The sequence below is a fragment of the Cyphomyrmex costatus genome, unplaced genomic scaffold, assembly GCF_001594065.2.
Source record: "Cyphomyrmex costatus isolate MS0001 unplaced genomic scaffold, Ccosl1.0 scaffold36, whole genome shotgun sequence".
Lineage (NCBI taxonomy): Eukaryota > Metazoa > Arthropoda > Insecta > Hymenoptera > Formicidae > Cyphomyrmex > Cyphomyrmex costatus.
Window position 1 is genome coordinate 89,500 of NW_017277774.1, and position 70,636 is coordinate 160,135.

Consider the following 70,636-nt stretch of genomic DNA (forward strand, 5'->3'; position numbering starts at 1 on the left):
CAGAATTTTGCAACATAACAGTCTTTATGCATTATTCCTTACGAAATGAAATGCGTCTTTCTCTGTTTTCTAGATCAGTTTGATGAGCGACAAGAGCGAACGTCCGAGAACGATCTGCGTAAGTATTTATGGCGATAGTCAAGATTCGCGTATGGAAATCGAGGACACCAAGTACGTGATAGACGAGTTGAAGAAATCTGAGGAATCATTACGTAGTCGTATTAGAAGTAAAGTAAGAAATAAAAAAATATATAATTAATAATAATAGTAAGAAGGTAGAAAACAAGAGAGACAAATAGATGCAGAGAATATAAACAATATCATATATATAATATAATAGCAATCTGTAATAATCTATAACTTTTTGTATGCTGTTTATAAAAATATGTGTGTGTGTGTGTGTGTGTGTGTGTGTGTGTGTGTGTGTGTGTGTGTGTGTGTGTGTGTGTGTGTGTGAGAGAGAGAGAGAGAAAGAGAGAGAGAGAGAGAGAGAGAGAGAGAGAGAGACACTTTAGTGTTACAAAATGTACATATTAAATATTTTATCTTTTATTAAATTATTATTATTATTAGAAAGGAAGAATAATTTTAATCAAGATTTATAATCAAACATTACATACAATACATTTAATATCATAACTCATATTTTGCAACTTATTTTCCGTATTTTTCCTAAAAAAAGAAAAACTAAAATTCTCTTTTATATATCAATTCATGAATTTTACACGAAAATAATCACGTGTTAGTCGTGATTATCTAGAATTAAAAATACCCCATGGACCATATTTGAGAATCCAATTTATCGTCATGTACCAAAAGTAGAATGTATGAGTATACATAGAGAGATTAAAGAGATTAGAGTGCAGAGAGATTAGAGCACCGGATACGTGTAAAATATAGCAAGAACGTAAATGCTAAAACGCGCACCAACGAATGGGGTAGTACGTGACCCCAAAATGGCAAATGGGGGGCTACGACGACGATTGGCCCGATAAAAGCGATATTTCATTCGTGCATACGTGTAATCCGCCATTCGTCATAAATGCGACAATAAAGTAGATGTTATTTGTCATAAACTGTCGTTGGAATTTTGGAAAAACGAAAGATCCGTCATACTTACTTGAAACTAACACCGCTTTTTTTGATATTCAAGCGTGAATACTTTTGGTTTTACTACCTCTTGAGGATGTTAAGCGTGTTATTTATCAAACTAGAGATGCTGAGCAGAGAATGACAAACTGTTGCGATTTTATTCTTTCAGAGAAACAGTTCCACAAAAGAATACCGTTCGCATCATTAACAAGAACTCGGAAACAGGTTTGACATAACTGCCACACACAAACTTCAAATCGTCTTAAAGGTCTTAAGTTTTGAAGACGTCTTTATAACTATCGCTAATGTATTGTAATAACATTGTAGTGTGTATAAAATATTATAATCAATAAATGTAATCGCAATTAATCATCTATTCCATAATATTAACTTCTTCCGTCTGCAATTTGTTTTTTACAATTCAAGAAAAACATTCAGCATTACTTTTCAACATTTCCATCTCTCTGTTACGTTATCAAATTTTTAATAAGATATTAAAAACGGAACGGGACTCTTTTATTTCGGAAAAACTTGACAGTAAAATTTTCCTTGTGCTAAAAAAGACCCAGTGCAAACGGAGAGTTAAAAATGGTATGCGTTTAATCAACATTATAAATTTGGAAAAAAGGAGTAAAATTGTACTATATCCGTCCTACGTGTAATTATGCTACATGTATATATATATCTATTATTATTATTATTATTATTATTATTATTATTGCGTATATATTATGATGATGCATCGCCAGCTTTTAACTTTAGAGGTATCAACCATAATGAAAATAATTCATATATACAATTCAGAGTACAGCTGCAGGCTAAAAGAGCGAGGAAGAGAGAAAGCGCACGAACGCGAGAGGGAGGAGGACATTTACAAAAGTTATGCGCAATGCGGTTGTGCCGCGAGACTCAGAGAATTTGTGACCGCTTCCGGCGGATATCTACGGCGCGGGTGGGTGTATCCCGGGTATAACCCATTTTTTCGTTGAGTACTATTTATGTACACCATCTGGATGTAAATATTCATGCGGGACGCGCGCATATTTGCCGTGCGCCGCGTTCCTAGCCGCGGCGAATCGAAATAAATGCCTGTATCGCGGAAACTGAAATTTCAACCCGCAAGATGTCTGCCATACGATTCCAGCTCTTTTCAATCGGACCCTTGCCGATGTTTTATTCCCGTCTTCAATACTTCAGTACGGCGGAAACTGTGTTATCGTAACTCACATTTGTCTACTTTCGCGGTCGGATTTGTCGATTTTTATACTCTGCGACGAACGGTCTTCTAACAAAGAGCTGCAAAAACTGACCTGACAGAGAAGTAATTCCGAAAAGAATTGATTCAGCTACTCTCTGTGAAAAGATAACTTAAGATTGATCTGAATATTATTCGAGAAAAGGATCAGAAAATAATTTTATTATATAAAATAAACAATGTTTGTCAAATGTGTATTTGCGGTTTATGTTCTTAATAAAAACAATTGAATTATTTTTTACTTACTGATAAATTATATTAGAATATACTAAATACTCAAAGTTATCAATTAATTATCTTCTACCTATGATTACTGAACCAAATACATAAATCACTTTTTATACAAATCAAAATACAATTAATTTTCAAATTCCACACCTCAATCGTGTAATCGAACTTCCACACTGCAAATTTGACTTTATGTCTTTAAACAATAATTTTCTTATGAAGATGCAGAGCAAATATAAGTCAAAGTATGTGTTTTCAATAGGAAATTTTGTGGGTATTTTTGCGAATTGCACCAGTGTGGAATTTGAGGATTAATATCAACTGCGTTTTGTTAAAATTAACATTATTATTATAACAGGAATATTAGTGCACAAATAATTAAAAATTAAATTACATTTATATTAATTAAATGTGAAATATATAAAAAAATAGTTACATAGAGCTGCAGAAGTAGAATCTAATCGCTCGAAAATATAAGAACACGTGTGAACAGACAGATGACCCATTCAAGAATTAATTTAAAGCATCCAATTAAACGTCGACAATCATCACGAGATTGGTCGGTCTGGGAATAAAAAGGTCGGCTCATTTTCCTGCTGGGTTTTCATACAGAATTGCGCGTATGCTCATAATGCATAACTATATCTCACAAAGCCTATGCAAATGTACACACCTGCGCCGACTTCCGCGTTCTTGTGCGCAGAGAAAGGCCGATCTTTTGCCATTGTAATTCGGTAGCCTCCAGGCGCTCTTTCTCTCGGCCGTACTCTACTGACCACAAGAGAAGAACGGTAAATAGATGGATACGGATGGAACGGAACAATGGTGAGATGGGTAACGTTGGCTAGAAGAAGGATGCATCGTTTAAGATTCATGATTAAATTCATGTCTCACGCAGATTGGATGGAAAAAAAGTCGGGCAGAGAGCGCAAGCAAACGAGTCTTATTAAACGATCGATATTACATATCTTATCGCACGCGAATAAAAATAACTCTGCTAGTAACACTGGATGTACTCTAAATGCAAAATTCAATCGATTGATCTAGTTAAACTACCTCATATGTCATATAATAAATATTAAATTAATAAATTTTGTCTTTGTGTGAATTTTACAAAAGATAGAAACTATTTTTCACAAGACAACTTCCATAAATATTAATGAACGTTCATAAAGAATTGAGCTCTCTGTCGTAAAAGAGCTTGTAATATTCTGTAAATTATATTATCTTACGTAAAATTTTATGGTCTATTAACTACAGAGGAAGCAAATATTTCAACAAAAGAAGCGAAAGTTCTGTAACGAGGCATAAAATTTACGTGTAAAATGTAACAACAATCCTCTCGCGGAGATCGTTATTCATGTAATAACCTTCGAAACAGAAACTCACGGACATTTCAGAAAAATAAAAAAATGTCATAACGTGTAGACCATTTCGCTCGCAATTCGTAGTCGACCGTCTGAGATCTGAGAATTTCGTTAATGAACTCGCAGGACCGACAGGAATTAATGGCGCGCTTCTGAGGTGTCGACATTCAAGGTTACTCACGAGATAACGCGAGGTTTCCTTCGTATACGAGAAGCAACCGTGCACATACCAAATATTTATACCTGCGATTACACGGGGAAGCCCCCGAGAATAAAAGCAACTTTGGTTCGAAGAAAGCAGCAGCGGCTACAGCTCTGCACCACCTCTTCCTTCTATATATGCCGGAAATAAATAAACTGACTTTCCTTCCCGTTGAAGATATCATGGCTCTCGGTAGCTCCCGGGCTACGGATGTTGATGTTTCGTAGCTCGCGAGATGCTTGAAACGTGGCAGGAAACCCTTGGGGCATCACTGGTGCTCTTGGAAGTTCTATTCCTCGCGTGCGTCGCTTTGTTTTAATACGGCGAGGTAATGAGATTGTTGCGAGCAGCGGCTCGTCTGTTGTTGCCGTTACAAAGTGTCCGGTGAAAATGAGGATAACAGCGTGTAGTGTTATCTACAGCGCGACTTTGACCGTGTGAACTTTTGCGAATGAAAAGCGGACCGGTGTATCCTACCTGTAATGCGTGATCGAGTTGGAATGAACACATGATATGATTGTTTACGCAAGCCTTCTCTTTCTCATTTATCTATACAAAGATTGTACAGCAGACATGAATAATATGTATAATGTATGTAAAATGTAATTATTGTATAAAATATAAGTTTCAAGTACAGAAAAAAGATAAATGAACATATAACCAAATGTAAATTGGTTGCTAAAATACAGATTAATTGGAAACATATTTATTGAGCGTAACATTATTTTATTTAAAAATTGTTACATATTTCTTTACTAAAAAAAACAAGAATAAGTTTCTTATTATAAAATTATAAAAACTAATTATTGTATATTCTCTCGTTACGTTATAACATTTATGAAAAGGATTAGTAAAGGACCTTCGATTCTTAAGTAATTTATATATTAGAACTTTTCTTAGCAAAAATATAAATAGATTTCAAACTAGATTTTGATTAATTAATTAATAAATTTTATTTGCATTAAATGTGGTAAAAATAAGTTTAGAATGTGTAGAAATGGACGTATTGTCGAGAAAAATTTCATATAGAAAACTAATAAATTATATGATAAAGATTTTTCTCTGGTATAATAATATTGCGATAATATGATAAATTCATATAACGCTGCATCAGTCGCAAATAATTTTATGTAACGACCAACACAGTTATCCCTTTTAGAGGTCCTTCCCTTTCAGAGACGGTACGTTTCTCCAGTAAACACGTCGAAATGCATAGGAAACAGTGCATTCGTCTCCGTCGTTGACGGAAGTAAGTCACGTTCGAATGATAAATACGACGAGTTTACAGGAGCGGTACGCACACTATACCGTATCAATTTCATTTGTTGAACGTCTGAAAAAGTCAATGTTTAGATCTGCACACAGTGACAGTAAATACATTTTACAACAATCATGGCGAATGAGCTGCTGCTACTTTTTTCCTTCCTATGTGAATTTCCGATCTGTTCTTTTTTATTCACACATTTGCGTATATTTTATTACACTTGTGTAAGAATCAAACTTTTCTCTCTGCCGGGAATACGTTTTGCAACATTGCACTACGTTGAGATAAGATCGTACAGCCGTGCATCCTACGTTACCGCGCCGTAAAGATATCGCGTTCGCGTAAATAATTCTCTAACGCGCCGAGTTGCGCGAATAAAACTTTCCTGGGCGATTTATGTGATATATAATACACGCGCGGCTAAAAACGCTTTCGATCGCGCCAGGATTCGTGCGATTGCGATGTTTTTCCGCCACACGCGGCGGCCCGTACTACCGTGATAAGCTGAAATTAAAGAAAACCGCACAAACCGGTTCGATTCGCGATGCAGCGCGAGATGCAACAGCCGCGCGCACATCTGCCGCTGAACGAATGCGCTGCATCTGAGAGCGCACAAATGGTGATTACGAGAACAAAAGGGCGAACACCGTGAATATATCCTTCGCAGTACGCCACCCCCGGTGCGCGGCTGGTCTCTTTCTTTCCTCGCCTCACTCCCCCTTCCCCTACCTTCGCCCTTTTTCACAATTCGCGATCTTTTGTCTTCCTTTCGTTGACTCTCCGGACTTTTTGCTCTTTGCCTTTCGTCTATAATGTCTACCGTTTTTAGCACTCCTCTCGTATTTTTACTTGCTGAATTTCAACGTCAATGGCTTATTTGTGAGCCGAATAAAAGGCGCGCTCAAAATAGTCATGCAATGACGTCGCATAATGTCCGGATAATGAACGCACTGATGAAACGAGACTTTCGGATCGTATAAAATAATTATGACCGAAGCTGCATTATAAACGGAAGCAGCTGTGTAAGTATTGGTAAAAGCTCGATATGTAATCTATCTTCTCATAAATTAGTACGTACGACATTCATATTTTAATTAGATAAACTTGTTTTATACAAATTTTATGTTTAAAAATTTTATTAAAATAATTATGGAGCTCTCAAATTCGTTACTAGAATGCTAACTTTTTTTTGCAGCCTCGTCAGCAAAGCTTAAACATTCTACTACATAATTTTTGATATATATAGTCCAATAAAATTATTTTCAAATCTATATCTAGATAAATTTTTAGATACTTTGACAAAACTATCATGTAGTTACACAGAAATTGTATATTTATCTACAAACAACCTGACTATAAAATTTAAATTTAGAAAAATATAATTTTGAGGAGTCAAATGCAACAATTCTTTTTTTTTAAAATTGAGCGAGTTTAATATTCAAATACTTGCCATGTTTATGTTCTCATTTAGTTTTTTGCATTTTGTATATGTATAATAAATTCATTTTATACTTGTAAACTGACTTGTAACAAAAGAATGCAACTATTAAAACAAATAATTAAAAATAATTAAAATCGAAAGAACAAATGTAGTGAGTACGGAAAATCTCTTATTTTGTAAATTGTAATTCTTGCCAATATTTAACCGAACAACTTAAGTTGTTTGAAAGGAATTCCTTTTCAAGCAATACACTTTCTGCAGTCCCATTTTTTATAGAATTTTTCCAGACATTAGATGTTGGTATCAAAAGTTTAAGACTATAAATTACGGTGCTGCTGAGGTTAAAGAAAAATTTTGCTGGTACCGCGAGTACACACGATTGCATCGTAAATTCAGGCGCGATTTTGCCATTTAACGGCCAGTCCGCGCGGTGGTAAGTATGAAACAGCCTTGGTACGACACGGTGGCGCATTGTTCCTCCGGGTGGCGTACGCTGAATTTCGGAACGACCGACTGCGAAACTGCGGCGAAAGTCGGGCGATTTGGCGAGCTGGGCCCGCGTTACATCCGCTCGCGCATTCGGAATAATTCGACGACGCGACTGGGGAGGATTGCACACAAATCTCAGCTGCCGAAAATGGTCGCGCGCTCTCCCCAAGTTATTTATCGGAGCATCGTAGATTATCGCCTATATGCGGAGACCATTGTGCCGGACAGAGGAATCTGCCGTATTATTATTAACTCCGGTTTATCGGCCGCCTTTCTCGACTGACTTAGTTCGATCTGGATCGCGGTTCGGTAACATAATCCGGAGCATGGAAAGTCGCTATCTAATTGAACGGCGTTTATATGAGTAGACAGGAAGTGTATCCTCGTTAGAAATGAGAGTAAGACAAATAAGACGCCGAAAGGATTTCTTTAGAGAAAATTACAGAAAAGTCTCAAATTCGAGACATAAGACCTTATAAATGAGTGTAAAAGATCTAATATCCGTTTTTACCAATGTAAAGATTAACTTTAATTTCGAGTCAATTTACTCTTAATTTTTTTTCAATTCTATAAAATTGATAAAAGATGAGGAGTAAGTTGAACCGAGATTAAAGTTAATCTTATATTTGTGGAACGGGGCCGTAGAATTAAGAAGAGATGTAGAGTAAATTGAACCAAGCTTAACATTAAATTACATTGGTAGAAATGAGAATTAGACTCAGTTTCGCCAATGTAAGATTAACTTTAATCTCGGTCCAGTTTACTATTTATATTCTTCTAATTCTGAAAATTAGAAAAAGTAAGCAGCAGTAGGTTAAACCGACATTAAAGTTACTTTTATATTGCAAGTGGAACTGGATCTCTTAATCGAACTAATGTCGTGAGTTCACTGAACTCGTATCAAATTTTATTAGAGTAAAAGGTTTATTAACTATACTTTAAATAAAGATCAATGCAAGACTGATTATTAATTTCTTATAGATGAATGAGAATCCAAAAATCAAAAGGATATAAGAAAAATATTTTACAGATTTTAATAATTTTTATTTATTAGCCTTTGAAAAATGAGGGTCTATAATAGATCTACGACGTTTGAAGTACATTTTTTCCACAACACTAATTAAAAACATTTTTGCGAAAATGTCTAAAAGACGTATTTATGACTTGGTATTATTTGGACATTTTGCTGCGCTACCGAGTTATTCCATCAAAATTTGCCGTATCGTAATTTGTTTTTTACTCCATGTATCGTAATTATTTTTATTTGATACTTCATTTGTGTAACGGTTGCCACATAATAATTTCGTAATTCATCATGGATGATTTTGTCTCGGTGACCTATAATCAGTTGCTTGAAAAAAGATTTTATCTCAGAGCATAATAAAATATTGTCACTAATACGCTTAACGCAGCAGTGGTAAAATAAAGGCTGGTATTCACGAGGTTTGCTGACGATGAATGTTTTTATGTCGTCGATGTGCTGATCACGACTGAGTTACCCACTTCCGTTATCGCGCAGTTGCTCTAATCTCTATTACCACTAGCCATATAACGAATCGAGTGTATAGCCGACTTCCCATAACCCGTTACGTAACGCTCGTGATCCCGGCGATGCGGGAAATTATTCAGGGATATCAGGGCGCTCTAGTGAGAAGATGAAGTCGCGTCGTTCTGTGACTTCCTTTGCGGCTCGTAAAGAATATAGAACGCAATTCCCTTCATTTTGCATGTCCCAATAAATTACGATTTGCGCCGTGCACTTTATCCAGTTTTTCCCTAGACTTGAATCACGACTGTCTTCGCGCAGCACACCTAAATTATCATCTCGTGAGTAATCCAAACAGATAAACGATAAGAAATAGCTGCTGCTTCTCATAATTCGTCTTAGATTAACCATAAATCGATCGTTTAGATATTCCATAAATCCGATTGCATTTTGCGGTTTATGCACACGCGAAAAAGTATTGAAACTTGTCGCGCGCCCTAGATTTCGTACGGCCTAAATACGTAACTTATAATGATGATTATTTTATCAATGACATGTTGAACATAATTATGTTAAAAAAAAATGTGTTTGAAAATCGTTTATGCACATTTATGTACTCATTTACTTCTGTAGGAAAACATAACATTTTATGATCGCTCACATTAAAATTGTCGACAAAGATATTCGTTCGTTCTGAAAGTTGTATATGACGAAATTATAAAGTTACGACTGTAACGCTTGAATTAAGAATTTCACGGAGATTACATCGTTGATACTGAAAGACACACGGCATGAAATACTAACCGCCTTCGGTTGTGTGACCGCGAGAGGGGTCCTTTCACGACCGAAAAGATTTGAGCGCGTCGAAACCGGTTTGAGTAAATACACATCACTAGCATGATCTTTCCCTATAATTTACAACGAAATTATAAAGTTATCTAGGTATTGCTTGTCTCTGCCGGACGTTGACTGAAATATCGTTGAGAAGAATGACAAACAGATTAACTGTTTCTTTGCTGCTTTCGCGACCAATATTTCAGAGTGGCTTGTTGTTATAACAATATAAATAATTTATTATAAATTTTAATAATCAATGTTAATAATTGATTACTCTGAAGAAAGGACAGTTTTACTAAAGTATCTAACAATTTAGTTAGATCTGAAAATAATTTTATCATCAAAATATAACTATCAAAATAATAATAGGATGCTCAAGCTGATTACTAGAATATCAAAACTTTTGCAACAATGTTTATTTCATGCTTGAGATTTCTGTGTATAATTATTTTTATCTATACTTATATTATATGTAAAAAAAAATGTTATATCAACAGCATTATTTTAATTAAAAATTTTATTAACTAAAATAATATACTGTTAATAAAACAAATAAACTTTTATTAAACACAAGAGCATGTGACATATTTGTTTCGTTACTAATGTTAATTGAAATAATAAAATTAATTTCAATTAAAATAATGCTGTCGATTTGTAACATTATTTATTCTGTGTAGTTAAATTTTTAGATACTTCAGCAAAATCTTTCTCCCATTTACATATATTACCGCTTTAATTTCAGAATGATGTCACTATTAACTAGTGAACTATGGAAAGCGCATTATATATGTATAGGTATAGATGTTTGTTTAAAAAACATATTTGATGATATATTTTTTTTTATAATTTCTCATTGAACAAATAAAATTCGGCATTGCATGTTGCATTAATTGTAAATTTGAGAGTCCTCTGCTCTGCACAAAATATACGCAATGCGGTTACAAATACGCATGTATATTGCAACCACGCATGCGACATGCAATGAACCGGTTAACACGCTACGAATTACGCACACGAGTCGCCATAAATAATGTTGCGTGCAAATCTTGGTGTTAAAGTGTCTAATGAGGCTGCTGTCATGAATTAAATCAAACACAGTACACCTGACAAAATGCAGTATAACATTAAATGCAATGTCCTAGCACTTGTAAGCTCAATTTTAAATAACAGTCTAACAGTTTACTAAAACTTGGACTTACTATTAAAAGTTTATATATGTATATCGTTATCTTTATTTATTTCTCTTAATTTTCAAAATTTGACATGAAATATTTTGGTAATAAAAACTGAAATTACAAAATTTTTTTGAAGAAGTAAAAGTCTTCTTGAAATAATTAAAAAAAAATAGTTTTATCACATTTTATTAAGTATACATATTTATATTAACAATTTATAATTTCAAATAACTGTTGACATTTTAAAACTGATTACAAATTAACAAAAAATTCATCTTTAAAATAAAAATTTCAATATAATACCAATATTAAAATGCTTTAAATATATACTGTATAAGCTTACTATTATAATTTTCGAATTAAGTTTAATTTGCAGCTTCATGTCTTTTAAATTACGAAAGCTAGTTCGATAGAACTACTTTACCTTGCCAAAAACAAGGAAGCAGAACTCGAAAGGGCCTCGAGAACGAACGAGCAACTGGTACGACGATTCGTCCTAATGCTGGCGCCAGCGGAAACTCGTTACTGTGAGAGCCAAAAGTCGTCGACGATACGACATATCCGCTGGCGACGAAGGACGATGCTGCAGGGAGCATCATGAAGAAACATCAGCGAACGGAAGTATCTCTCTCGTAGACGCTTGGTATCCGCACAATACGGCGTCATCGTTCCCAAACGACACGGTAACCTCTGATCCTCCCAGCTCGCAAAATGATATTCCACTTCCCCGTACCTGCGTAACATGCCACTGCTGCAACTGCTGCGATAGTCAAACTCCCGCATCCTTCTGCAAGGATATAACATGTCTGCAGACGAATATGTAGGTACATCTTGATACTGTACACGTCTCAAGTTTGAATATGCATCTTGATAGTGTTATTGGATAAATGTTATCATGAACAATATTATTCGATTAATAATGTAATATTAATAGAATATTATTTAACGAGTAAATTTAAAATTAACAGTATTGCAAATATATAGAGCAGATTACAAAGAAAAAAACCGTCTTTGTGTACAAATTTTTAGGATACACTATATCTATTTTTACAAAATGTATATTTATATTGATACTTTAAATAAACTATATATGTATATATATATATATATAAATTGTGTTTATAAAAATATATTTTTCTTAAATAACACGTTTTTATTGTTCATTTACTTTACCTATTATTTTTATTGCTATAAATTAAAACTGCAAAGCTATGACAAATTTTCAATCTTAAATGTCTTTGTATAAATGAGATAAAAAGCCTTATGTAGTACTAATATATTTTCTAAAATTTAATTAAAAAATGCCTTAAAAAGGGGTTGATTTGCGTAATGCGTCTCCCTTAAGCGACTACTTTTCGCGCCGTAATTTCCTTCATAATTTCGTCCCTTTTATTATTCATAACGTTTCCATTATTTTAGGAATATGTGTAATATATCCTAAAAATCTCTTTGTACAAATTAAATAGAAAGTCTCATATGTGGTACTATATTTTCTCAAATTTAATAAAAGTCCTTGAAAAGGGGTTAGTTTGCGTAATGCATCTCCCTTAAGCGGCCGCTTTTCGCATCGTGATTCTTTTCATAATTTCGTCCCTTTAATTAAACATATTCACAAGGTGTCACGATCTGTCGTTAATGAACCGCGTGAAAATAAAGTCGGGATTAAATGCGAATGACCACGTGAGGAAGGCCTCGTGAGAGTGTAACGCGTGTGTGTGTACCTGCCACTTTCGCGTATACTGTGTATGTGCGTGAAAAGCATCGTACGCGCCGTGGGCCAAACCAGTCGGGTACCTTAATGAGGGAGAGACGCTCGTATTTATATACGTGCGTGTGCATCTCGACGCGGCGTGCTTGTGGTGATGATGGTAGTGGTGCGGGTACCACGCATACCGGGAACAGGTACGTGCCCATGTGGGCACGTAGCCGGGGCACCCACAGAGAACCAGCCTCGCTGCATTCTCTCGTGACAACTTGAGAACTTTGCGTCTTGTGTCTTTGAGCTCAAGAAAGTCTCTGCCCTCGTCGTCGCGAATTGAGAATTCGAAACTTGCTTACAATCTGTGCAATGAACATTCACGTTAACGACGATTTTATTCGTTAATATGTCATTTTTGTGAAAGATTTCTGTGTCCCATTTTTTAATAATTGACAAATTAAATCGAAGTATAAGTCGAGAGAGATTTAAATTTTATGTATATTTAGGAAGATATAATTAGGTTACGTTGAGAGAAAAAAGTTTGTAGTATTTGTAACTATAATTATGTATTATAATTATATGTTTCATGATAATAATAACTATAATTATAGTCATTCTTAATTGTGCGTGCTATCTATTTATATATGTTGGTAGGATTAAACACATAGTTATTATTATAATTATAGCAGTAATAATAATTATGGAAACACGTAATTACAGTTACAAATATTAAAAAAATTTTCTCTCATAATCAGTATACGTCACGAATTAAAAAAGTAAAAGAATAAATCGTTTTCCTATTATAATAGATAATCGGTATATAATAAATTCCGATCAATTCCTGTTTCCAATGTAGATTAACTTTGTATAATTTCGATTCAACTTTAAAAATTAGAAAAAGATGAAGAGCATAATAAGTTAAACCGATTCATTAAAGTTAATCTACCATTGATAGACAAAAACAGTAAGCTTCATATTATGTTATCTATACTTTATAGATGTCTCCTTCCAGGATATATTTAAAAAATGTCTCTCTTTACATTTCGTACACGTATTTTTACTTGATAAATTTATCCTCTTTTCTCTAATGGTATGCACTTCAGTATGATTTTGCTTTATGGAGAATTTGCTCAATGGAAAAATTATAACGTGTACGTTATGTATTATTAATTCGTGCAAAATTAAGACCAATTGATTAGTGTGGAATTTGTGTGCGCGCGTACACTTCCGACTTTTTCTCTTCCGTCGATGCGCATATCTCTCGTATGCAATACGAGTTACAAAATACGAATTCACACAGCAACACAGAAAAAGGGATAGAGATCTGCCATAATAAATTAACGCTGCAATAACACGTCGAATGTTTCTGTTTCTCATCGTGAAAATAGTTGATTTTGAAGATTAAACTCTCAGCTGCATCGAACGTAGAAACTGTTTAAATAATATTTTTAATTAACGTTCGAGTTAAAAATTAATTTATTCCCTTTCATAAATCTCCGGTTTTTTGAACAAAGTCTAAATCTGGATTTACAAAATTGCGTAACTTTATAATTTAAGTCTGTTACAGAATTCGTGAGATCCTTTGTAACTTGTACAAAATAACTTTTATAAATTTACGCACCACATTTACAAACGCACAAATTAGTGTTCTATACTTTGTAGCGTTAAATCGATACAATCTGTACCTTCTCGATATGAATCATTTAAACTTTCGGAAAGTTCATCAAATTCCGACGTGAATGCAAAACAGTCGAATACAGTTTAATTGTTCTTCGAGCGGTATATTATTCACCGATCGTTAATAGTATTTTTGCCATGAACCCTGCCTTATGCCGTCCCTGGTCGTTGTCCCTTGATCAAGATCCTGATCCATGGCGGCCAGTCTTGCCGCGCCAGCGCGATCGAGAGGATCGATGCTGCATAGTTATAGCGCATCGGTGCTCCGATTCGAGAAATCGAATGTACAGTGATTCTCAACAGAATTAACGGAGATCAATAATAAAGTGGATTCGACAGTGATGCGTATCTCCATTTGTGCAATTACCTGCTAGATGTGTCACGTAGATCCTCTACGATCTGCCGGAGGTTCGCGAATTAATAAATTCACTACTGCGACAGAACCCGTACATTTTTCCCAAATGAATTAAACCTCTCGGGCAAATTCGTGAGATTTTTCCATTTTCCTCCATCGTATATTTCTGCGGCAAGAATCTGTCAAATGGTTCGGTGCTTATATTTTCATTCCCGCGGTGAATTATTCGGGTGTATTTTTGGAGCAGAGTGACGAAGTACATAAAGCTCTCTGTTGTCTGTCATTAAATCGAGATTAAATTAATGAGCGCCGATTAAGAGCTTCCTTCTTCTTCTCACGAGATCATGCCTCGCATTGCTATGAACGACGACTTATTACGCTCGATTTAGATTTCAATTGACCGCGTAACTCGCACGTATCTGCGCGATACTCCATTTTAAATGTATCGAATTCTGTTGACGTATCTTTATCTTCTTTCGACTTATCTTTATCTTTCTATTGAGTCATGCTATGCGATGTGACAAGTAACTCATATAACTTTTCTTTAACCTCTCTGTTCATTTATGAATTTCTCTTTATAAATAATCATCAAATAATTTTTTATAACCCATTTCAAAGTTAATCAAATTCAGACTGCGACATAAAAAAAATGAACGCGGTCTTTTGGAATAATTAACGATTGATCAAAGTTGTCAAAACGTCGAGAGGATTCTCGATATTTTTCGATATGATACCTTTAATCTTTTAATTTTATTTCGATTAATCTTGTACAATAGCGAGAGAAAGGCGGACATTGAATGGCGCGCGGTATTTTTTATTCGTCGCCCGTTAATATGTTAATTCAATTTATCTCGCGGCATGCAACGCGTCCCATTTGTCTCTGTCTATCGCTCGCTGTTTACATCCGTGTTCATTTCCCTCAACATTCCCTCGTTCTTCCGCCGTGCGTTACTTTTTCCGCGGCTTTTCCCGCTCGCGAAATTGCATCCTCGCATATATCAGCGCGGCTGTCATGACTTTCCGACATTGTGACTTTTTCAGAATGATAATTATTATCTCTTAGATATTTCAAGCCCCGAATGTAGTTTTAAAAGTTTTTTTTTTATGTAGTTTTGGAATCTCTCTTTCACGAATTATTTCATAAATTTATATAATAAATATGTGTTGCAATAATCTCACGATCTGTTAGTACGCTTCGTTAAGACGAGGATTGAATCATGCTAGAACTAGAGCACTCCTGCATTATCCTTGCAAGTCATAATTCATGACAGATTCGCGAATATTAAAGCAGACAAGTTCGAGCTTGTTACTAGTTTCTTAAGGACTCTCCTCGAGCTGTCGTTTAATCTCTATGTTATTAACGTAAATTCCTCGCAAATTATGCCGAACTTGCCGTTTCGAAGTTTCAACTAAATGTGTCAACTTGCTTGTCCTGGAGCTAATAATAACATTATTTACATATGTTCGTGCGTGCGCGAAATAACAAAGTTACAAGCAATTGTCAAAACAATGCAATCGATGAAATTGAAACCTCCGTTTTCTTAGGGATCTACGTTTGCTGCGTTCAATTGTCCCTGATTTATAGAGGCGGTGTAATGTACGTGTTAACATTGCACAAAGATACCGAGATCGCATATTCTCTCCATTCTAGTAATAGTGAATAATTTTACGTGATAGTGGTGGTGCACGAGATAGTGCTGGATCCTCTTTGAAGTGCTACACCAAGCGGCTGCAATTACCTTCTCGCGATACGCGACGTCGCTGCCAGTCCGCCTCGCGCGGATCGCGGATGAAAGGATGCGATTAACGTGGCGATTTGCCGTTACGGGACTGTGAAATTCGCGGAACGACGTAGCCTAGTCGCGGCGAGCAATTCCGCGATGTACTTCTTACGCGATATCGGAACGGCGGCGCAAAAATAAAGAAGGCTATATCGATCGTATACGCCGCTTTCGTGAAATCGGGACTATCACCGCGGCTGGCTTGGTGTCACGAAGCAATCAGTGTACCGCGAAGTGTACCATTCCTCTAAAATTGCGGTGCTCCCTCAACGCGATAACGGCACTTGACTTCCTGCGATATATGCGGTCTGCAAAAAATCTCGACGGAAACGTACAATTATGCCCCGCGGTCTAATTGGAAACAATGCTATTGTGTGCGATTGGAGAAAGTTTCGGAGCTTTAAGAGAATGTTATCGCAATAAACGTTATTGCGTAGTCGGCGTGCATCCCTCGGACAACATTTTTCCACACACACACACGAAATGGAACATCTTGAGATAATGATGCAACGCGGACGGACGATGATTATTTCTACCTCCCATTGTGAGTAGTGTAACAGTTTGATCCATAGCCGAATAGGACTCTTCACATTTGAGATCCATGTTTCATGCGTGGAACTTTTTGAAAATTCGTTAACAATTTTTCCGCACAGGCGGGATCTCTTGACATATATCGGCGACGAGTTTGCTGCAATTTTCACGCGGACACGCGCTGCGAGTATCGGTTCGCCTCGCGATACAATATTATACACGTACCGTCTACGGTGAATTTCGCGGTACTTCAAATGGCAGTTTCCGCCGCAGAGTAATAGTTTCGTAGCTTGCCGCAGATATGGATTGTTTCTGCTCCGCTGGTGCAGCGCGCGTTTCGCTAATTTGCTTCGATAATGCTCGCTGACAGAACTCGCTACAAAACCGGAATTGGGTCCCTAAATTTAAGACCGGACGACCAATTCCAACGTCGGTAAACAACGTCTCTTGCTCCAAGTTGCAAGCGAGAACGTGGCATTGTGTGATGGATATTGTAAAAGTGTATTCAACGTAAAGCCACAATTATTGAATATTGTTAAAAGCTTCTTAGTTAGTGTAAGTACTTGAAGATATTTTTTTTTTAATCAAAGACGGAAATAAATTTCTTGTCAAGATAATGACTATTATCGGAAAAACCGTCATTCTATTTATGTTTCTGATTGCAGTGACTATTAATGAATCATCGAGTGTGCGCGCTTTGTAAGTTGTGTCTAAAGAAAATTACTGTAAAAAATTTCTCTAAAAATTATTGTTTCCGTTATCGATCACCGGCAAAACGAAAATACGAAATTCCACCTCTCATGCTGCATTGCGTGAGCAAGCAACGATGCCAAGGGCTTCTCTTCCACAATCTTCTTTTTCGGGAATTCATCGGTCGCGCGTAAATCCACCGTGCAATCCCGAACGGCAATAATCAGAGTGTTCGGGGAAACCGGAGCCGCGGGAAACCGCACGGCCGTGTATACGAGAGAGCAACCGACGTCGACCGTCGAAGGACACCGCGAGACGTTATCCTTTGCGTGGCGAATCGCGTTACAACGCTCCGCGGGAGAACGGGGTACCTTGGAAGAAATGCATCGAGTGCAACTCGGAGAGGCGCGCTCGTGACTCGAGGTACTTGGATGGTCGGAAGGGAATTCAAGAAGTTCGTCGCGCGCGTCAAGGTAATCCGTATACGGAGCGCGGCGAGCAATAATGCGGCTTGGCTTGATGATATGCAACCGTTGGAACGAATCCGCGACGCGGTGTTGCGGCGAGCGAAAGAGGATTAGAGATTGCAAAATCGGCGCAATCGACAACTGGTATCGTCGATGTCGCGCGGCATTGACGCGGACTGATGTTTCTCGGTTAATGTCGGTCGCCCGACACGGAATTGCACCGCGTCGATTACGCTACGTGACCTGAAATCGTCCGGATACGCAATCGCGGTCGTTTATCGAAGATAATATAACGGCTTCTTTCAACAGACGGGAGATATGTAAGGTGCGCTTTTGAGGAATAAATGTGTTTCAAATATATATAAAATTGCCAGATTTCAAAAGGCATCGCATTAATTACATAGAAAATTAGATTCCGGTAAAATGAGTTACTTTCACGTATGATATACCTAACTTACACTGTGGTGAAAAATAAGAGATGTTCTAGACACAAGTTTCAATAATAAATAGAACTTTTGAGCTGTATAAAATTGTGCTCTGCGAAGCATCTCTATACACCGTAATTTATTTATCTTTTACTCACCACATTATATGTGAAAACTAACTCATTCCATCGAGATCAATTTTCTACATAATTGTATCGTGGAATCTTTTCTTTTTCTATACACGTCTTTGCGTGTCTTGCATGTAAAAAAGTTTTTTCTGAATACCGATAATTAATATTTTACGATATAATCATTATACATAACTCTCTCTCTAACATTTAATACATATACATTTTTTTATTTTTCTACTCTTTATAAACCGATTCACGCAGTTCTTACGGGAAAAATTCTACTCTTACTCCATTTCGAGAGAAAACTATAACATATTATATATTAAAGCTGTATTTATATATACTTTTTGAAATACAGAGATGTACGGTCGGATATTTATTTAGTACGTTTATTCTGGATACACTGAGTGACTGCTGAGCGGGTTTGAAGCTCAATGTACATACAATACCTAGCAAGTTGCATTAACTTTAGGAATAGAATCGGCTTCGCGGTTAGTACTCAGAAACTGCGGAGGAGATTTGAGGAGGAGGAACAGAACATTTAATCGTTCCGTTAAGGAAAATGCGATAGTATGTAGGAGGTGTTTATTTCAGTAATCAAAACTTACGCAAACCGTGATGTAACAATAACGTAATAAATCTTCTTTCCTCTAATAATGTCATCCTAAGACTTGCTCTAGTCATTTGAAACCGTTATTTAATTTATATGATATTACAAGAGCGAGGAATTATTTTTTATAATTGACACCGTAAGACAACGTAACATTGGACAATAAAAAATTAAATAAAAGTCATATAAAGTAATGAAAAGAATAAAGATGTAAAATAATTCGATCATTTCTTGTAATAATTTTAAATAATTGATATAATTTTACTGTTCGGATATTTTATATCATTACAATATCGCGTAACATGCTAAAAATAAAAGCATCTGTAGCTTTTGTTACAGTATAACAAAGATATAAATGGTAATTTTGTATTAATGAGTTAAATTCTTCAGAAGAGGAATATATATATATATAATTTGAAGTGAACATAATGATCGTGCTTGCAATAATATATGTACTTGCGCATACATCCATTAGACAAAAGCACACGTTTGTGTACGTATCCATATTATGCGATAAAAAGCATATCACTCGCGTTGAGCGATTCACGTGCATCGCGCTATTATCAGCATGAATGAGTCTCACAACATGAGTCTAACGCATTCATTACTATTAGTGTGCGTTATCTACGTGTGAATGCACTTGCTGCCGATCGTCCGTTTGTCTCAGAGAAAGAGAGAGAGAGAGAGAGAGGCGAGAGAGAGAAGCGGCCTGTAACGAGCGTATCCGGTTCCAAACCGAGTTCAAAGACATTCTTCCGATGCAAAGAATTGAACGCCATCTCTCGTTCTTGGGTTTTAGTGCCTCGGTTTGGCTTCAGCATTCTGTCGATGATCAGTGCACTCGTGCCTGATCTGTGCCAGGAGATAACGTCTTATATTATATTTATGTATCTTATTTATTATTTCACTGAATTATTTAAGGCCGGTATCCATAGTAGAGTTTTATATTTATGATCGTTTAAAGTAAAATCTTAAGATGTCATAAATCAATCACACGAATCATTAGCATCTTGACATTACTTAAAACGGTCTTAAAATAAAATAAGGACCCAGTACATAAAAAAAAGTTATTAAAAAATGTATTAAATCTTAATACATATTATTTTAATAATACTATAAATAAATATGATATTTATTCAATAAAAAATAATACTTAAATCAAATTAATGGTTTTAGTATCTATTAAATAAATATATGTTTACATTTAGTAAATGTTTATTTGGAACTATTCAAACATAAATATTTATTAAAATTTAATTTTTTGCAGTGAATAAATAACATTTATTTATATAACAACTAAAGTAAATTAATGAAAAAATTCAGCACACGTTTTTATAAATTGCGTCATTTAGTATTCTGGGCTATTAACTTTCTTTTATTGTGTTAAATAATTAAAACGGTTTAACAGTTTTGTCAAAACACGGCAATTAAAAAGAATTTAAAGCTCGAAAAGAGACGCAATGTATTACAAAAAATAAAAAATAAAACCATGTCGAAGCACTGTAAATTCCATTTTCACACACGGTAATAACGTGCGAACGTAAATTAGCCACATAGAAAAAGAGCAAGGTAGCGTTTAGCTCTGCAATGTCTCGAGCGGCTCATGACATTTGTTCGTCGTGTGGTTTGTTTGTCGAAAAAAGCGAGTCTCTTCTAGCAGATCTCGTGTACGTTACGGGCATAGGAGAAAAAATAACAGAGAGAGCATGGCGAGAACAAAAGAATGGGGAAACCGGGCTTCGGGGGCCGCATGTGCAACCCAAAGCGAAGGGACCTACGCGGAGAATGTTAAGACGAGCAAAAAGGTTGCGAAGTACTTCTTGGAGCAGTCGTAAGAGACAACTCTGTCAGAAATCAAAACTTTTTATAAAAAGATTGTGAAGCGTGTAAAAATATAATGTATATGTGTACACTTGTGCGTTATTATTATAAAACAATTATATTATAATACGTAATTTATTATAAATAATTTTTCTATTATTTTGTTATGCAACTATTATACTAAACAATCATAATATTATTTTATATTCCCATAATAATAATTTTAGATTATTGTGTATGTATACAAAAACATAATACTTTTGTAATTTTTAAATAAATTTTTTAATCCACACAAGGACTTGGTCGATTTATTTAAAATAAATTGCTAGATTATTAATTATTATGTTTTCATGTATAAAAAATTACGAAATTGTTTATCCTTTCACATGAGTAAAAACAGCGAGTCTTTCGAAAAATTTGAGCGCGTAGGCCCCACGTAGCTGCGGTCGGGTTATCCACCCTGAAGGCAACTCTGTCAAAGACGTGAATAGCCCAACGGTTTAGAGGAAGAGAAGAGACGAGAGAGAGGATTGTGAAAGAGGACCGCAACGTTTTCAGACCACTCGTCGGAATAAGGGATCGGTATATACACTACCTAAAGAATAGTTAGCAAAGACGTCGGATAAAATCGATATATCGTTGTCAAGGAAATTATGTCTAAGAGAAAGAAATATGTAAAGTAGCTCGGCTCTCTCTTGAGCAACCAAGAATCACTCAACAATGTAATCTTGTCGGCACAAGCATCATAGATATAATTTTTGAGTCTGATAAAAAATTGATTACTTTTTCAACGTGATATTTTATGTGTCAGATTGTATATAAGAATTTTATGTTAGATTACGTGTTGAAATATGAAAAGAAGACTTTATAAGAAATTTTATGTTAGATTGTATGTAAAATATGCAAACAAACTTCACAATAGAGCAAACTCTATAAAGCCACTTCACAGACATTCCTGTTTTTGTATCGTAATCAAAGATAGACGGTGGACGACTCATTGTCCTTCCTTTAAAAAATAGCGTGGAAAAACTCAAAACTGGAACGGTCTTGAGCTTCATTTATTTCGATGCCTAAGGCGCGTATTATTTAATTCGAAAATAATATCGTGCATAATGATGGCATGTGCGATATTAAAATCAACCATCGGCGAACGCCTCGAGGGATACGAGACGTGCGCTGCATAATAGTCCATAATACATACGAACGGCAAATCTAAATTACGAGCGATACGAGATTCGCGATTGGAAATACCGCGCGACAAGTCGCGTACTCGTCGGGATGATAAACGAATGGCGGTGAAGCCGAGTCCAAGGCGAAGGTCTTCCCGCACGTTTAAAAAGTCACAGCCTGACCACCGCACCATATCGACCAGATAATACGGGGTCATTAATCTTCCTAAAGGATCGGTGCTCACCTACATATCGCCAGATAATGTTGCTGCTCGACGGCACTTAATCACGTACGCATACACGCGCGCACGTATGCTAAACGCGCACCGAGTACCCGATCCTGGATAAGATTGCTCTCGTGTGCGCTACGAGACGTGCGGTACGTTTTATTACGGCGCTACCGCAGGAAACGACCGTGTCTTCCGGTCTCTACACGAGAAGTATTGCCGGTTGAACGAAGTAATTGACAAAACAACCGCGATTACGATTGAGTACCCTGAAAGCTGATTTCCGCGCGTGTAAGTGTCACTGTCCGTATTGAAATGATTATTCGTTCTTAATATGCCGCTATTTGTCGCATTACATTTTATTTTAAGAGACAAATAACAAGAATTAATTAGAACATGATATCGATATTTATTTACATAAAATAAACTATAAAATTTTTATCAGTGGATAAAATCAAATAAATATTTCTTCTTAATATCTCGTCACTTGCCGAACTAGAGTTTATTTTAAGAGAAAAATAAATATCGGTTGTAATAATAATAATATTTAAATAGGATAAACTATAAAATTTTCATCGGAGTGAATTCAAGTGAATTAGTTTCTCTTACAATAATTTAACCGTTTATTTAGATGTTTAACAATGAATGCACGTTAATGTACGTTAAATATTTCTAACACGTTGAGATAAAGCGCCTGATTAAACTGCAACAATTTAAATAAATAATTTTCTCATTTTATCTTAATTTCAATGTTTTTAGAATAAATATTGTAGAAAATATAACATAAAAATGAATTTTTGTTTTATACAAACGTTCTTTATATTTTATTATTATGATATTTAATAATATTGTTTTTCGTCATTTTCAATATTGGCCATTATGCTTTTCTGTAATTAATACCATGATAATACTCATGACAACATTTTCAGAGAATATTCCTTGGGGCCAATAATGATCATAATATACAGTCGATTAATTGAACAAATTTCTATCAACTAAAAGGAAACTTCTAATTTTTATATTGAGATTAATATTAGAAAAAAATTCTATACGTTATTTTTGATTAGTGTCTCTCTTTTTCTCTCGATATATATATACATATGTATATATATATATATCATATTATTTTTCATTTTATAATATTAAAATTGTTTATGGTTGGTGCTGTTGTTATACATTTTTCATTGTATTATGTACTTATATTTGTACCAAAAAATGAAATTTCACGTTTCATTTTTAGTTTATTTTTAGTTTTCCAAAATCAGAAGAAATTCGAGGCAACGGTCAGTATAAATAATCTAGATGATCCGTAGCCAACCTTATTGTTAGATGGAAGAGATCAAAGATCTCGTTACCCGATTAATTGAAAGGTTAAAAGGTTTAAATAGCGTGTACAGTACCTCGCGCTCGGCTAACGAGTCAGTTCCCGAAGTACGTATTTGCTTTCCGCGATCGTAGGTCGATTATCATCCGTCGTTTTTACGCAACCGTGCCATGGTCGTTAAGCCCACGCGATCATTTTTGCATTCCGTTGTCGTCTCACCGCGATTCTAACACGCTGCAATTCATTCGGGAATGTCAATTGATGAATTATGTATACGCGCGGCACCGATTTGCCGCGAACATCTTGCAGTTCTTAACGGAATATATTGCTTTTTTGCAAATATTACAAGAGAACAAATCTGCGAAGGCATTTTGCGAAATAGAACTTTGTGAGATTATAGCTGCAATGTATGTACATGTATTATTACGCGTATATAAATATGTATATTCTACATTACATATATTACAAGTATATTCCTGATAAAAAATTTTTTATATAAAACATATGTAAATATACGTAAATAAATATAAATATGTATTACAATTATATACGAAACATAGTCGTACATATGTATGTGAACATATACTTATGGTAACATTTCGTATATAAATAATAAATTTATACATGTATTTACAAATAAAAAATTTTTTATCAGATTGTGATGAATCGCAAACCAAACTATACGTATGTCATATACTATTTATATATATATATATATATATTATACATAAATAAAAAATAAATGTGGTAAATATACACACACTTATATATTTACATTAAAAACAATAAAAGGTTCTGTTTAAACATACTTGGAAATTGATTTTTTCCAAAATGTTAATAAAAAAAGTTACGCGTCATATCTTCCTTCTAACATCGTAATATCTTACTTTTAACTGCTGCAAGTTACATGGAATAGCATTGCGCGATGGCGAGTACTAAGGGCTTGTTAACGAGACCATATCATGAGCTGAATGTCCATAGACGATAAATCGTGATAATCACCGCAGATCGTAGTCACCTCCGTGCATCGCGTGTTAGTGCGCGCGTAGAGGATTCGGGTCAGTGCATTTGCGGAAACACCTGAATTTTCCAGTACCGTTAATTACGTTAGCTAGCACACCTATGGCTCGCATTCCTGGGGTACACACGATAAATATTTTTATCAGGAAACTGATATTATCAAGCGCAAGCACAATCCTTACTCTCATTTGCATGTTACGCAATGACGTAATTAAAGCTTTTTAATAAAAACATTTTTCGGAGAGGAATTTATTCTGGTATATCTCTTTTTCTGTCGGGCTGCCTTGATTATCTGCACTTTTATATACATATATATATATATTTTTTTTTTCAGTTTATTTTGACAGCCTCCGTTCTTTCGTTGCATATTTCATAACACGAAAAGCATAAATCTATTGTAATATATTATTTTTCATGAATTTGATAAAGTTACAGAGAAATCTGTTTTTAAGTAAAATTTTTGTAAACTGGAGAGCACATACGCGGATACAAACAAATAGAATTAAGATTAAATTAATCAAATAATTCTAGTCCAACGCATGAGGACTTGCTATATAAATTTCATAAAGTTATGGAGAAATATCTGTTTTTATAAAAAAATTTGTGTAATTGGACGGAACACGCGAATACAAACGAATTCAATTGAGATTAAATTAATCAAATAATTTTAATCAAACAAGAACTTATAATTCTACCGAATTTTAAGGTTAATTTGACGCCGACGTTACCATGTCACGCATGATTCACGCATGTTTCGTTACGATGTGGTGGGTTACGCGTTATCTGCGATCTAAAAGTAGAATTCCAGCCAGGGGGCTTCAAAGCGTGTGCTTGTGTGGGAATCATTAGAGTGCCAGAAGAGCTCGCCGTAATACAGCAGCAAAGCCGCGACAGTTTAATTTAATTTACGCCGCTCGCGCACAAGATCTTACAGCCTCATATGAATTGCATTTACCCTCCCCGTGGAGGTTGACGATGGTCGCGATTCTGAGCGGTTCTCGTTTAATATTTACTTTATACGTCCACTGATTTTAACGCATTGTTATTAAATTATAGGCACATCGATGGCTATCGCGCAATGGATTGTAATTAAATGAATAAAATCTACCACTCCCTTTTTATGTCGCTCGTGAATATTATCGGATTACATTGTTACCTCATACTCTTATCGTGTATCATTTTATGAATATTTATCGCCAGGTCGATCTTTATTTTTGTGAAGCGATACCATCGCTGAAAACCGATTGTTTGCCGAAAATACGCAATTTGCAATTAATCCGGTTGACGAGTTCGATAAGTAGCACGATTTTTCGTATTTTCATTCACTTCGTTAATCGTGATTTTGTGTAATTTGCATTCGAGACTATTTCGCTGTCTATATACTCCTATGTGATCTCTCAACTGTGAATCAGGTTTTCACGAATTACATCTTGTTAATTATATATATTATCAATGCATAATTCCATTCAGGAGAGAAATATATCGTTGGTAATCGACGTAAAAACACAGTTATACACAAAGAAAACGCTTTTCGAAATTAATTTGTACACTTCACGGAAAGTACATATCTATATGTAAAGCGAAATAAAAACATCTAAAATTTTGCTTATTTAAAGAATTTATCTAAAGTTGTTTAAGCTAATTCGTTTTTTATTGCTGTACTTTTTATTAATTTATAATATTAGTTTAGTCTTTAAACTATAAAATATATAATTTACACCTAGTATATATTTGTAGAGAATAATCTATTTAAATTATCTATTTTAATATATTAATTTTTTTATATATTTTAAATATAAAAACTTCTAAGAAAAGAGAATCACCTTGGTCGAGCTAGGAAAAATATTAATATAAATAAATAATTTAGGTACATCACATCTTATAAATTTAAATTTGCATGAAATATTATAAGCTTGAAATGAAAATATTTATTTTTAACAAAGAAAGTACTATTTTTATTACTTAAAAGTTTTCTAGATGGTGATATTTTCCTAATACCTAATTTACAAGGCGCTATATAAACTTGCAAGCTCACTTTACAAAGAAATAATGTTGTTTTGCACTGTCTCTCTCTGCGGGCATATTAAATTCCGTTAATCTCTTGAGTTTCTTAAGGATTCCACGCACGACTTCCTCAGGGCGAACACATTATAATATTTAATGTCCTCGAGCTCAGGAACCGAATTAATTCAAACCGGATACCGGTCAGCTACCGGAAATTCCACAAACGATAAAACGTGCCTCCAATGTTGGCAAATGGCAACGACGGCGGCGTCGAATCGCCGCAATCGTTACAGAAGCGCGCCTTCTGCTATTTATCGCTGATCGGCGAGATTTCCAGAACGTGGTTGAGTTCGAAATAGCGAATTTTGCCGAGGAGAATTTTAATCTTAAACTTAACACTGTATCTCGTAAGATAGTCCTGATTCTCGTAGCCTAGACTCATACGTTTTCGTTTATCGAATTAAATGTTGTTAGATCTCTGGTAGAAATTTTATGCATTTTTTTAGCAGTTATTCATAAAGAAATTATATTAACTCTGTTTAATAACTGAGAAGTAAAACTACTTAGGGCTCTAATCAAGATGTAACGCTCTGCAGTTACTGCACACAAAAAATGCGCAAAATCCGAACACGTTTACTGAACAAAAAACAGGTCAATATATAGAAGTAGACTTGGCAGTATTTTAATTAATAAATCTAAGAAAGTATTTAATAGTAAAAAATAACTAGGCAAAGTTTTATTAGGAAAAGTTTCAGCCACTGAATAAAACTCTAAGTTCTTGTTTATTTTCTACACAATATTGTTACAATTAATGAGAATGCAGTAATATTAGACAATAACTGAATGTGTGGGTGCCTAAAAAAATTACATACATTTCTACTACAGATTTTTCCCAGAAATTTTTCAGAGATTTTTTTTCAAGATTTGCGGAAATTATGTCATCGAACCTTAGTCGACCCATTATTATGACTTGTTGACTCACTGGCAAAATAATAGTCTATGTTCGCAATTAAAATGGCGCATAATGCGCAGAGTTGGAGTATGGAGTTCAAGCGGAAATGCAGTCGCAGCGGTATCATTTAGTGGCGCACGCACGTAAATTTTATACAGGTTGAAAAATTAACGAGGGGGACATTCTTCGTTTCACGTCACGCGAGTTTGAGACTTTATTACGTTGAATTTGCGGAAACAGTTCCTACATGAACGTTTCTAGTGGATAATTTTTGATATTCGCGTATACAAGCAGTCGTGGAGGAGCAGTTTCTAAAATTTTACGTAGTTAATACCGTTATCAAGGCTGATAAAATTAGTTAACAAATTGTGTTAGTTTTCTCCATTCTCAGTGTATCTGAAATTATCGTGCACGTCTAAATAATGATACACGTCTTCATACACTGAGACAAAGAAGTATTAAATTCTAATAAATTGAATAGCGAAATATTTATTTACGGTAAATAAATATTTAGGTAAATGAAAAAAATGATAATTCAATCAAACTAAATGGATTGTTACATCTGATAAGTATATTTATATTTAATAAATATTCCGTTGGAATTATTCAAAGAAATATTTATTAAAATTTAATTAGTAAAAAACAATACAGTTGTCTATTTCAAAAATGTAAATTTTTCATGTTAAATCATTATTCTGAGACAAATCAATATTATATGCAATACTAGAAAAATTATTTGACGAAAAATCGTTTAAAATATACTTTTAAACTTTCTTTCACAATTTCCAAATTCTACACTGGAAAAATGTCTTGTTGCATTAATTGAAATTCTGGTAGATCCCACCCAAAAAAACGTAATATTATACCAGTTAGACATTTATTAAGTTAAATCAAATATTTTAATTATTTAAGATAACCAAAATTTTGATAAACAAATTCTAATTTATATAATAAGAATTTGTTTTTTTTTTTACTTTTTGTTGGTATAACTAGAACATTTTCAGTATACCAAACATAATTTTGTATATAAAAACTCAAATTTATAAAATAATTATTCATTATTTTCTCTTTTTCTTCTCAAACATTTTTGCCAGAATCTATATATTTAAATATTTTTATTTCAGGATCTCTCCTAGTCATCAGGATTCCTTTCTGTTCTCTTTGAGAAGATACGACTAAAATGCCGTTTTGCGATAGAAGATGAATGATGAAATAATTTCAAAATCCAATGCCGGCAGCAACATTCCTTTGGTCGATGAGGATGCGATCAACGTGGACGGCGGCGCCTCTCGCCTGGTCACTTCATGGATCACGTCGAAAGGGTTGACGAACGCCGAGGAGGACACGTATTCGAGGAACGTGCAAAGCTTCACGACCTTCCGGGCTTCCGGTTTACCAGCGATTGCTAGGCGGGACTTACCGATGCCTGACGACGGCAAGATGCATAATCATCGGCGGGAGTCGTCTCAGCAACGTTACGCGCGTCAATCGTCCGCTTCGAAGACGAACCGAAGCGAAGAGATCGAAGGTGCCTCGTCATACTTTGAAAATGCAGTGATAAAATATCAGAAGCTGAAGCTACGTCCCAAGCGACAGATCAGCCGAGAGCGCCAGCAGCAGCAGCAGCAACAGAGCAATTATTCGAGCAGCGACGAAAGTGTCGCGAGAAACAAGTCGAAGAGCACCAGCTCGATTGACACTCAATCGGTGAACAATATTCTAGATGAATACGAGGATCTAAATTATCGTAGATCGTCAGATCTCAGTGATGTTGGTAATATCAGCGTAACGAATTTCGAAGCAATAATGATGGATCAACAGAAGCGGCAGCAGGTAAAGTCAAAGCAGGTGAAGTCCAGTGCGAAGATTCAAACAAAATCTATTCCGACGAGGGAAAAAATTCAATCGGTGCTAAAGGTGAACCAGCAGACTCAAGTGAGACAGCGTTCGCGGGATAGACAGAAGGATTCTAATAAAGGATATCAACAAGACACCTGTTCCATTTCGCCGCCAGTTACAATGGACGCAATCGAGAGCAGTCGTTCAAAGATGCCTGAGATCTTACTACGCAGAGGAGAAGTTCAGAAAAGGGTAGACGAATGGTTGAATCAAGCGCACAGCCAAAACTTCCCGGCAATTCCACGTGAAAAACCTTTGACGAGGTCCAACAGCAGCGCCGAGAAGAGTCAGCGAAGATATCGTGGTCAAGATTCGCGGTCTCGGACATCGGTCGATGAGGCGAAGGACAAATTGAATGGAGGAACCTCGTCGAGTTATGACGACCTGACTCGCGTGAATCGCAGGTTGGAGCGCGTCAGGCCGGAGAAGGTGAATGTCGGAGTGAATACTAGTAAAGGCACGTATAAAGAGTACTTGGCGAGGAGTAAGCAACAAGATTATGGCTTCAGCGCTCAGTCTAATATTGCATCAGCGAAATCTGGTGACTCCAATCTAGCCTCCAGAATTCCTCAGAGAGGACTTCTTGGTTCGAGTTTCAAATCCAGGCGCGCCGAAGCGAATCTTGAAGAGAAACCTACAGCATCGAGTAGGATTATGAATTTGGCGAAGAGCGAGTCTGACCATAGGACAACTATTAACAGCAATTCGAAAATGATCGAGATGTCTATTGGTACGACGTCGATGGCGACAGCAATGACAACGACATCATCAATTATTTCGTACAGAAGGCCGTCGTTGAAGCGTTCTGGAAATCGAGTGGATGAAAACTGTGCAACGGCAGCGGCTGCGCATTCTCTTGTGAAGGAGGAGATGGACCCGTTGTGCGAGCCGGGCCCCACGAAGGGCCTACCGTTGCTTGGAGGCAGCTTTAGTGACCAAGGCGAACCGATCTCACCAAATAAGGACGGAGAAAGTAGGCGGCCGGCTGCTACGGCAAGCAGACTGACGCCGCAACCCGGCGCTGCCGATAAAACGGTCGAGGCGACTTGTAAATCGACGGAAGTGTCTGCGAGATGCGCTGCGAACTATTCACGAGATAGCTCATCGAGGATCGCTTCGTCGGCGGAATCGAACTGCGTCGCGATCGAATCACGGCGACGTCGACTTCAGTTTTGCAGCGACGTCCGAAGAGAGCCTAAATCGATCGATCAATCGCGACAGGAACAATCGATTTATGGCTCAGCTGTTAGTGCTCGTGTTAGAGCCCTTCAAGGCCAAGTGGAGTCACGTACTCCGCGAACCAGGTGTCAACAGATCGCAGGAGCGTCGATGGAAGTCAGAAGACCACTGGTCCTGCCGCGCAAAGATCTTGGCGTATCTTCGCAAGATGCGGGATCGCAAGATCGAGCGAATGTGTCAATTAGCGCACCTTCGTCCAGTTTCAAGCCAAATAATCGAGTTTACACGACGATCAATGATTCGCAACAACAACCAAATGAGCAGAATGCTACAAGATCCAAAATTGCTGTCTGCGAAAACGTTCCGTCCGTCAGAATCACGCGTTATGCTTCTCCCGATCACGTGGAGAGGATCTACGAACGTAGCCTGCAACCACAAGTAATTCATGCAGATGACCTTGAATCAATTCTTCGACCTTCTCTGCAAGCATCGCCTTACGGCGAGAAGGCCGGCGTTTCTAAAGATCGAGAATCAGCTGTCAAAGAAACGTCATTGACGCTCGAGGACGAGACGTTCGATAAAACTGGCGAGTTGCGACACGAACATCTTGAAATAATCAAGGAGGACGATCGTAAGAGTGAAAATTTGGTCGGTAGGTATCCGGAGATCGGATTGAAGCAGTGTCTGAAGGTGCAGAAGAATTTGCCAAATGGCAAATCGAAAGAATCGGCAGACAGGAGAAAGGAAAATCCAATTTATGTTAAGTGGAATCCACAGCAGCAGGTTGTTTATAATGAACCTGCGAGAACTTTTGCCACTTTCCAATCGGCATCACCTTGTCAAAATAACGTTCAATCAAATGTCAGGTCTCGATCTCCAGAAATGAAAGAATCCAGAGGTCACGAAGAGATCAGACAAGATCCAGACGAATCGACAATTCTCCAAGATCTCGTAGGCGTTTACGAGAAAGCATCGCGAGAAGATCAAGACCAACTGACGATTCATTCGCGAGAGAACAGCAGTTTGTCAACAGCTACAATACCTGTTGATGAACTGGAGAGTAAGAAAGACTCGAAGTTGAAGGCTGAAGAAGAATCTTCTCGAAATAAACTTCAGTACAGTGAAAAGTTGCAAGACCGCATAGTTGAAGAAATGACGAAGAATGCCGACGAACGTGGGGGTGCAGTGGTCAATGAAGTTCTCGTTAAGAATCTGCAATTTGAGCAGGATCTGCCGGAAAATCCGGTCGAGCAAACGAGACCGGATCATGTTGTACAGCAGGTGAATTTTCACAATATTTTGTGCGACGATTATGAAAACGAGAAATTGAAGAACAAGAAGATGTATATGACAAAGGAGGAAATGGAACATCAGAGACTAATGGATATGTTGAAGAGAGGAAATTTCGAGACGCTGAAAACGGTGAGTAATACTGTAATTTTTTTATAATAGATTAGTAAATTGCGATAGTTCGATGGTTCTCGTTATGCAAAAAAAAAAAAAATGTGAAAAATGTGAATATGATGTAAATTATATGAATTAATTAATCTTTTTAACAAATCGTTAACGAAATAAATTGCTACATTATCAGTTGGTTAGTTATTCAACTATATATTATCATTTTGCTAATATATGTATATCAACATTAATAATAGAGACAATATATACTAAATATAATTAATTTCCAGCATTTAAGGAAATTGTTATAAAAATTATAACCGATTTATATATATTATTTTCTTTTTCAATTAAAAACAAAATATTTTCTTTGAATAGAAATACCTGCCAAAGATTTGAAAAAATATAACATTGTATTAAATATAGAAAAAAATGTAAAGTACAAATATAAAAAAAGATAAAATAATTTTGAAAAGTATTCGTCATCAATACGTACCTATATATATATTATTAAAATAATATAGTATACGTAATATATAATAGAGTAATGTTTATTTAATACATAAAATAATTGATAAAAATTTTATAAATTTATTACTTAATTAACAGTAATCTCTTAAGATGTCTTAAGTCATCGTGAAACATCAAATAACAAATTAACTGTGTGGTATGACTGACACTTATCCATTTTAGGGATTCACACTGGTCAGAAAAAAAAGAGATTGTCCGCGGTCGAAATTCAATCTCGGTGAATTGACACACGATGCATTGGTATCGTATTGATTGTTTTCACCGCCACAAACTCTATCTCGTTTTAATCGCGATAAAACTCGCCGACAAGATATACCTGACAGTAACCCAATAATTACATACATGATGCTACACGATAGTCTGTGCGACGAATCCGCGGCTCTGTCGATAATTACAAGTCCTGTGTATAATCGCGGTTGTTCGTTTCGTTCGGCTCTTTATTTCAACCCGGTAAACAAATTGCCATTAACAATGACCCCAATGTTTACGTATCACCGCGTTATCAATGAATGGACAATTATTTAACAACGCGAATTCTAACTTCCTGAATTGCGGTAATGTGAACGAAATTAATCGAGAGCTAATTATAATATATCATAATAGAATAAATATGAAATTATAATATTCTGCAGAATCAAAGCTATATAGCCATTATAAAAAAATAGATAATTAGTTGTTTAAAAACTATTGTTTATAGCCGTTTATGATCACGACGCTATATCTCTAAAAATTATGAATTGGTATTATCTCTAATAATCTTTAAGATTAATTGATCCTAAATAATTATGAGCGCATAAATATATAAAGTATTATACTAAATTTTACGTACTCAATACACATCCTAAAAATAATTTATATTCATGATTTAATTCCAGTTTAATTTTATCGCATTAACGCGCTTTATTTTATCTCAACTTGTTTAATTATTTTTCTCACATTAAGAATAAACTAATTTATCAAGATCATTATCTATTTATGTAAACTATTTATATAAACCATATAGAGATAAAATGTAATTTTGTGTCGCATTATACATCAAATCGCGCATGTTATTATGTGAGTTATAAAAAAATGAATCGCTAATAAATTATTTTATACATATAAAAGCGTCGTCGGAATAAGCGTAATCACATGCCTCTTAACAATGTGTGTAGTTGTCATAAAAGAGGGTTGTGACGTAATGTAATTATCAAGTTTCTGCGCTGTGGTCGCCGTAAACGTGATGTAATGGGGTTTGTGCGCGTGTCTCAGTATATCAAATTCTCCCAGAGGGAGTGATATTTCATTCCCGGCGGGGAGCAGAAGGATAATTCGTAGGACCCGAAATAGGGATACGTGAAAACATTTCATCATCAATAGCCAATATTTCGGTACTGACAATGTGTTATTCCATCATGATGCCTATTCATTCATTAGATCGACAATCCAAAAAATGTTATATATTAGACTTTTCCCCGATTGTGAGTTAAAATTTGCATTTTATAACTCGTGACAATTTCAATCTCAATTCAGGATTTTACTGATTATGAGATGTGATAAAATATTGTGAAATGTAATGAAAAAAATAGGATTAAGTCTTCAAAAATCCACGAAATGCGAACATATAGCGATGCAGCTTGCACTCGTGTCTCGAGTAGCTCGTAAACATGCGAAGGGCAAAAGCGAGTGGTAAAAGCTCGCGTAAGGTACATGAAGTAAAGATTCAAATAACTAGCGCGAGAGCGAGTAGAGATAGTAGAACTCGTACATTCGACGAGAGCAAGCAAGCTTGGACGTTGCTGCACTTGAAGGTGTACGAAGATCTTCTGACTAGTATAAGAAATAAGAGTGACCATGGTGGATCGAGGATCAGAGGACGAAAGTCCGAGAGAGCAAAGGAGAGAGCCGTACGATTTATGATTCGACCCAGCTGGGAACCAAGCATAAGGTATGCGGTTCATAGTACGCTTTAACGCGCAAGAAAGATGCAATAAATTGTTCAACGTGTGCAAGTACGTCTCGGGTAGCCGGGGGTATAAATGCGAGACTCGCCCTCGAGATTCGGTCGTCTGGTGCTCTTTCTTTCTCTACAAAGTTGACCTTCAAGGACGTAATAAACTCATTTTCTTCTGTCTGCGGTCAGCACGAGCATGCAAATTGTGGTCTAACACGCTTTTCAGACATCGCTGATAAAAAAAACCGATTTCTTTACTACGAGCAAAAAATGCGAGCAAAAATGCAATTTCGTACTTGTATATTAAAAATAATAAGTGTAATTTTACATTTTTGTCAGATATTATATCTATCCGTAAATAAATAAGAGTCAAATATATATAAATGTATATGACTCTTAGTATTTAAAATATAATGAAAAGGTAAAAGGCTAACAAGAGTCAAACATCTATTATATAAATACAAACAAATAAATTGAATCAATGCTAATGTATTAACAAATCCACATATAAATTAAAAATTAACAAACAAATTAAAAATTAATAAAATAATAAAAGCGTTGGATAATACGAAAAACATTAGCATTGATTCAATTTATTTGTTTGTATTTATATAATAGATGTTTGACTCTTGTTAGCCTTTTTATAATATTTTAAATAAGAGTCTGTGAATTTAAACATTCCTGTTCTATACTTAACTTCTTTCTCAATTAATCCTTATAGTAGACACAATTGGATCATTATTCTGCACATTCCTTCTCCGGAAAATTACCATCAAGTAATTAGTTGTATTATAATATTTATATATAATTTTTTAAATACACAACCTCATAATACATACGAATATATAAAAACATGTTAAAATATATGTAAAAATCATTTAATTTATGTGTACATTTAATTTATTTGTAAAAGTAATAAAAAAATGAACTTGAGACACAAACGATCTATCGTGTGTAGCAAAGGATTGGAGAATTGTCGTGCTAATTTTATCATTATTTAAATACCCTTGTAAGATAATAATAGAATAGAAGTTATATACCTATGTAAAATACAAAAACAATTAATATCGATGTTTTTTTGTCACTCCTATCCATTTTTTCTCGCTGACTATCTCGATGCACCAACTCTGAATTTGACATGCTAGATGAGTGGCGCAATTCCTGCAGCCGTTATACGCGGGAACGTATCGCCGTAATGCATGCATCAACGATTTGTCGTCCAATATAGCCCTCTCAAAAGTTCATCGTGCTCGCGAAAAAGGCGTTTAGACGAATCGCGATTCACTAGTTTGAATCGGTCATAAAGCCGGCATTCACTCGCGAATGTTAATGGAACAGATTAATATGACGGTTTATCCTGGTTCAACGCAAATTCAAGCAGATTCTTTCACCCCAGCTCTCGAGCTACGATTAAAGTCCAAGCGCGCTGTCAACCACAGTTTCTCAGACGGAAATTTAAGGCATTCGATTATTTGCTCGGTTGACAACTTCTACATTCAATTTTTTTTCATCCAAACCAGAATTTGCATTTTGTAACTGACGTGATGACCTCGAATAAGTCTCAAAACACGATTCACAATAACGATAATAATGTAATAATGATTGTTTAATTATGCAATTATTCGTAACACTGTAAAATACTACTAAACATTATCATTTATTTATTCATAAAAAATATCTTACTTTTGTACAATTTTCTGTATTTCACTAATATCTAGTATTAACAAAAGCTTTCGAATTTTATTTGCACGACACAGATCGAATGAACGAAGTCGCAATTATAAAAAAATCTAAAGCTTTTCATAAGTCTATCTTAAAATTATCACAAAACTAAGAAATTACTTTAACAATAAGTTGTCACTAAATTCATATAAAAATTCAAGAACATTGATGGAGTGTTGTAAATAAAATTTTTAGACAATGAGATTATACATATAATTTATGTAAATAACTTACTCGCTTTCTCTTTCTCTCGTATTTTCTCCTTTTTTTTATCCATAGATTAATTAAATAAGTTATTATATACTTTATCTGTAAAAGAAACAACCCTTAGTCTATCAAAAATCAAAATGAAACAGATTTCATATTTAAAATTTGTTTACGAATAACCAAATTTTTTAAAGCATTTGACGTGAAACATTTTTCAAAAATGTAGTAAAATCTTCTTCTGGTTCCAGATGCAAAAGTTGACAGGATACATTCCATAGTTTTTCAGGATATTGATCATTGTTTGCATTTCGATATAGAGTGGCAACACCGCAATTTCTGAATAGAAAAAAAAATAATTCGGAATTGAAAATATATACGTATATGGTATGGAAAAATGAAATACACAAACCCGAGTGTACAATGTCAGCATTGCTCGAGCCATGTTAACATTGCCCAATCCAATCATGGGCAATATTGATATGGCCCGGATAAAGTCGACACTGCCTACTATGCGGACTTTGTCCGTCTTAGCTTAATCTTCAATAAATGGCACACAACCAGAACTAGATCGAACCGGCTAGTAACAAAAATGCCGCACTAGGCGGCGAGTAACGTAAAGTCTTAAAGAATGACGCAATAACCCGCGAAAATGGCGAGAACCGCTCGAACACCAGGCGCCTGCGTCCACGACGTCGTCACGCCGCTAATACGCGCGTCAGGACGAACGAACGGGACATCCAAAATCGCGGGATCGCTAGGCGGATTTTGAGTAATCGCAAGGCACAGTCAAAGTCGGTAACACTTTTCAAAAAATATAACGGAAACAATTGTCCGTCTAAGACGGATGATGTAACAAGACTTGGATTTCGCCAGTGACTACCATTGTTCGATCAAAACAATTTTTTGCAGAAATATTCTAGTTTATATCTTAAAGATCTTTGTTTGATGTTGAACACGATACGGTCGTAAGAATTTGCGTAGTATGTATACTACATTAAAATTTTATTTATCCAAATTTATTTTAAAAATCTTGATATATGTTACGCAAATTATGACAATGGCATAGTATTTGTTTAAAAAAGAAAAATACTTATTCGTTTTGTGTGTGTGCCAAAAAATGTTGAGAATGTTCAAAAACATTATCTTTGACTTTGAATTAAACATGTAATTATACTTTATCACTTATATATTAATTAAATATTAGGTTGATGCATAATATCAGTATTTACTTTTCCAAAAATTAATCAAATAAAATAATTATAATAATAGACGAGCAAGTGACTTACTTTTCTAATTTGGTTCAAATGACAAACAACTGTTGATTGGTCGAAAACTATTGATTAATATATATTAGTATTGTCGAGTGGTTTTTAATTGATTTGCTTCGATAATTGTCTTCAAGGTGTTATAAGTCAATGGCTATAGAAATAGACTGTCCCCGATCCTCTTCATTTTCAAGGCCTTCATCTTCGTTATGGAATTTTATCATCATTGTACTGTCCGTTCGTTTGTAGTTGTCTGGCCAAATGTTCTATTAATTTTTTCGACTCAGATTTGCTTCTTTGTGACATTTAATAGTAATAATAATAATTAGTCACATAAGGTAACACCAAAAATAAAATTACTAAAACAATTAATGAAGTAAAACCTGCTCTATTAAAAATAATATCATATAAATAAATTAAACATATCTGCTTTTATTGTAGAATAAAGCACTAAAGTTTAAAACAATAAAAACCAACATTATTTTTACATCAATGTAGTATTAACAATAACAAGAAAGAAGGAAGCACAATGCGAAGCCTATCGGTCAAAGCTAGATCAAGATGCTTATTATCATTAAGTGTGAATTTATATACCGCGTATGTAGTTCTGTCAATCGCGTGCCGAACATTTTTTCAGACTTACAACGCAACTCTAAATAACTACCGCGGTAATATCACTATAGTTAGATTGACAATACAATCTAACAAATTTCGATGCTTATAGCATCTTATTAGATCTTAATAATATGTTGAAAGACATATATTAAAATTCAATATTAAAGTAATGATAATTGAAATCTGTGAAAAATAAGATTGCGAAGAATATCACAAGTTGGCGTTTCGTCCCGGCTTCCACTACTGGACTCATCAGTAAGGTAATGTAGTGGGAGCCTACCTTAGACGCCGGTGTAAGTTATTAAATCGAGACTCTATATAAAGAGACATACGTGTATCTCAGCACTTGCGAGAAATTTAACGAATATCAATTGAATAGACCTCTGATGGCGAGTCGACGTAATAATTTTGGTAGTATTAACAATCGCGGACTCTCATACAGACAATTACTTATATTTGATTTATTCTTAAAAAACTACAAAATTGTTTTTATTTTAATATAATACTTACGAGTAATAAAGTCCCGTCGTATTGGCTGTTTCTTCATCTACACAACAATATATTGTTGTTTGCGCTCCTTGTTCAGCATTTTTATAAAACAAGTACGCAAATGCATTGTAACAAGAAGTTGCACCCGGAAATATTGTATTACTCGAATACTGTGATATCTCACTTGGTACAATACCAGGATGTAAAGAGTACACGTTTATTCCGTGGATGTTTGACGCTAAAAATATAAATATTGTGTTAGAATCTACCTTTTATTACATATTTTTTATTACATAGTAAATAATTAACGATCAACTAACAATTCTTAAATATTAAAGAAGTAAATAAAATAAATGTGATTTTCTATTTTCTATTTTTTCAACGTTTGCTTTTCCAGCCCACCTTTCAATCGACGAGCGAGTTCCTTGGTGAATAAAATGTTGGCTAATTTGGTTTGCATGTAACTTTTACATGGTGCATAAGATCTCTCTAAATTGATATCATCGAAGTCTATGTCAGCAACTATAATAAAATGTTTCTATTACAATTGTACTTTAAACGAGAACCCTAACTATAATAAATAAATTATAATATACCTAAATTATTTTTCATTTTTAAAGTACACGATAATCGTTCTACGTACAAATATAAGTAAGTGATGAGACATTGATTATTCTACAATTGGGAGAAGACAGTTGCATTTTTGGCAACAACAGAAGTGTTAAAAGAAAATGACCAAGATGGTTGACTTGCAATGTCGTTTGAAATCCATCTTCCGTCTTCTCATTTGGATACGCAGCCACACCAGCATTATTTATGAGTATGTGAATATGTGCTTCGTTCGTTAACAAATTTTTAGCGCAATTTCTCACGCTCTTTAAGCTACGTAGATCCAGAGGATAAATAGCAAGTTCGCCTGCGTTATTTTTATATTTATCTTTGTTGATACTAAAATAGTCATAGATTTATAAACCATGACATTTTGTCAACATATAAAAATTTAATTAAAATAAGGAAAAAAAATTTCATAAGGAAAAAAATGAAAATTAAAGCATATGTAATAAATTTAATTAATTCTTGTTCTCACAAATTTATGTACTTACTGCGAAGGTGGATTATTTTTTATATCTTCAATTGCTTCATTTGTCTTTTCCATATTCCTACACGCCAGAATTACTCTAGCGCCTAAATGCATATTTCATTTATACAAGTGTATTTAAAAATATAATGAAAGATGATACCAGTTGACTCGTACGATAAAAATCTAAGGTAGTGAAATTGCCTTGTCAAGTCATGTACAGAGGATGTTGGTGTGTGATGATACGATATATTTATTATAAAATGTACAATTTTTCTCTAACGTTCTCTAATGTCACGAACACTAGACAAGAATACTTTCAATTTATTATATCTAATATTCATAGCCTGTAAGTTATTTGCACAAATTTTATATTATAATCATAACAATTATTCTATTTATAATTACAATTATTCTTCTACACATAAATGTAATCTGACCTTTTCATTATTAACATTAATTTATTTTATACAATCTCTCATTGTCATGATGTATCTTTTGATTATAAAGTGTTCCAGGCAGCACAATGACTATGTTATATTAGATTTCTTTAATAAGGATCCAAACCGAGGATCGAAACACGTTAGAGAAAAATTGTACAATTTATAATAAATATATCGTATCATCACACACCAACATCCTGTATACATGACTTGACAAGACAATTTCACTACCTCTGTATTTAAAAATATATTTTATTAGGTTGTTCAAAAAATTTTTAAGGATTTTAGGAGTAAAATGAAATATGATTTATTAATATTGTATTTAAATGTACTTTTATTCAATAATTTGATATTTTTTTCCATGATTTATTATCTTGTGGGTAATTTTATTACTTTATCATTTGCCTAAAACTTCATTTGACCTGAGGCTTTCACTGACATTGTTTTCAAAAATACCAAGTTTGCGGACAACCGCCGTCTTTTTATTTATTGCTAATGCCAACCGTTTTGTGAACCTTGCTGTTCACTTCATCAAGGCGAAGAGCGAACTGATATTTCTAAAATGGCAAAAATGCTGACTAAACAATATTTTTGTATTTTGTAAGTAGAACATCACATCATAGTGCCATAAATGCACTTTTAGCCTTTTTCGAAATAAATGTTTCAAACGCGTAAAATGTAAAGTGTAAGTTGAAACATTATCTTTGAAAATATACAAGAAATTTTAACATAAAACACGATATGTTTGCAACACTATCTTTTAAAAATCCATACAAATTTTCCGAACAACCTATAACATTCATAGAGTTGTGAAAAAAGATTGTAGAATTTTAAAGCGAAGAATAATCATAAAAGTTTATTCCAGTAAAAAATGAGTGTTTTTTTTTCTCATGAAATGTTGTTATATAGATTATTATAACAAAGTATTAAAAGTTATAGTGTACGCTCGTAAATAACAAACATTCAATCATAATACTTATGTAATTTGGCATAATCATCGTCCAATCAATAACGTAAATTTATATTCCATTTATATAAAATATCTATTTAAATTTCAATGTTCAGTATAACTTAAATTATCATTTAAGTGAAATTACCTCTGGCGTATAAATCTCTAGCAGTTTCCTTGCCGATACCACTACTAGCTCCGGTTATTACAACGGTTTTGCAATCAAGACGTGTTTTGCTCGTACACATTTTATTGAGGCACCACATTTTATAATACTTTTTTATCCACGATGTTACCAATATACTATTGATTATTTCTGTTAAAATTCATTCACTATCACTTTCACGCTGAATGCAATGTATTCGCATCAAGACGTTTGTCGACTGTAGTTACATGCTCGAACGTTCGAGTTCTTATGGACTATCGAGTTAAGGTTGTAAGATTTTATTCTACTTCCATTTGAGTCACGGACAAATCAAGTGCGAGTATAACATTTACGCGGTTATATAACAGTAGAAAGGAGTGAAATAGGGTACCGCACGTTACGAACAATCGCGATTTTCGCGGCAAATATGGAAAACACAGATATGTTATATTGAGTATATTCCTTTAGAGCCTATCATACCCATGCATGCGTAGAACACAGTATACATTTGGAGTTCATTTTACATAAATTTATATGTGTGTAAAGAGTTACTAATAGTAGGTATACTATAGTACATAGAAGTCTGCACGGGATAAAATTTAAAATTAGTCTTCCAATATTATCGAAGATCTTTGCCGTAAAGATGCTATTGAAAAATGTTAATTTTTACTGCGCGAATCACGAACATTCCCAAAATTAAATAAACTCCCTGAACATTTTTTATCTTTGCCGCAAAAGATGCTAATTGAAATCGAAGACTAATTCAGTTTTAAAAATCGTCAGAAATTGAGAATTTCGAACAATCTGGAGTATATTTAATCTATATATTCATATATGACTGCAGCTATCTCGTGAATATATATTCATAATTATAATATATATTAAAGCATTATATATTTCATAGATTATCTCGTTTCTTTTGCAAATATTGGTTCGTTTTTTCCTCACTCCGTTCGTCTGCGTATGTATCAAGATCAATAAATATATGTAATTGAAAGTAACCGTGATTAATATGAGAAAGAGAGTGTTACCTACGCCTATGTAATAAGCGACACGACATGCACGGCTAGGCAACGACCTGCCTGTCGACAATTAGAAGGTCGACACCAGTTGTATACAGACATTCAATAGAGACACTCGCATATACCGATCGGCAATTTTCTAGTATTCTCGTATTCGTGTTATTACTTAATTTCATATTAAAACTAATTGTAAGTATTGTGAAGAACACAACAGAGAGAGAGAGAGAGAGAGAGAGAGATTTTTTTTTTTTCAAGTTATTCCTGTTTACAGATAATTGTCCAGATAGTTCACATAAAGACATAATAAAATTATCATATATGTACGCAGTATATAAAATCGCGCGCTTGGCTTAGCGCCGAGACACTACCGTGTCTCCAGACTGTTTACAGATAATTGTCCAGATAGTGCACATAAAGATATAATAGAATTATCATATATGTAAGCAGTATATAAAATCTAACGTTATATAAGATGAGGCATCTAAAAGGCCATTTATAAATAACTCCCTTGTTTTTGATAATAAGAAAAAAACGTTTCAGATAAAAATGAAATAGTTTCAAGGGGGACGTGTTTTCGTCACGTTGTTTTTTGTTTAAATGGAAGCACCAAAAAGATATGAAGATCATCTCCATTCTGTTAAATGGAATTACATGACTTTTTTAAAATAATAAATATAATTTCTTTAATATTGCATATAAAAATATGAAGGTACAGGTACATAAAAAAAAATTCAATGCTTATAAACTTACAATATATTCTAATTATAATTAAGAATTGTGTATAATTTATTCTACTTATGAATGATAATTTTTAATTGACATTTTCGTATTAGAATTTGTCTTTGAATATTCCAAATAATCTGCTTTCAGGATTATCCTCAGGAATTGTCCGGACGATTAGACTTACACACAAACAATTTACGTGTTATCAGTACACCTTTTTCTTTTCAATGGCGCAACATCCTCCTACTTGGGATCGAACCTACTTCTCGTACGCATGCCCACGGTGCGCACAGAGGTATACAAAGACATACGAGATTTACAATTTAACGTCGGTTCCGAACGGTAGATTTGAGAAGTTTTCTTGTCAATAGATACTCTTGGTGGTTTGCCAAACCGCCGAAGAAGAGTTACGAGCATTTGAAAAATTTTTTACATTTACCGGGATCAAATCGGAGTTCCCTAATAAGGTAGACTCGCGCGTAAGAATCACTGATTTTTCACTACATCAAACTCATGCATGCCATACCTACATATAAATTTTCGTACAACAATTACATTTTAATTAGACGTTTAATTCAAGCTGTTTCTTCATACAAACTACTAATTTGTAGATTACTATTTTGTAAGTACAGATTGCACAGTTTCATATGAGCAAATGCTATCATTACGACGCGACAGCTCTGGAGTGTCATATTGGACTAATTGTAAGAATGGTAAAAAAAGTATCAATTTTGAAATTTTTGATAATTCTCGACATAAAACTTCATCTGACAGACTGCTATTAATGAGTATACTTTAATTCTGGAATTGGATTTTCGAATTCTAAAAGGAAAAAAGTAATTATTATACAAAAATGTATGTGTTTAGTCGGTATTACAGATGACTTTAGGCTCCCCTTGCGTTAAAAGAACAAATGTTGATTATAGCACATTCTATATATTGATAAAAAATAATGAAAGAATAACAACTCATTCTTTATAAAATAAAATACGGCCTGAATAAAAACTAAAAATCCTTAGTGTGTGTATCATTCACATATCTAGACATTTTAAAATTATTTTAATACACGAATTAAATAAAAAAATATTTATTAGATATATACATTTATTAAAATATACTTTTATTTATAGTTGATATATTAAACGTTTTATTTATTAAAGATTAAAAAATATATATTATTTATTAAAAATTTTCATGATTCACTAAAGTATAAAGAACTTTTAATGCAATTGACGGGAAACGGTTTCTAAAATTGTGGTAAAATCTTCATCTGGATTCAGATGTAAAAGTCGACAAGATACATTCCATAACTTTTCGAGGTATTGATGCTCGTTTGCTATTCGACATGAAGTGGCAATACCGCAATTTCTAAAGATAAAAAAGAGATGTAATGCAAAATAAATTTATTACATTTACATTAAAAAAAAGTAAATTCTTGTAGAATATGTAATATATTCTTACGAATAATAAAGACCAGTCTCATTCGCTACCTCTTCATCTATGGAACAATATATTGTTGTTTGCGCCCCTTGTTCAGCAGTTTTATATAACAATCGACCAATCATATTATTAATAAAGAAACGAAAACCTGGAAATAGTACCTTATCAACATGCCATAGTAGTCCGGTCGCAACAATACCAGGATGTAAGGAGTATACGTTTATCCCATGAAGATTTGCCTCTATAAATCAAAATCATTGTGTACGAGTTTATATACCTATATATTTTCGATATATTTTTCCTTTATTATTAATTAAATCATTAATGATTAATTAGTAATTAATATTATTAATTAAATTGGTATTAAATAAATGTCACTTAACATAATTCTTAATAATACAGCTTTTCGCCATACCTTTCAATTTACGAGCAAGTTCCTTGGTGAATAAAATGTTCGCCAATTTAGATTGTGCATAACTTTTGAACGACCCATACGATCTCTCCAAATTAATATCATCGAAATCTATATCAGCAACTATAATAGAAGATTTGTGTGCAACAGAAATAAAATAACTCTTTTAATCTTGACACGATTTAAAAGTGTTGATAATGTATGTAAATAAAAGATATCTGTACAAGATGTTTAATGAAAAACTGTATAAAGTGGATAGCTCCAACTTATTGATATGAATCATATTTATGATATAATTTTAATATTTAAGAATTTTTTACAACAATAAATCAATAAATTTGCTCTATTATTCATAATATTATTAATAATAAATAACAAATTAATAAAAAAGAAACAATGACTCGCTATATAAAAATAAACTAAATGTTGTTAAGGGCGATTAAAGAGTCAGTAAGAATTTTCGTTTCACAATAAAATATATAATCAGTCATTTTCAATAAAATTAATTCTAACAATACCCGATATTAAATCGTCTACAAACAACCATAATAATACAATAAAAATATTAATATAAAAAAATATATAAAGAACGTTACAGTTTCGGCTCTCAGATTGAGCCCTCTTCAGACATGAAAATTCTGAGGACAAAATCAATAGCTAAAAAATCGTTCAAGCCGTTTCCATTTCTGATGCTGTGAGTCCTCATTGAAAAAATCGACATTAAAGTTTCACACGTTGAAAAGTCGTATGCATGACAATATTTCAATAAAATCAAACAAATTAAATCCGCAATAATGTTATTTAGGTGTGTAGGCATGGTTACAATAATATACGTTAATCAAATGCAATAAAAACCAAACAATTGAAAAGAACTCTTTGCAACAATTATGGACATTGTGTAAGAACGATTTATGTTGAAGAAATGATGTAGACAAACACATTATTGTTAACAATAATATACATTAATAAAAAACCAAACAATTGAAAAGAACTCTTTGCAACAATTATGGACATTGTGTAAGAACGATTTATAACGTTGAAGAAACGATGTGTTTGTCTACATCGTTTTCAATTGTTTGGTTTTAATTGCATTTGATTAACGTATATTATTGTAACCATGCCTACACACCTAAATAACATTATTGCGGATTTAATTTGTTTGATTTTATTGAAATATTGTCATGCATACGACTTTTCAATCGTGTGCAACTTTAATGTCGATTTTTTAGCGATTGATTTTGTCCTCAGAATTTTCATGTCTGAAGAGGGCTTAATCCGAGAGCCGAAACTGTAACATTCTTTATATATTTTTTTATATTAATATTTTGATTGTATTATCATGGTTGTTTGTAGACGATTTAATATCGAGTATTGTTAGAATTAATTTTATTGAAAATGACTGATTATATATTTTATTGTGAAACGAAAATTCTTACTGACTCTTTAATCGCCCTTGACATTTTGTTTATTAATAATAAAAATATATTGAATTATTAATGACGATTATGTCAGTTATAATAAGATCTAATAAATAAAAAACATCTGCCTAGTTGGCCATCCCACTTAACCAAATCTTAATAAAAAAAATTATATAATAATGCGCTATTTATGCATTATCGGTCCGTATTCATTATGAATCTATAAACTCGCTCTAGATTATTCATAATATTATTAATAATAAAAATACATTGAATTATTAATGACGATAATGTCAGTTATCATAAAATCTAATAAACAAAAATTAGTCTTGTTTATTTTTAAAGTTAGTACAATATCACATTACTTACAGATATGTACAACTGATGAGACATTGACTATTCTGCAATTAGGAGAAGACTTTTGCATTTTTGGCAACAGCAGAAGTGTTAAAAGAAAATGACCAAGATGGTTAACTTGTAGCGTTGTTTCATGTCCGTCCTCTGTTTTTTCGTATAATGGACAAGCCACACCAGCATTATTTATGAGTATGTGAATAGCTGTTTCGTTCGTCAACAAACTTTTAGCACAATTTTTCACACTCTTCAAGCTACATAGATTCAGAGAATAAATCGCAAATTCACCTGCGTTATTTTTATATTCGTTTTTGTTGAGCCTAAAATAGCCATACATTTACAAACTACGTCAATCTTTCAACATATAACAATTTAATTTAGATTAATATAGTTTGATAAAGAGAGAGAAAGGGAAAATTAAAAGTATTATTTAATTGACTTAATTGATTCTTATTTTACAAATTTACTCATTTACCTTGAAGGCGGATTATTTTTTATATCCTGAATCGCTTCATACGCCTGTTCCATATTCATACAAGCCAGAATTACTCTAGCGCCTAAATCACACGTTATTTGTATAAGTGTGTTAAGAAATCATATTTTTTCTTAGATTATTCGAAAAGTTTCTAGATATATTAATGGTAAATTGAAACATAATTTATTATTTCAGGACATATTACACGTGTTTTTTAATAAATATATGTGTATATATATATATATAAATTACATTACAAATCATTTTTGCTAATTACACAGGGTTTGTTGTAAACTATGTTTTAAATAGAATTATTATAACTTTTACGATTAATAATACCGTAAAAAATGCATTATTTTCAGTCATTTAAAAAATCGTACGAAATACTCAACAAATCTGAGCAAATGTTGCTATAATGTGTAAGTTAAAACATTATCTTTCACAATGTCCGACATATAATTTGATGTAGAACGTGAAACGTCTGTGTGAATTGCACAGGGGAAGAATTAACTTTTAACAACCTCTCTTATAGGAACTTTTCAAACTACTTAATAGTTACAAATTTGTGAAAAAAATTTATATAATTCTAAATTAAGAAAATAATAACCAAAAAAGCCTATTATTCCATTGAAGACACGAATACCTGTTTCTAAAATATTGCTATATATAAAATGATACTATATGATTACATAACAATAACACTGTCCGACTGATTTTGTTGACTTCCAACATACATGAAGAAGTATTCTTTTTACGGTGAAAACAATGCTGTTCTTAGAATTTAGCCATCATGTCATATTTCTAAAAAAATTAAGCTAATGTAAGAGAAAAATGATGATTTTAACGCCATATTTAAAATATTATTATACAGTTAAGAAAATTTTATTTTGCTAACTTTGTTTAAAGTGTGTATCTTAAAGTTCTATCTTCTACCTTTAAAATGAGTTTCTTGTTGTTTTTGTACGATTTCTTATGATCAAGTTGTATAAGTTTGAAGTTATTACCATCTGATGCTTACTCGAAATTGCTTAAAATATGCGGTGTATCAGAATAATAAAAATACCTTACAATCAATTCTCTTGGAAATTAATTTTCTGTATCTGTCTCTTTGTAAGAAAAAATATAACCCTTGAACAAATAGAGAAGATTCCTGACGTAACTTTTTGAAATAAAATAATTAGCAAGGGTCAAAAAAGTGACTACTGTAATTACATCACGAAATACTTCTACAAATATTTTGTGTCGCACTAATCTCAGTTTTTTGTCTATAAAACAAAAAAAATTCTCATCACTATTACCACTATTGGAAGTTAATTACTTATAATATTCTTGTACAATCTTAAATTGTTTGAAAAAGATAACATTCTTTTATCTAAGATAAGATAAAGATAATCTATATTCTTAATAATCTAGATGAAGATAAGATAAAGCCATTTCTTCATCTAGATGATTATCTAGATAAATTTATCGAGATAACGAAAAACACTGCCATTGATAATCAGTGAATAAAATGCGAAATCCCTGACCTACCTAAATTTTATTACGTGATCTAATTAACCTTATTTTAGTGAATAAATTCAATTAATAATATTAGAAGATTGAAATTAACATGCAAATATCAGTATTTTAAGTATATAATATTCGAACTTTCTTTCTTTTTTAGTTGAACTTCACTGATTATCCAGTGCCAAGTATGCCACTGGGTTATCAGTATAGAACATATAATACTAGAAATGTACTAAAAATAACCTATCCAAATAGTGAGTGTAGGGTTACCAACCGTACTCTGTAAAGAGTACATGTACTCTTTTCGATGTCGGAAAACAGTGTACTCTTACTTTTCACTTATTGTACTCTTTTTTTAAAAATGAGACAGAATGTAAAAAATTATTATTTAATATTTATAAATTTATACGAAGTTATGCTTGGTTTGTATTAGGTTGTGTTCATATAGTTATTCATATAGGTATTCATATAGTCAGTTCTTATTTGAAGACTGTCTTAAAGTAATATCTTAAGATGCGAATGCGGCCCTCTAATTGGTTCGTGACACCTAAAGACTGTACATATATATACGTTTGATACATAAAAGATTGAGTTTTTTTTTAATTCGAATTAATTTTAATTTTCCAATTTTAATAATGTTATATGTACGAATATAGTCACTAAAACGCAAACAAATATTACTTTTATTATATCAACATATATTTGGATGTTACATTGCACACATATCATTTTATTGAATCCGGTAATCAAAAGAGAAAACCTTCTTCTACATTTCCTTTTTTTTTTTTTTTTTGAAAATGTACTCTTTTTCTGCGGCCTTGGGTTGGTAACCCTAAGTGAGTGGAAGATGTGAACAACGTCTGAGAAACAAAAGATGTAGTCTGTTCAATAAGAGCGTACGGTTCAGCACTTCATTGATAGATGATGCACACAGATGTTAAGTTTAGTTTTTCCGATTCTCTGAACAGTTCGGAAGAATTCTTTGAGGTTATATGGGTAATGTGACTTGTTTTGACTGTAACAGAGCAAATAACCACAATGAGTGCTGCGTATGCAAGTCGTTTTGAAACAGTGTTCCTTTGCACACATCTGAAAGGACCGAAAATGTCGTATGCAGCTGCCGGGCGCTACATGAAAAAGTCAAAAGGATTCGTCAAGAAGTGGGTGAAAAATTACAAAACGAAACAAAAGATGTCGACGACCTGCCGGAACGTGGCACCCGACAGTTAACGACGAAAAAGGACGACAAATCATCAAGATATTTGAGAAGAATCCTGGGTATTTATTACGACGAGCGAAAAATCTTTTATTGAAAAAAAGTATAGATGTGAGCCTTAATACTATTAGATTGCTTGACTCCGAATACGGTTGGCAATCTACAAAGAAACAGCCCGTAGGTTCTTGTTGAACAGACTGTATTTCTGATGTATTTCTGTATTTTTGTCCTGCTCAGTGTCTTTTCTTTTTTCTGCGCATATACGCGTGTTTTACAGGATAGAAAGATATTTCTGATCTTTAGATGATGCTCACAGTTCAACGTTTGAATTCATATTTCATTACTGTAAGTTCTATGGTAATCAGTGACTATCTAATGATTCAGATTTACAGAATACATATATTTCATTTATGCCATAAATAACATCTGCGCATCAGAAAGAAGATTTTATTTGAAGTGTAAGAATTTAGACAAATACAAAAATAATTTTGCTGAACCATCAAAATATATGTAGGAAACTCAAGTAAGACGAGAGCAATGCTGCAAAAAATATTGACATTCAGTTTGGCCGTCTTACACATTATTATTTTGATGGTCTTTCTATATACTTGATTTCAAAGTTTAGAATAACTTAAAATATCATCTCAGTTAAAATGTCAGTAAAATATCACCTCTTCCATATAAATCTCTAGCAGTCTCTCTGCCGATACCACCATCTGCCCCCGTTATCACAACAGTTTTACCCCTAAGACACGCTTGGCTCGTACACATTTTATTGAAAAACCACAGCATTTTAAAGTGTTTTTTTATTTATAACGTTACCAGTTGATTATCTTTATTAAAAATCATTCACTATCGATTTCACAGAACTTATTATATATTCGATTTTGCAGTGTGTTTTTATGTAGGAATCGATCTTATACAGTAATGCGACACACGTATCTCGAAAAATACGCTTTTAATAATAAACACGTTCATCCTCACTAATCACATATTATCTTGCTCTCCATCTCTCTCCTTCGGTCTTAACGCCCTCTCGTGAGACCGCGGCCTTATTTCTAGTGTCCGAGCCGCTTGTAGAAGAGAGAACAAATCTAGGGAGCGTGAGCAGTTTAATTTCATATGTAGTTATAGAAATATAAGATTCCTACAATTACGTACGTTTGTATATTCGTGTTCTTATATACAACTTGAAGCTTGCTCATTCTATCACATTCCTAGATTCTGGCTCATCTGGAGAATACAAATCTCTTACTAGATCAACATTTTGCTAGCGAACAGAGTAGAAAACAATAAATTGTAATACGCAGCAACTCTCGCAATGTGAAGCTTGCTAATATTATTGAAAATCTTTGTCACAAGACATGTTATTGGAAAATTTTGATTTTTAACTGCGAATATCACGAACGATCCCAAAATTAAATAAACTACAAATCTTCGATTTTCGCCGCAAGAGATGCTATGAAAACAACGATAATGATTCGAGCTTCATTAGAAACCAATATCAACATCAAGCAATTTGAAGCTATTTAGCGAGTACAAAATCAAATTTTTCTCGCTGCAATAACTATTAGGTACTCGCTTTCTCCGAACATTACCAATTATATGAACCATGTTGGGGCTGTGTTCGTTTTCCTCTCTCACGCTATAAGATTTATTCTATCTTTTTTCTGCAAGTACTGAGCAATAATAATAGGGTGAAGCTTACAGCGCGTGAAGATCAAAAGCGGACGCAGCCAATATGGTTGTCCCTCCAAAATAATTATATAAATTATAGTTATTTAAAAATCATTTTTTGTATTGTAATAGTAATTTCAACCATTCTTAAGGTTATTCTAACTATATGTTGATTTTTCAACATTACCAACTACATATGTATATTGGTTGATAGGATTATACATACAGTTTATTATTATTATTAATATATACTATTAACATTATTAGTACTAATACTGTAGTAGTTATAATCACACACATAATTATTGTAATATGCAATAATAATTACAAATACCAAACACACAGTTTTTCTTTCAGTGTATCTTGTTATAAAATATGACATGTTCACGCAAGATGCACTACCATATCTCTTCTAAAGCCCTATACAAAATTTTCAATCAAACTAATAATTTCTATAATATAAATAAATAATATAAATAAATCTTATTGGACCGTGAGAGTTTTAAACTAAATACCGAGATGAGAACATGTCGTAACGGTCAAGCTGGATCTTGGATGCTCCTAATTGTCCAGAAATCCGCGTTCGACACCCGGCCGAAGTAATATTTTTCGCAATGTAAATTATTAACAGATTCTTATAATAAGACATTCATATAATAGATTTTATCATAATGTGTCAACATTATTAAAATCCAAAATGCTATGTGCACCAAAATTGTTAGATTGTTACTCAATTTAACTTGTGATAGTACTGCGCTAGCGGTTTATTAGAGTTTGCGTTTTAAGTTTAAAAAAATTTCGGTGCGCGCATTTAAGAATCTACATACGTAGTATGTAAATTCTCACGAAATTACATTAGAAGCATCCAAGATCCAGTTTGGACGTTACGGCAAGTTCTCATCGGTATTTAGTTTATAAACTAATAATTATATAGATTTTTTTCGCAATAACTTTCTTAAAAATAAAAAAACCTGCTTAATGCACTTGACGCGAAACAGTTTCTAAAATTGTAGTAAAATCTTCTTCTGGATTCAGATGTAAAAGACGACAGGATATATTCCACAATTTTTCGGAGTATTGGTGGTTGTTTGCCATTCGATATGGAGTGGCAACACCGCAATTTCTAAAGATAAAAAAAAGATGTAATGCAAAATAAATTTATTACATTTACATTAAAAAAAAGTAAATTTTTGTAGAATATGTAATATATTCTTACGAATAATAAAGTCCGGTCTCATTGGCCACCTTTTCATCTATGGAACAATATATTGTCGTTTGCGCTCCTTGCTCAGCATTTTTATAAAACAAGTGAAAAAATATATTACAACAGAAAGTAAAACCTGGAAATAGTGCCTTATCACCATGCCGTGTTATTCTGGTCGGAATAATACCAGGATGTAAAGAGTATACGTTTATCCCATGAAGATTTGCCTCTATAAATCAAAATCATTGTGTAAGAGTTTATATATGTATATATTTTCGATATACATTTTTCCTTTATTGCTTAAATTAAATCATTAATGATTAATTAGTAATTAATATTATTAATTAAATTGGTATTAAATAAATGTCATTTAACATAATTCGTAATAATACGGTTTTTCGCCATACCTTTCAATTTACGAGCAAGTTCCTTGGTGAATAAAATGTTCGCTAATTTAGATTGTGCATAACTTTTGAACGACCCATACGATCTCTCCAAATTAATATCATCGAAATCTATATCAGCAACTATAATAGAAGATTTGTGTGCAACAGAAATGAAATAACTCTTCTAATCTTAGTACGATTGAAAAATGTTGATAATATTTGTAAAAGATATCTGTGCGTACAAGATGTTTAATGAAAAAACTGTACAAGGTAGATAACTCCAAATTATTCATATGAATTACTCGTATATTTACGATGTAATCTTATGATGTGTTACAAGTTTAAGATTTCTTTACAACACTGAATTTATAAACTCGCTCTAGATTATTCATAATATTATTAATAATCAAAATACATTGAATTATTAATGACGATGATGTCATGTTATAATAAAATCTAATAAACGAAAATCAGTCTCGTTTATTTTTAAAGTTAGTACAATATCACTTTACATACGGATATGTGCAAGTGATGAGACGTTGACTATCCTGCAATTGGGAGAAGACTTCTGCATTTTTGGCAACAGCAGAAGTGTTAAAAGAAAATGACCAAGATGGTTAACTTGTAGTGTCGTTTCATATCCATCCTCTGTTTTTTCGTATAATGGATAAGAAGCCACACCAGCATTATTTATGAGTATGTGAATAGCTGTTTCGTTCGTCAGCAAACTTTTAGCGCAATCTCTCACGCTCTTCAAACTACTTAGATCGAGAGAATAAATCGCAAGTTCACCTGCGTTATTTTTATATTCACTTTTGTTGACCCTAAAATAGCCATACATTTACAAACCACGTCAATCTTTCAAAATATAACAATTTAATTCAGATTAATATAGTTTGATGAAGAGAGACAAAGGGAAAATTAGACAAGTAGTAATTAACTTAATTGATTCTTATTTTACAAATTTAGCTATTTACCTTGAAGGTGGATTGTTTTTTATATGCTTAACTGCTTTATTTGCCATTTCCATACTTCTGCAAGCCAGAATAACTCTAGCGCCTAAATATAAATGTTATTTGTGAAAAAAATTATGTAATTCTAAATTAAAAAACGAATAATCAGAAAGCCAGTTATTTCAGTAGAAACATGAATATACTGTTTTTGAAATATTGTTGTATAAAATATGGTTATATGGTTATGTAACAATAATATACAATTTGAAATTTTCATTGCTTAATCAATAAAGAATTTATATTTTATTTATACTATATCTGCACGGAAAGAATGATTTTACCGCGCGCGATGTTTATAAATTAGAATACATTTAAACCAGAAAATAATTTTACTGGACCATCACAATAGATATAGAAAACTGAAATAAGATGAGAGCAATGTGCAGAAAATTTTGACATTTAATTTGACCGTCCTACACTATTATTTTAATAGTCTTTCCATATACTTGATTTCAAAGTTTAGAATAACTTAAAATATCATCTCAGTAAAATCACCTCTCGCATATAAATCTCTAGCAGTCTCTCTGCCGATGCCACTATTTGCTCCCGTTACCACAACAGTTTTGCCCTCAAGACGTGCTTTGCTCGTACACATTTTATTGAGAAACCACAACATCTTATAATGCTTCTTTATCGATGTTATTAGTTGATAATTTTTATTGGAAATCACTCACTATCGATTTCGCAGAAAGTACTATATTCGTTTTTGTACTGCGTTTTTCGTTGAATAGTTATGCACTTGTATGTTCATGTTCTTATATACTACTTAGAACCTGTAAATTTTATCCCACTCCTGGCTTTCGATATAAGTTACATCGAACAGTCGCAACTTACGTGATGCAAATTATACTTTACCAGTATTATTGAAAATCTTCGTCACAAAAGATGCTATGAAAAGATAATTTTTATCATGTAAATGACGAACGAAATTAAATAAACTTACAGAAAATTTTTTATTTCCGCCATAAGAGATGCTATGAAGAAAGGTAATAATTGATTCAATTTTGAGACTCGTTAGGAATCGACATTTATCTCGGACAATTTGGACTTGTTTTGTGAATATAAAATTAAATTTTTCTCATTATTGCTCGCTTTCTCCTCATATTATCGAATTATACATTATATAAATTTTATAGATATTTATATAACAATATTGATATAATATTTGTAGATATTTATATAATAACATGTAATAATATATATATATATATAATATACACATAATGTTTATATAATAATGCTAAATAGTAGAAATGCAAGTTATCAAAATATCTATTTCTATCGTTTAAATTTCAATAGAAATTTATAAAATGTTTATTTTGTAAATGTCACGAGAAAATATGTGCTATATTTGCCGAACTGAGTCGAATCAATTATCGTTATCCCAAATTACAATGCGAATAAATTTTAAGGAGAATTATAGGAAAGCTTTTTACGGCAATTACTAATGTACATATATTAAGGTTGTAATTTTTCATTTTACGAAAAAGATAAATCACACTTCGGTGACGATTCGTTTGTATCGACTATTCGCTGAAAATTTGAGAAATCGATGTAACATAGCGAGCGAAATGTAACATATCGCCGCATTTACTATAACTAGCCGTTTTACTGCAGATGCGACTATAATCTATTGAATTCGCGGACAGAAAAATTCGTGGACAAACTTTCAAGAAGTCGCGTTACACTCGCTTTTCGTGAATCGCATCGATCAATCCGGACTTGTAAATTTTCTTTATGGAGGAGATTCGATGAGTACCTATACGCGTGCTTGAACCAACTTTCGGATCGGCAGTGTTCGTGCCCACTTATGTAGCATTGTTTTGTAAAGCTGCATGCAAACTCAAGCAAACGTGCGGTTAAAGCTGACACCAATGTGTATATAGGTATATTTGAGATTTGGTGAAAGACCGCAAAGGCCTTCTACGTACTGCAGAGGTATTATAACATTATAGAGACATGTGTAGTTTTGCTCGTAAATAAAATAATATATAGGTACATTACGTAAGGATGTGTATAATAAAAAATAAATTAATATACATATACTCTGAATCTGTAAAAAGCATGTAAAGCTAAATTAGATTTTATTGTTGTTCCTTTTTTGTTACCTTGAATGATTTTTTACGTGCCTTTTTTAAAAGAATATAGAATAAATGTTTTACTTTATTCTAAATTGAAGCTTGCTAATCCGATGCAATGTATAAATTTTATATTTTGTATGTTTGTGTATGTGGGTGTATATATATATACGTGTGTATGTACGTAATGCATACAATTTTTCATCCCATTCATTCGCAACAAGAATAAGTACTGAATGAGCAAATCGTATCAGCTTAATAAGCTTCGCTTTTAATAAAAAGAATATATATAACGTAAAATCATTCACTCTAAAAATATATTCTAGAATTTATAAATACGGAATTACAGTGCAATTCTCTGTATCGAAGGATTGAACGTATATGTTGTATTTTTTTAATTTTATAATAAGTATACACGATGTTTAAATATCATTATTTATAAATCTGAATTAATAAAATAAAATTTTTTTAAGATACATATCAAATGCATGCTGTGAGTCTGATTCATAATTTAGAGAGATTCGTAATTTATTCGTCTTAAATTACTTCTATTGAAAAATATTGTAAAAATACGGATGCAATTTAGCAAAATAAAACTTAAATTTCTATATACTTAATAAGCCTTATCTAATTTTGTTTAGAAATATTTTCAGTGTTTTAATTACCTACATCCACATTAAACTTCTCATGGTTTAAGAATTAAAATCGCCCTATGCGCGAGTTCTATATCATATTCTGTATAATATATAGATTTCGTTCCATGAACAATATGAAACAATGAGCCATGTGTGTGTTTACACGCGCACTTTATAACTCATATACATATGTGGACATAACCAGCAGATCAATGTAATTCACGTAAATATGTAGTCTATTTGCATTAAGCAGACCACTGTGAATACCATACACCAAGAATGCCATACACCATGAACAATTGATCATTTGCGGAATTCGAAACAAAAATGATATTATTACATTGTAAAATAATCTTACTCCAGCATACAAAATTTTTTTTCAATAAATTAACGAAAAATAACATTTCAAGCAAAATTGCGATTGTCATATATGATAAAATATGATTTCTGTAAAAATACTAGTTGATAAGATAAAATTAAAGATAAAGTTAAAAATTGATAAGATAAAATAATGATTTAGGCATTTTCATTTGAAAGATGCACCCATCAATTTTGCACAACAAAACAATTAATCTTCTGCTAGCAATATTGGATGTTAAATGGTCAATGGTTTTTTTTATTGTAAATTGTGATAGATTTAAATCTGTAAAGAGATTAAGTATAAAATACAATTCTGTGATTCTTCTCAGATTTTTGTACCATCTGGAATAATAAAAAAATCTAAAAATAGTACTAAAGATCTAAATTGCGGTCAAAGGATGAAAATTTTACATTAACGGATTAATTTTGTTTAAAAGTATTTTTCTTCTTCTTTTGTAAAAATAACATTTTACGTAATAAGATTACTAAAAATATTTAATATTTCAGGAATAACTTCTTTTAATACTGAATATTGTTGTATAGTTGAATGGAATCAATTTTGTTGCAAATGAAAACACGTATCCAGTTTCTGTTCATCAACGTACCATTTAAAGGACTAATTAAATCTTTTCAATTGCAATTTCATCGCTTCAGATGGTTCTATATCGAACGCGGTTCCAGAATAATAACTGGATTAATCGTGTGCATATAATTGTGAATTTTTGCGAGAGGTACGCTGTATTTAGCAGCAGCTTGTTTAGCGCGCGATGTTTCGTGTGAGTTTCATACCAAGAAATGTAATGTAGGCTAGTGGCGAACGCCAACTATTGAGGATACTGGAACGCGAACGTGCGTGTGTGCCGCATACGAACGCCTGCGAATGATCTCATGCAAATACACCGGTTGCATCTGTATGTACGGTCGTGCGTGTGGCACATGTGCTAACCAGATGATGCGCTGCGGGATACGAGATAATTGTCATATGACTCCCCGGTATATTATTCCCTAATTATACGCGAGCATCAATGATATATCATGTTATTTATTTAATTGTAGCACATGTACAGGTTTTTGCCGCAAGTTATGTTAAGTATCCACAATTGAGATGTAAATAAGTCCAGACATCTTGTAAAAAAAAGTGCAAAAAATGAGGATAAAATATTCATGCGCATATATATAAATATTCAACATAAATATCTTATTGTAATAGGTAATTTAAATGTTTAATACATGTATAATATCTGATTTGAAATAAACAAATATAAAAAATAACAAAGGAACTTTTCTTTCGATTTATATTCGATATTTTTCCATTTTCTTTATTATCAGAAAAACTAGATATTTTTAATTTTTAAATTTCTCTCGTGGATAAAATAATAGACAAAGTAGCAGATAACTGTAAATAGCAATTAGCAAATAGAAATCTGATTTTTCATTCTCTCTATCAGAGTAAAAACACAACGTGAAATTTATAATTAAAATTTCACAATCTCGGAAAATTTTCGGTTGAATTGCTTGCTTCATTCGATTATTCTCTCAGTTCACATGAACAGCAACGGCTGAATGGCGATGCAGCTCGCGATAGTGCAGATAAACGCCATGGCTCATTAGTATTCTAAGGCCAAGTACAGATCGTCGTTCAAGCATGAAAGAATTCTTGGCTCCATGGAGATATTGCTGTAGGCTGTAGTGAACAGGTGTGCGAAGTTTACGAGGTACCATGCATTTACTGCATAATATTCTCACTTAAATATCTCCTATCCTCTAAGTAATATATTATAGTTCAGCTTTTTTGCAACAAAAAAGATTCTCTGTCTCTAATCGCAGTATCTTCTATATGCAGTATCTTTTTAATCACAAATAGTAAAACGTGCTATCAAGTTACGAAGATAGCCTCAAGATAACCTTATTATTAAAATCGCTTATACTAAACAGGGCAGACGATATTCACATACCATTTCATTATATTTCATTATCGTTGCAAATCGAATTACGCGACAATGATAGTTATTACAGCTCCATGAGTTTGACCCACTTTTTTCGATTATAATTGTTATTGAGAATCGTACAACGCACGGATGAATTAACGAGCTGTCCACAGTATTCTGAATTCAAGCCTGATTGTCTCGATCGACAAAGACGAATAGAGATTCCGTGCGCGCTTTTAATTGTCGATAATACGACGAAGATATTCATTGACGTCTCTCCCCCATATACAGTGAAGAATGGGGCTCATCTCGAGGGAATGAGAGTCCTTCAGACGACGAGCGCTATGCTATTTAGAAATCTACTCAAACATACAAAGGGATGTCATCCCTCTTGGCGGAGGTGGCGATGCCATGCCCGAGTGCTCTCTCGTGCCACGTACAGCACGCGCGTCGCCACGCACACGATAGTTCGCCCGCTGGTTGTCAACTTTCAATAGCACGGGTCGAATAACACCGACGAACTTTGCAACACGCGACACAGAATGGCAAGAAAAAAAGGGAGCGTAGAAGGCGCGGGAGCGGAAAATGGGAGACCACCCTCCGCGCGTATTGTTCGAAAATGTGTCGACTCGTAACTCGTTTAGTCTCGTGTTCTGCACACACTAATATTAATAGAATTAGTCAAGAGAACTCTTAACAAATTTTCAATTATAAATTTGATGTTTTTGTCGATTTACTCACGTATATTCTCTTTTCAAGGATTTATTTAATATTTGTTATATAATTTTAGAATAAAATAAAAAATATATAAGTGTGGCTTAAAATTGCAGCAGCAAATTATCAATTAATAGAAAGATCAAATTACGAGCAATAGAATAGATACAAAATTTAAACGAGTTTATTAAACTAGTTTATTCAATGGGCACAAAAAAATCATAGGAATGGTTTTTGCATTATTAAATAACTAGTTTAATATTCTTAACGTTTTTTTAATTCTTAAATAATTTAATAAACTAATTTAAATTCTAGGTCTATTCTATTACTCGTGTTTCTCAATTTTAGAAAATTGAGAAAAGATGAATTACGTTTCATTGTTTAAAAATTAATTTTTACTTTGTCTCATGTTTTCGAATTGTTTGCAACTCCTATCGGTGTAAAGTTAAGAATATAGTTTTGCTATCCTTTCCATACGCTTTTATTCGATGCATAATGTATTACTGAAATAATTTTTACCGTATGTTGAAATTCAAAGATAGGTTTTAAATATCAAGCAACATTATGTGGAAGTTCCTCACGTGGAAAATTAAAAAACCATATTTCTGAATACTTTAATGTGTTTTATATTCATTGTGATTTTATTATTATAAATTCAAATTATATTGAATGTACTTAAAATTGGTCTGTCATATCTTTATTTATAATTTATTTTGTCCTAATCGATAAAGCCAAATAAAAGATTTTGAAAAAAACTCTCAAGGTGTTATGAATAATTTAAACATTTATATGTAGACTTAATTTTATTGCAAAATTAATTAAAAAAGAATTTTACTGACTCGCGCGCGTTTCATGTTGAGGTTGAAAAGATTATATGCTGAAGAAAAGCGTTATAGTGTAACAGGCGTCGACTCGGCGCACTTTGCCGGTTTCTTTATCCGAAGGTTGATTTACGTTAGATGCCGGGTCAAAGAGCGGTCGAGTACTTTAGCATTAGACCGAGGATGCTGCAACCATTCCTGTGCACCACGCTGCTGCAACTGAGTGCAACCGTCGGAAACGCAAACGTCCTGGCATCGTGATGTTGCTTCAAACGATGAGCAACGAACGCGTTTGTAGTATCGTTCCGTTTTCGAATAAGAAAACGACGGAGAAGTCAATTTTATGGAATAACGAGCTCTTATTGATAAGTACAGACGAGTCTTTTTACTGTAATTTTGTGTAAGGATATCAAAAGCGTCGCTTTCAGAACAAAACTTTGGCGCATAAATTAACTGTAATTGTATTTCATTTGGTTTTCAATACGATTAAAACGTTAACGTAAAATTCCGCGTTTTTCTCAAAATTGTTTTTATTCTTAAGGATTAACATGTTCAGAATATCTTGTTGTATTCTTTCACAACGCAAATTTATGAAGTTAAATCATGTCGAACCTGTATATAGAAGTTATAAAGCAGACAAAATTCAAATGAATAATATAATATTATAAATAATGAATTATTTTCCTTAATGTGAGCAACTTTATCAAATAATACACTATTCCTATAATAAATTATTCATATAATAAATTGTTTCTTAATGAGCAATACATTATCGTATAAATATCTAGAGAAGATAGTACATACAGTAATGTACCGCATAATTCGGTGAGACTTTTACGCGTTGGGAAGTTAATAATTTCTATTTGCACCTAATTAGGCGCGACGTCGGTAAGTTTCCGATGCGGAGCGCATTGTGCGCATCGATGCGCAATTATTAAGACCCCGCTCGATCCCGAAGCTCTCGCTCGTTACGCAAGCTCCTCGCGTTCCCCCGGCGACGTATCGATTTCTGCTAGACGCGGAGAACCTGACCTACGAGTTTACGCGCGTACGAGCCGCCTGCAACGCGAAATATCTCGCGTATAAATTGCTCGATCACCGATAGAGTCGAGCAGCACGGACATGAAAATACAAACGGCCATCGTCGGCAGGTATCAGTACCGAATAGTTTATTATCGTCATAAACCAGGCTATACCGACGTTCGCGAACAATTCGAGCGTGTATTTTGCCATGAGCACTGATGCACTTGTCCACGTGAGTTGCACCGTCAGAAAGAGAGAAAAAGATAGAATAGATAGATTTCACCATAAAAAAAAAAATTGTTTTTTTCTTTCGAAGCGATATTTGCATTCGCAAAATAAAGAAGCGTATCGATATCGTTAGCCACTATCATCGTGCACGCTGAGGAATTTTTTATAATATTTCAAGATTATGTTCTACATGTACGTTGTCGATTAACGTAATTGATTGATGATTATATAAATTTGTTTCTCATACTTATTATTTAATTCAATATTTAAAAACAGTATTTTTATTTAATACATTAAAAAAAGTACTTATATATGTACTAAAAATTTATTTATAGGATATGTTTATTTCATAAAATATAAATCTTTATTTAAATATGGCGAAATAAAATTTTATTCTCAACAAACAAACCATCTATTCTATATTAATTTACAATTAATCAGCTATATAGAAATGTATATTTCGTCATTATTAGTTAAACTTTTTTATCAACACGCTGGTTTTTCGCGATATCGGCGCTCTAAAAGGTCCAGGTCGGTTTTCCGGGTAGCTGGGTTGGTGGTTGAAGAGCCAATTCAAGAGGATATTATGTAGCCTTAGGGGGATGCTAGGTGGTGACGTTCCGTTGAAGTTCCCGGAAGCGAAGAGCAAAACACAGGAAGGTGGCTCGCAGCTCGCTGAGGAACACGGAGGAGAAGAGGTGCGAGGATATTGCATTCTGCTTGGTAACTTCTGCAGCGTCCCATCTCTGTTTCTCGCTTTCGAACACGTTTTTCTCTTTCTCTTTCTCCTCCTTCGTACTGTCTATCCCTTGTGCACCCTGTGATCTTCCGTCAGCATTCTGCTCTACGAGGAACTTAGCAAAGGGTCTAGCAGATTTACATGCACGTGCTCGGATCTGTGTGGCTGGATAGTGTTTACGCTTGAAATAAGTTCCTTTTCCTCCTTCTCTGTGCCACGCGCTCTAAAATGCTAATGCAATTGCTACAGGATGATTCCTGATGAATAGCAATAATAATGATGAGCGCGATTAATGCATAAATGACAAAGGCGAAGAAAATAAATGACGCGATATCTTACAAAGTAAGACTCAGCAAAGTCACATTTGTTTTAAAACGTGTTTATGTTCTTCGATGACAATAAATAAATATAAATGAGTATATAATAAACTGTACTAATGTAAGTAAATAATACTTCTTACTAACTTTGACATGTGACAGTTTCTTACGACAAAAATTTTATAATTTTTTATTTTTATTTGTAATGTAATATTTTAATCTTCTTTTTTCTTCCTAATTCTAAATATTTATGTTGAATTTTCTTATATTATTTAACAATTATATGTACTGTATTTTATTATACAAATTATTTAACAATTATATGTACTGTATTTTATTATACAAACTAAAACTTTTAACGCATTAAAAGGCAATTGTAATGCCTTTTAATTACGGTTAGTTAATAAATTTCACATTTTTGCCTATAGAATATGACGACTGCAATGGTATTGCAAAATCATTATAAGTATTCAATGTAAATTTACCTACACAAAAGGAGTTTAACTATAATGATGAAATACATTTCTATGATATATACAATATTAATTGTAAATTAATAGAATAGATGGTTTATTTGTTAAGAATAAAATTTTATTTTGCCGTATTAAAATAAAAATTTATATTTTTAGGATTAAATGTAGGTACAGTAATAGTAATTAATATCTTATTAGATCTTATATGTCTTTTCATATTTCACCACGAATAAATAGATCTATATTTACGCTCGTATGTAATATTAAGCTATGAATTTGCGTTGGTGTCCGTATTTATGGGCAACATAAGACCAGGCTTGATTATCTGTCGTCCGCTTATATTAAATGTGGTGTAAGAGAGTTTCGCGAATATGTAGTTTCGTATACTGCAAATTGCAAATTATCTCGAATTTACTTAAATATTTTCTATACGTTCTTTGCATAATAATTATCCACACCAAATAATTATCGAACCAAACGCTAATTATTTTCGCCAATTAACCAGATTATAAGAATTTTTATCTTCAAATTTTTCTTTATAATTTATATTGTCCGCGGAAAAATATTTCCCTGCTGTAGCTAATCTTGGTTTGTTACAATATACTGCTGCCGTAACTATGAATTTATAAACTATGGCGAAATGGTTTGCTGTTGCTGCTATGTAGGTATCACAGTTAAGACGTTAGCTATGATACCTATATTTTAGTTGTCCATATTTTACACTTACTATTTAGTTACCACGCAATTTTCAGTTATAACAGCTACTTTCTTTTTTTCGTGTTGCATCTTTTTAAATACAATATGATATTCCACGAAAATACTGATAATTTATATTTATATATATATTATATATATATATATATATAATAATTTTAAAGGATTCCGCTTCTTATTATATGTTATAAGATATTTTGTTATAAAAAATTTTTCTATCTGTAAAATGAAAATTTCGAATATACAATTTATATTATTAATATCGTATACTATATTTTGCACAGTATATTAATCAATTTATCAATCTTATAACTACTCATGCTCCCCATTATATCGCGATGCAAATTTCGAGGCTGCCATAATTCCAAATGTAATATCGCATTGCATTCTAGCGTAGAGCATTTGCATTTTCAAATTTTCGAGGGGTGCGCGCCGATTCCTATCTTGTTCATCGTCGTTGCTCATTGTCTTGATCGACATTGCAACTCGGATTTCATAAGACCGACCCATTTACTTGCAAATCTTGAAAAGCTTTATTATTCATTCCATATAATTCCTCATCGAGCGTACTTCGACAACGTCAGCTTTCGTCTCGTGATCTTCTTTGCGGTTGCTCTATTGTTACAACCGAGCTAACCGAATATAAGCGCATACTTTCAGCATACTCATGCATACGTTTATACGTTGAAAAAAAAATTTTGGTCGAAAATGGATAAATTAAAATTTTCTGATTAGATTTATTAAAATTCTAGCTGCGATAACTGGAATTCTGATCGACATAATATTTCTAATCTATTAGAATTCTTATTCTTACCACAATAATTATATCAATCAAAATTCTAGTTATTTCAACTTATAGAATTCTAGTAGATATAGCCAGAAAATTCTAACTCATCCATTTACCATCAGAATTACTATTTAATCAAACCAAACCATCTCTCTTTCAAAACAATAATAGGTACTAATACTCTCGAAAATTCAAATCTGAAATTAGAGCATCTGAGAGTAAGAACGCTGTAATTCTAGCGTAAATACTATGACTTCTTCTTTATTATAAAAATAATATCAAATAAATCGTATATTTTGACTCTATTTTGAGTCTTCTTCAGCGAGATGAGCAGAACAATGGATATATAGTAATCACCTCCACTCAAGAGCCACTTCTGAATTGGTAGATCCAAAGTGAAATTGACAGATTAATGCTGAAGAAGAAGTCATAGTATTAGAATTACAGCGTTCTTACTCTCAAATTCCCTAATTTCACATTCAACCCATCTTTCTCAATGCTTAATCCTAGGATTAGCCGTCACTTTTGTATTAAAAGTATTCTATTTCTCTTGAGTGAATAATGATTCGATCATACCCGTGTGAAGCTGGCCCCACCCAATATAAAAAATCGATTTTTTTTCTTCATGCATTCGTTTGCTCACGAATGCTCAGTCGGAATTTTCGTTTGCTCACCCTATAGTTCAAAAGATATACGAAAATTATGTTTTGGGGAGCCAACTTCACACTAGCCCCCCAATATTAAAAAATCGGTTTTTTTCTTCATGCATTCGTTTGCTCATCGTTTGCTCACCATTAGTTCAAAAGATTTGTGAGCAAACGCGGATACCAAAAAAAAAAGATTTTTTAATTCGATACCAAAACTTTTCTTGTATCTTTTGAACTAAGGGTGAGCAAACAAAAATTCCAACTGAGCATTCGTGAGCGAACGATGAGCAAACGAATGCATAAAGAAAAAAAATCGATTTTTTAATATTGGGGGGCCAGCTTCACACGGGTTTCAATCATGTATTAACATACATTCCGTGGCATTAAGAATTTTTCATCATATACGCAAATGATTCGTAATGTTTTATAGATCCTTTTCTAATATTGTGCTATAATAATTTATAATTAAATATGACAAAGAGTGTGTGGATGTTCGTAACTTTTAAGCAGATAAAAAAACTCATGAAACGAGATTTTGCGTAAATCGTGATTCTCAATGTTGGTCTCGTGTTTCGATGAAGTTGAAAAAATGCTTTCGGAAAAAAGCTCTATTACTGACTTTCTAAAACTAACGAAAAAGGAAACGCCACGTCAATTCGCGTGTCGATCGAGTCTTAGGAGCACCACACAGTGGTATTTCTACATTGTTCCTTTCGTCCTTTCAAGACTACTGAGGCCCTAAGTTCCTGAATAAAGTTTCGTATCCTGCGGAACGCCTTTATATCCGTCTTATGTAGTCGCTTGGTAGTCGATACGACGGTCGAGATTCCTCGCGAAGAGCGACGCGAAGAGCAGCGGCGGCATGATAAGAAACAGACGGAATAAAGAGGGATAAAAAGTATCGAAAGAAGATAGAAGAGATCTCGTGGAATGTCGAGCTGGATGTTCGTCGCTCTACCCCCTTCTCCTCTTTCTCCCCCTCTGTATTTCGTTCCTCTTTTCCATCTCCTTACTGATCCTGTGGTTTTCCGATCTTTTTGCATCCTCTATCCTCTCTCTTTGAATAGAGAAAAGGGGAGAGAAAAAACTGGACAGAGGAATGGAGAGAAGAAACGATGGAATGAACGGATATAGAAAAGAGCGAGACAGTAGAAGAGGGAATATCTCTCTTGAAACCAGTTCGATCTATAACAGAGCCTTTTGCATCGGACGTACGAAAAACGAAAACGAATACGCTCTAGCTAGTCCATCGGCCATGAGTTATAGGCGAATCGAGCTACGAGATTCGAAACAACCAGCTAGCTTTATTGAAGCACGTACTACATCAACTAACCCGCAGAATTGACCGAATCTCGCACAGAGGAGTAAGTTAACGCATTGCGAGCCGATTGTCAATAATATAAAGAGTCGATTCTATTTTCTGCATACGCGTATACTTATCTTGTTTTAACACGATTTTAATTCGCGACTGATTATATAATTGTAGGTCAAATCTTTCATAGCAATAAATTATATATTATTTAGCTGTGTTACAAGGATTTACTCTTTTTCTACAATACATCTATACGCATGTTGCGAGTAATTGTATTTAAGGCATACTTTTCTCGTAGAAATAATGGCTTTAATTTTTAAATTGAAAAAATAACAAGGACTCTCTATATAAACAATAATCATAAACAATAAAAAAGGCGACGTGAGAGTCAAATCAAGATTAAATTATAGAAATGTTGACATATTTAATTTAAAACTGCGAATGCATAATTATTAAAAAATAAGATTACAAAAAATATATCTACTTAAATTCTACTTAAATGATTCTACTTAAAAGATGACGTGACTAGTTTCGACTCTGAATAGAGTCCTCCTCAGACTTGTGAATATGTTTGATGGATAGAATTATTGAAGAAATATATCTCATTGTTAATAACTATTTCTGTAAACATTAATAAGTTTTATAATGATATAAATATAGTTAAAAGTGAAAAGAAGATTTACTTACAATAGTTAGTAAATTTAAAGTTAATAGAACGTTCCGGTTTATGCTTTAATTTTTATTGTTGATTATGTAATTATTTTATATTATACATTAATAATAAATTTTATATTATACATTAATAAAAATTAATACACAATGATTTTAAACTGTGACAATTTACCGTTCACGTATTACCATCAAGATATTTTTTTGAACTTGTTATTCATGATAAAGTTGAATTAAATTAAAAAGACGTCGAATTTCGTTTATGTCCGCAAAACAGCAAATTTGGATGCAGCTATGTGATCGATTTTCCATGACGCATACACAAGTTTCTGATGAGAGACGGAAATTTTTCGCTGTCAGGGAACTTTCCGGTTGCTGAAGTTGCAAGCGTTCTTTCCGAACTCTCGCGCAACTTTCGTGAAAATTGGTTTCTGTCGTGGACCAAGCTATCTACTCTCTTCAGATTTGTTTTGAGACTCTAAGAAATATTACTGCTATAATTATTAAAAGAGATTTCGAATTCAAGTAGCATCAATTATTTTTTTGCGATTTTGAATTTAAAGATATACATATTTGCAATATAGAAACTCTCTCTTCTCTCTTACCGAAATCTTAAATACAGTAAATATAAATGTTTTTAAATAGTTGAAAAATAATTATGATTTATGTAAATTATAATTTTTATTAAAATTTGTCATATGAAAATAATATAATGCGACATATATACTTAATGATTATTTTTATTTCTTAAGATTTTTTATATACGACGAAGTGTTACGTACTGCAATCTGATTTTTAATCCTCTCGTAAATCCGACTTATATAGTATTGGCGGCTTAAAATGATCGTAAAATACTCCAAGAATAGATACTAAAAGACATTCAATTAAAACGTAAGTATCTATAATATTAAAACATCACAGACGTAACAGCGTTATTTAAAAGTGCTTAATTGCAGGCGTTACAATTTTTTTTAATACAGCTTTCACTTTTATCGTTCAGATCATTTATTATTTATACGTATATAAAAAAAATTATTATGTAATTTAACTGTAATTATAATTTCTTCCTACTAATAATTGACACAGATCGAAATAATTTATATTAATTTAATGTATACAAAAGAACTACAAAAAAAAACCTGATGGTATAAAGCACAATACAAACAAAGAAGTAAAATAAAAGAATTCTTATCGATATCGTATATTATAATGATATCATTAATGCACAGTCTTCGATAATGTAAAAAGAAAATGCAGAATTATCTTCCGTGAAAAATATCAGAAGCACGGCTTGATATTAGAAAGATATTCGAGGGCAAATTCTCCTTTCTCATTTCGAGCAGGACACACGAAAAGCTCACTTACGGTGAACGGTAAAAATCTTTTTACACGCGCGACACACCGGCCAATTTGCCCAAAAGAGTTGGGAACAGCTCGCGCAAGTTTCGCCAGAATCCGTTTTCCGATTTCTCATATGTAACCTAAAGAAAAGTTTCTTTCTAACGCGAAAGAACGGTGTTCATTTTGCAAGTTCGAAATTACGTGCGTTGTCAGGGTATCCGTGGCTATATAAGAGAGATCGGCTTACATTTACGAATTTTCTTTGACCAATGTTAAATTGATTCTGTCCCGCGATGTTTGCATTCGATATGTACCTACACGTTTCTAGTACAGGAGAAAAACTCATTATGAGTTTTCTATCGGTATCGTTTTGCGTTACGAGCGATATTTGCACGTTTCACTGACTAACGTCGAGTCGATACTGCATACTCTCGACTGGTGACATACGCGCACATACGACTACTTGCTTTTCGCGCATAAAATGCTAATCCAATCCGCCGAATGTACTTCCGCGCAATTTACCGCCTTCCGTTCCATTTCTCTGGTCGGTAGTGTGTATACCATCCGTTCATTTCAGTCTACTCCATTCATGAAAAAATCATTCTCGTTTAGAGTTACAAAAAAAAAAAAGAAGATTGTATCATCTAAAAAACGTTGCCGAGATTAATATTGGTATAACAGTAAATATGGTAAGGAAAACATAAGAGATGGAAGAAATATGATTTATTATAAATCAACGAAAGCAAAATAAAAGATTACCTAATATTTAAAAACTATATATCTAAGAAAAATAACTGGAATAAATAAAAATAATTAGAAATAGTACTGCGGATAATACTTTTCAGTGTGATTAAACCCAAAAGCAACTTTCAAATGCTATTGCAATCTGTTTATCTTTTATGATTGCTTAGGAGACTTTAATTGTCATCTCATAAGTTATAAAATATTATAGTTTTAGCTAATTTGACTGATATCACTTTTTCTATATGATTAGTGCAGGAATCTCTATATTATTTAGATTATTAGAAAATGTGCGATTTTATATTTAGTTCTACATGTTTATCGTGTATAATATTGTTCATAGCTGTTAGATTCAATTATGATAAACACTTTTTAATTTAATTTGTACTGCACTTTAAATGACGCGGCGACAAGCTTTTCACGAGGCTGATTCCCTTGATCGCTAGATCGGAAAGGATCCAGGGTTGCCTTAACAGCCGCGTTTTCACCTCTGGAAAGGGCGAGAATTCTTTCGGGATTATCTCACGACGAAACGACTCTTTAGACTTTAGAGAACACGCGGATGCGTTAATAATCTCGTTAACGTTCTGGGCGACGAACTCGCTGCTTTCGAGAGTCACTCCTACACTCCTAGATCTCTCTCTCTCTCTCTCTCTCTCTCTCTCTCTCTCTCTCTCTCTCTCTCTCTCTC

The 70,636-nt window shown here is 33.3% G+C and overlaps 5 protein-coding genes across 5 annotated transcripts in view; 2 read left to right on the forward strand and 3 right to left on the reverse strand.

Moving 5' to 3' along the window:
- Nucleotides 1–1,340, forward strand: part of LOC108776480 (uncharacterized) — a 2,145-nt gene extending 805 nt beyond the window's left edge. Inside the window, exons 4-5 of the mRNA XM_018543099.1 lie at nucleotides 74–232; nucleotides 1,262–1,340. Of these exons, the coding sequence (XP_018398601.1) occupies nucleotides 74–232; nucleotides 1,262–1,300 (198 nt within the window). The 3' untranslated portion in view covers nucleotides 1,301–1,340. The remainder of the gene's footprint in view (nucleotides 1–73; nucleotides 233–1,261) is intronic.
- A 27,579-nt stretch (nucleotides 1,341–28,919) lies between these two features.
- Nucleotides 28,920–34,678, forward strand: LOC108776364 (uncharacterized). The gene is made up of 2 exons (XM_018542963.1): nucleotides 28,920–32,219; nucleotides 34,364–34,678. The coding sequence occupies exons 1-2, from the start codon at nucleotides 28,920–28,922 to the stop codon at nucleotides 34,676–34,678; spliced, it is 3,615 nt and encodes a 1,204-aa protein (XP_018398465.1).
- Nucleotides 34,679–36,776: 2,098 nt separating this feature from the next.
- LOC108776465 (retinol dehydrogenase 11) lies at nucleotides 36,777–41,815 on the reverse strand. The gene is made up of 6 exons (XM_018543081.1): nucleotides 41,576–41,815; nucleotides 40,061–40,142; nucleotides 39,601–39,905; nucleotides 39,360–39,479; nucleotides 38,979–39,195; nucleotides 36,777–36,924 (listed from the first exon to the last, which is right to left on the reverse strand). The coding sequence occupies exons 1-6, from the start codon at nucleotides 41,691–41,693 to the stop codon at nucleotides 36,777–36,779; spliced, it is 990 nt and encodes a 329-aa protein (XP_018398583.1). The 5' UTR covers nucleotides 41,694–41,815.
- A 2,722-nt stretch (nucleotides 41,816–44,537) lies between these two features.
- Nucleotides 44,538–50,930, reverse strand: LOC108776476 (retinol dehydrogenase 12). Its single transcript, XM_018543094.1, has 6 exons — nucleotides 50,810–50,930; nucleotides 47,417–47,498; nucleotides 46,957–47,261; nucleotides 45,173–45,292; nucleotides 44,779–44,998; nucleotides 44,538–44,685 (listed from the first exon to the last, which is right to left on the reverse strand). Exons 1-6 carry the CDS (start codon nucleotides 50,928–50,930, stop codon nucleotides 44,538–44,540), a joined length of 996 nt encoding a protein of 331 aa, XP_018398596.1.
- Nucleotides 50,931–52,790: 1,860 nt separating this feature from the next.
- On the reverse strand, nucleotides 52,791–55,034 carry LOC108776475 (retinol dehydrogenase 12). The gene is made up of 6 exons (XM_018543093.1): nucleotides 54,914–55,034; nucleotides 54,383–54,464; nucleotides 53,922–54,229; nucleotides 53,427–53,546; nucleotides 53,032–53,248; nucleotides 52,791–52,938 (listed from the first exon to the last, which is right to left on the reverse strand). Exons 1-6 carry the CDS (start codon nucleotides 55,032–55,034, stop codon nucleotides 52,791–52,793), a joined length of 996 nt encoding a protein of 331 aa, XP_018398595.1.
- Between the last annotated feature and the right edge of the window lie 15,602 nt (nucleotides 55,035–70,636).

Excerpts from the sequence above, each read along its gene's own strand:
- LOC108776364 (XM_018542963.1), top strand. The coding sequence starts at position 28,920 with ATGAATGATGAAATAATTTCAAAATCCAATGCCGGCAGCAACATTCCT. Across the intron at positions 32,220-34,363 it reads ATTTCGAGACGCTGAAAACG|CTCGTAAACATGCGAAGGGC; the intron begins GTGAGTAATACT and ends TGTCTCGAGTAG.
- LOC108776465 (XM_018543081.1), bottom strand. The coding sequence starts at position 41,693 with ATGTGGTGCCTCAATAAAATGTGTACGAGCAAAACACGTCTTGATTGC. Across the intron at positions 40,143-41,575 it reads TAGAGATTTATACGCCAGAG|GCGCTAGAGTAATTCTGGCG; the intron begins GTAATTTCACTT and ends ATATGCATTTAG. Across the intron at positions 36,925-38,978 it reads ACGACGGGACTTTATTACTC|AAATTGCGGTGTTGCCACTC; the intron begins GTAAGTATTATA and ends TTTTCTATTCAG.
- LOC108776476 (XM_018543094.1), bottom strand. The coding sequence starts at position 50,930 with ATGCTGTGGTTTTTCAATAAAATGTGTACGAGCCAAGCGTGTCTTAGG. Across the intron at positions 47,499-50,809 it reads TAGAGATTTATATGGAAGAG|GCGCTAGAGTAATTCTGGCT; the intron begins GTGATATTTTAC and ends CGTGTGATTTAG. Across the intron at positions 44,686-44,778 it reads GAGACTGGTCTTTATTATTC|AAATTGCGGTATTGCCACTT; the intron begins GTAAGAATATAT and ends TTTTATCTTTAG.
- LOC108776475 (XM_018543093.1), bottom strand. The coding sequence starts at position 55,034 with ATGTTGTGGTTTCTCAATAAAATGTGTACGAGCAAAGCACGTCTTGAG. Across the intron at positions 53,547-53,921 it reads CTCATCACTTGCACATATCC|TTGCTGATATAGATTTCGAT; the intron begins GTATGTAAAGTG and ends CTTCTATTATAG. Across the intron at positions 53,249-53,426 it reads ACTTGCTCGTAAATTGAAAG|AGGCAAATCTTCATGGGATA; the intron begins GTATGGCGAAAA and ends TTTGATTTATAG.